This window comes from Tetrao urogallus (assembly GCF_951394365.1).
Source record: "Tetrao urogallus genome assembly, chromosome: 11".
Taxonomy (NCBI): Eukaryota; Metazoa; Chordata; class Aves; order Galliformes; family Phasianidae; genus Tetrao; species Tetrao urogallus.
The window spans coordinates 13,507,244-13,570,098 of record NC_136824.1 but is presented as its reverse complement, the minus strand read 5'-3'; the positions used below and the strand labels follow the sequence as shown (position 1 = coordinate 13,570,098).

The 62,855-nt window shown below is 38.1% G+C and overlaps 1 protein-coding gene across 1 annotated transcript; it reads right to left on the bottom strand.

The window, feature by feature from the left end:
• Positions 1–2,990: 2,990 nt before the first annotated feature.
• LIPC (lipase C, hepatic type) lies at positions 2,991–41,301 on the bottom strand (the record flags this gene model as incomplete). The annotated part of the gene is made up of 9 exons (XM_079540988.1): positions 41,184–41,301; positions 14,766–14,953; positions 13,045–13,224; positions 11,589–11,706; positions 10,711–10,944; positions 9,116–9,358; positions 5,499–5,619; positions 4,612–4,830; positions 2,991–3,096 (listed from the first exon to the last, which is right to left on the bottom strand). Exons 1-9 carry the CDS (start codon positions 41,263–41,265, stop codon positions 2,991–2,993), a joined length of 1,491 nt encoding a protein of 496 aa, XP_079397114.1. The 5' UTR covers positions 41,266–41,301.
• Between the last annotated feature and the right edge of the window lie 21,554 nt (positions 41,302–62,855).

Sequence of the window (62,855 nt, the reverse complement as noted above, 5' to 3'; positions counted from 1 at the left end):
CATGGAATAATCTCAGCACACAATTAATGGATTAGACCTTGAGAGGGATCAAATCTACTTTTTGCAAGATGTTTTCAAGCTTTCCAAGCTGTGTGTCTGTTTTCTTTTACATTTTAAAGTTGATTTAAGAGATAAGATTGCTTTTAAATGCCAACTTCTCCAGCTAGTCTTTCCTCTCAGGCATGTTTGTTGAGAATAGTCTGCTTAGGCATCTGTTTCCCTAACTGAGCGGGATGTGCTTTGATGTAATAAAAGCACATTCAGAGTTCCTTTCTCACAGTACTTGCTTTCCCCATGATATTTTTGAGTGTTTCCCTTTATAGCTAAGTAGCACTGCTAGGGCAAAAGATAATAACATAACAGTTGGAGTAGATCCCTTGTGCATACCAGCATCGTGGTTACCTAATAGATTTGGCAGTTTTTACATTTACACTTCTGGGAATTCACACCAAAGCAGTAGAATAATGCCTAAGCATATAAAACACATTGCATGTAATTTTAAGTGTGTTTAGGGGAAAACAATGAGGACACAAATAGCTGTTTTTTAACTAATGTTTGACTTAATCATCCCTTGTTATGGCTATTCACTTGAGCATATTTCTTAATGTTGTGTTCGTGGAGCGTCACTGTTGGCTGTAGAAACACGAGTAGTCAGAATGGTAGGAATGAGAGAAGGCCATCACAGACTCCCCTTGTACCATGAAATTTCATTTTATTTAAACCAGACAGATCAGAAACCAGCGATGTAGTTTGGCCTTTGATTAATGTTCCAATATTGCTTTTTGGGAAGGCAGGAGAGAACAAAGCACAGGCTTTGCCTCAGATGTTACCTTGGTGGCTCATCATAACACAGGTGATTAAAGGCTCAGCAGTCCTTATGCTACTCTCAACTGTGCTTCCTCTGACAGGAGCAGACTTGTGAGGCTGTCAGGGTCTCAGTTCAGTATTCTAATGACCTAACAACAGTTTGAGCGCAATGTGAGGCACTGCTATAGCTACTTGGAATCATAGGTATGGCCTTCTGGCATTGCCAGGCAGTTGGCGTATGCTGCCACATAGGCTTTATTATTTTTAAATCAGAAATTAGTCTAACAGCTATCAAAAACACAGGATTTACTTGGCGCAGGACTAGTTTGAACATCTAAATTGTGAAAAATGATATCGGAATAAATTTATTTGTATCTTCAAAAGTTTAAATACTGAATGTTCTCTTAATTTTTCTGTTCGACTGAAGGAAAGTTTTCAAGGTGTGTTAGCTGAGGAGATATCTTGTTTACATCTGAACTGAAAGATGTTTTTTCCCCAGAGAACTGAGAAGTCCCCAAGCTGCAGTATCGCTGCTCTTTGGGCTTCAGCACACTGTAGACATCTTTGACTTTTTCACCCACTTTTCCTGGACTAATGCTTTTAAACTTCTTTGTAGAGGATCCCTGTATCAACCTTCATAGCACATAAGTAGTAGTGCTATTAAAGGCTAATTTTACTGCCTAAAACGTGCCAAGTGTGTTCGGGTGTGTTGCTACAGGAAAGCCGTAACCTAAAAAGAGAATGTGTGTGTTTTATGTCGTACAACTCTCATCTCTCATCAGAAGCTGTCTCACCAGTCGGGGTGGTTGTTATGAGGTCTTTATTTCAGCCTTCCTTTTTCTGTATTGATTATTCCTGTTTACTTACATGGATGTTAGCTACTGAAAACAGCTTTTAAAAGTTAGGAGTTACCATTCTGGGAGTTACTATGATCAGCAAAGTTGTCTGCATTCGCTGTTTGATGACGGTTAGCTGCTTGCAGGATTCCTGGTTCTGCTCTGCTCATTCCTTATGCTTTTTAAATCATCTCACTTGAATTCTGGTAACATCTGATTATTTTGATTCCAAATTTCCTTCAGTATCTTGGTATGATATCAGTTCTTGTGACTGTTTTCAAATTTAGAGAACATTTAAAACAAATACATTCAGAATAGCCACAGAAACATAATTTTTAATGATTATTGTACTTAGTTACTCAGTGACAAATGAAATACTTTCTACTTATTTCTACTTATTTTACTTATGCTCTCCTGTAAGCATAAAACATGACTGATCTGAGATGACAGTTTATTTGTGTAGTTTATATTCCAATATGGAAAAAATGGAATTCTGTATGTTTGAATTCTTTAATTCAAAAGGACAAAAGTTTTACCATTTTCATTTATTAATGCAGTTTAAAATGATAGTAAGATTTGCTATACAGCAATTTAAAATGTAAAAATTTCAAGTGTTACACAAACAAGTAAATATGATTTTCACACGCAAGTTAACAGAACTTCTTTGTGCCACAGTGGTGAGTAGTACGTTAAGCATTATTAAATTACTATTGATTTAAATTAGTACACTATAACGGCTAAATGGCAAAGCATTTTCCAGTAAGGCATAGCTTTTTGGGGTGATGTAGTTATTTTCCTTGCCATATAGTTATAAGGAATAGCTCAAGCATTCTGTACATTGAGATGTTTTCTAGTTTTGAAAGTCATCAAATCAGAAATTCAGACTTTTTGTTGACAGTGTTGCCTATCTCAGGGTATGTTTACTGTTGAACTCCATCTGCACTATGAAATAATTTAGGAAATATTTAATGGATTTTCACTATTGATGATTCAAAGTATTTAACTGGAAATGATACTCCTTGCAAAGAGATGTATCAGTGATTATTTCAAATAGTAGCGTTTCGATTTCCAGCAAGGATTATTTCAGACTTCAACTGATTTAAAATTAACAGTTGCTGTCAATAAAGTTGCTCATTGATCACTGAGAGTAGGCTTGCATATCAGCACAGTGCCTTTCAGTTTACCATTGCATCCCAGAATTTACATTTGTTTGTATTCTCTTCATCACCTCTGAAGCCATCGGAATTTGTAGATTTGTGCTTAGTATCGCTAAGTGTTTTTAAAACATCCTGCTAGATGTGTGCTATTTTTAATATGTTTTGCTTATTAGTTAGTTTTTCTTCTTGCTCACTTTCGCTCTTGTTGCCGAAATCGATCTTCACATCTCACAAATGTTTTCTCTTGGGCTGGATAAAGGTGAATGTTGTCAATACTTTGAGAGCAAAATGTCATTCTAGGAAGAAAACAAAGCGTGTAACCAGAATAGTACTTTTAAGGGATGCTGTCTGTAAGAAATGGCTCTCTAAATACACTGTCTTTACATTTCCTGTACTCACCTTCCTCTGACATCCCAGATTACACAGAAAGAAAACAGAGCATATTATTCTTTAAAATATTGGCAAAAACTTCTGCTTCTTACAGCAAAACAGCTTCTAAATATTGTTAGATACCTGAAAATACCACCTGAACTCCACACACCATTTACCCTTTTTCCAGTTTATCCTAAATAGTGTATCAGTAGCAATTGGCTTGTTCTATGTTAATGATACAGGACTGTTGGAGAGGAATTTTTTTCTCAAGGTACAAAATCTTTTTTTTTTTTTAAAACAGCTCTCCAGTTTGCCTTGTACCACACAGTTTAATTTGTTTTGGCAGCCAGGTCAGTACTGAACAGCAGGAGATGTTGCAAAAACAAGTTTTATGTATATTTTTGGCAGGAGAGTGTGCAAAGTGCTGGGTTAGGAAGAAGTATCTACGAAACACATTTTTGGAAAGGGGAAAAAAAATACATGATCCTCCTCTGCCACCCTTTTAAATTGCCCAATTTGCGGGGATTTTTTGTTAGCATCAAGGAGCTGCAGCTCTGCCAATAAATACTGTTCCACAGGAAGTCTGCATGTGGTTGTAACTGGTGTGCTGGTAAGAAAGAGACCATAACAAGGAAAAGCACCTGAGGCTGAGCCACAGTTGCAAGCTAAGACATGATTTTCTTGTTAATTATAATGCTCAATTAAAATTTCTCAAAGGATTAAAGCAGTAGGAATAATTACAAGTTTTGTTATTTCTTCTGGCTGAAATTTCTGTCCAAATAAGCAATTTCAAAAGTGTTAATAGAATTTGCTATGTTTGGAGACCAGAACCACTCAGATCTGTGGGTCCAGTTCCAAAAAAAACAAGTGTATCTTGAAAAGCAAATAATTGAGATTTGTCTTATTTTTCCAAGTAGGATTTTGAATTTTCAAGGCCTTAAAGTTTGAATCGGTATTTATTTTGGTTTACATTTGTTTCTTTGAAATTTCTTATGGTCCTTATAGAGAGAGGTAATTAGATTCTAAAAATAAGAAATTGCTATCATTTATTACTATTGTGTAGAAAAAATGCATTGCTTGTTTGAGTTCTTCCTTGGATCTGTTTGCTCCCTCCTTCTCTGTCCTTTATTCCCAATTATCAATTGCACCGTTACCCAAGGCAGTGGTGCCTTAAATTCAGGTTAGTGTTATTAGTGAGCCAGAATATTTCCCACAATTCATTTTAGACCTGAGCACAAAAATTCTTCTCACAGGTCACTTCAAAATCATGCATTTTGATCTGAGACTAAAATTAAAAAAAAATAAAATGATAGAGGCTGCACATGGATAAACTCGGCTGGTTTGAGTACAGGGACTGGGATCATTGTGGTAGAGCTAGGAGCACCTGTTTGCTAAGTGTCTGTCTTATTACAGAAGCAGGTTCTTTTCATTGCACTTACTTTTGCTGTGTTTCCCCTGCTTTCACTCGTATTGTCTTCACTATGAGCCCTGGTCGATGAGTGCCTTTTGTCCATGGTATTATGGTTTGAAACTTGTCCCAGATATTTTTCCAAACTGCAGTTCCTTCCCATTTAAACTTGATCATTAGTAGCTCACCAATATCAGTGTCCAGTGTGATGAGAGAAGAGTAGGTTTTATTCCCATTAATTCCTTCAACTCTGCAGAAATCAAAAATAGAATAATGCTGTCTCAATTATAATGGGTTGAAGTTCATTAAAAAAATAAACTATTTCTTTGAAATCAAAGAAAGATCTGTTCCTCCCTCCAGAGAGGACATTACTGCCTCTGGCATACTCTTCCTCTAGGTGAGTGAAGTTGTGAAATACAACAACTTGCTTGGAAAAAATGGCAGAAGTTAGGAGAAGCTTGGACAGGTAGCGAAGTACCAGTGGTTTCTGAATGTAAAAGAGGTGTTCCATAATACTAACTGTGTTATGCCTTCTGTCTCCTGGAGCAAAGACTGCCTTTACTTTTGATAATGCCGACAACGTATCCATCGTGAGAAATAGCCAAATTTCTTTACCTTAATTGCAGTTGCTTCATCCCTGTGCTAGCTTGGGATGGACCAAAGTGGACAGGATACCAAATCTTAAGAGAAACTTCCAAGATTATTTGTTTTGTTTAAGAGATCCTTCATAGAAGAGTTGCATGAATAATGTAAAAATTCATAATTGTGAGGGAGTGTTGGTGAAGAGTGGACAACTGCTGGTTCGTCTCCAATTACTTGTAGTTAAACCAAGTCATTCACAGCTTGATTATCCAAGTGACATGGTAAATTAACCTTTCTTTCCTTACTTGTCCAATGACATGCAATGTCAATACTCACATTGTGATGGGCAGGTTTTTAGCATCGTCCTTAGTGCCTGTCAGAGCCATGGTAAAACTTGGGTCTATCTTCTTGCCTTGGATTTCATTTATAAAGTGGATCTTGAACTGATAGTGATAGGCTGTAGAAAGGGAGAATTTACAAAGTGATGAAATTAATGGTCGAAGAAACAATAGATTTCTCAGACATAAGACTGTCTTTCAAAGCAAGAATTTGATTGGTATTTCCATTTTATTTTAAAATGAATTTGTACAATTAAAGCATACATATATTTATCATTGACGTGTTGTATTAAAGCTTGAGGGCCCTACCGCTCTTTTTAAAAGCATTGAGGAGGGGAGGGGAGGAAGGTAACCTGGGGCAGAGTTCCCTTTATAGAGTAAAACACTCTCCCATGGGAAATGTTTTTGCTCTTCTGAAATTTAATCGTTGGAATGTCTGGCAAGCTCTGTCCAACCAGCAGAGGAATCCTTCTGACTGGGCGTGTTTACAGGTGTACAATAAAGGCTGAAGACCTTATAAGATGTTGTCAGGCTTTTTCTCTGGAAAATTTCCTTGCAAAGCAAAAGACTTCCGTTGGCTGCATAATAAAACATTGTGCTTAATACGCATCTGCTAACAATATGACTTTGTTCAATCACATTACTGTAAGAAAGATGTCATTAGTGCTTTGAGGTTTGGTGGTTTCTCCAAGAATTGTGTTTAGGAGAGTCTTTGGACTGAAGATAATGGCATGCTTCTGAGAAAGAAGAATGACTAAGGAATTGTCAGTTTTCTGATTAAAGCTGTTTGGCATTTAGAGAACTATAAAAGACAAAAACAAACAAACAAACAAACAAAAAAACACCATATAGTTAGAGGCCTTGTGTACTCAGATATTATCATCTAGTTTTGAATGTCCAACACTTACCTGTCTAGCAAGTCTACCAAAAGAAAAGATCTGGCTGTAGCCACTTAAATGTACTATGGAAAAGTTACTGTTGGGTGATAATGGCGCCTAAGAGTTTTCAACTTGACAATACCCACATGTGGTGGCTCTTCATCAACTTCTGACATCAACATCAGATCCATTATTTTCTGAAAAACTTTTTAACAATCATCACTGCATTTTATGCACCGCTTATCAGGATATGCTATTTGTAGCTCTAATTCATCACTGTTATATATTGACAAACACATAAAAATAAAACCAGACATGCAGTGACAATGGAGACATCTAAAGCAAGCCAGCTCTAAAACACTTCTGCAGTGTGGAATGTGGTTTTCCCATCTGCAAACTGCCTCCTTGCCCACAACTGTTTGGATGTTAGGGAGGAAACCCTCAGTCATTTTTATTGACAAATATCAGAAAGTACTTGGGAGAATTAATAGGTGGTGATATTTATCCTTGCAATGTGGTAAAACTGCACATGGGAAACTGTTCTGTTAAACATTACTGCAGTGTGTGTGTATATTGCATCATAAGTGCTTTTGAGTGGAAAGATGCTCAAAATCACCTGCTTCAGGCTTCACACATAATGCTACTGCTGCCCTGTCATCTTTTCCTGTATGTGCACAGATAGACCTTTGTGCAGCTGTGGGCTTCCACAGTGGAAAAAAGAAAAAAAAATACACAGCTGAAAAAGGTGCGTATTTTTGTTGCTGTTTCATAAGTTACTGTATATTGAAGTACAGTTTTCTTTTGAAAAGTTGCCACTTATCAAAAAGCAAAATGACCAGTTCTTTGCTGCCAGCCAGAAATGCAGACCTGACAAGGACAAAGTGTGCAGAAAGGCTTGTTTACAAATCACCTATTGCTATTCTGTCTTGCTCTGGGCTTTCTCTTTTTGTAAAAGTTGAGTGTTCTTATGAAGCCCGGTCTTGTGCAGTGCTTGTGATACTCAAAGAAGAAAGCTGAGCATGTTTATATAAAAACTTTGGTTGGCTCAGGGTCTCATCATGACTTTATAATTGTTACCTTCTTTGTAGCAATTGCTTTTTTATTTGTACACTCCAGAACGTAACTCGAAAAATGTCTGATTTTATGAAATGTGAAACATAATGCTGAGTTCCTTGGGTTTCCCCTCTTTGAGCTTCTCTCGTGATCTTCAAACTTTTTTTTTTTAAGAACATTACAAAGATCACTTCACACACATCCTTCCACTGGTGCTGCCTTGTTTTGGAACTGTTATGAAAGGAAATTATTGTTTGAGCATTGGTTTTTGTTTTTTTCCCACAACTGTTTCTTCTTAAAGGAAGACCATGTTGAAGCATAAAAATGCAAAAAAAAAAAGAAAAAAAAAAAAAAAAAGTGTTTAAAATCAAAATCAACACCTGTGGGATTCTATCTCCGTATCCAGGAAAGGAAACTGCACAGGGGTGTTATTTCTGTATGTGCATGTGGCAGACATGGCGTCATCAGAGCAGTGTATGTTCCCCATTCTGATGGTGGCCTGACTGTTATACAGCAAAGCAACACTGGCAACTGCACGGCCTTTAAAAATCTGTGAATCTGCTCCAGGCAGCTTCCTGTGACATTTTTAACAAGTATGAGACCCGCAGTGGGTTCAACTGCTCTGAGTGTCAGTCAGGGCTGAGCACATTTATCTCCAGTCGTGGTGTACTTCACCGCTGCATTAGTGGGAGGAATCATAGGATCTCCAAGTGAGACACTGCAGTGAGTGTCCAAACATTTACTGAACTCTGGCAGCTTGGGCTGAGCTCTGGGCAGTCTGTTCCATGCCCACCGCCCTCTGGTGAAGAACCTTTCCCTACTTCCCAGCCTGCCCGCCCCAGCAGAGCTCCATGTCACCAGAGAGCAGAGCTCAGCGCTTGGCCACCAGAGTGAGAGGACGAAAGCCTGTGCAACAGCATTGCCCTAGGTTTTGCTCCAGACCTGAAGAATCCTAAGTTACTACCAGGAGGAACACTTCCAAATGTATTTTAAAAGTACGTGAATTGTATTTTTATGGGTTTTATTCTCTGGTGTTGCAATTGAGTACCAGGCACTGCGTGTGAAGTTGCACTGTGTGACACAAGCGGGTTCTGAAGGGGATTCCTGCACCCTGGGCCTGTGCTGGAAAAGGCGGGAAACCAACTGTGCTTTCTTCTGTGGTGATTCCTCTGTCTCTCTGAATTTGGGTAGTTATTTTGTTCTCTTGATAAAATATTTTAAGGGTGATGAATCCTAGAGTAATGATCTCTTTGTTTTAGTGCCACATTCTGGCCTGTAAAAGTCCAGCTGTTCTGTTGTCCGCTGGCTGAAAAGCAATAATTTGTGTGTAGTAATAATTCATAGTAATAATTTATCTGAAGACAAACTACAGAAAAAATGTGGGTGAATTTGGAACGTGAGGCTTTACAAGCCTCCCAGAGCAGTTGTGCTGCTGCTTTGGCTTGGCTGTGTGCTGCGGATGCTGTGGCACTCGCACAGGACAGCTGTAGAAATGCCTGTCGACCCAGCGGCTCTGAGGCACAGATTTGATGTGAGGTCATCAAGGCAGCCTGGCAGGATTCCTCACTGTCTGCAAATCGATTATCCTGCAGATTTTTCTTATAAGTGAATTATCAGGATCACAAAGCCTAGACTTGTCACCACACTTCATGACATGGAGACTATAACAAACACTGCCACAAACCTTTGAAAGGCATGCGTGCTCTTGTTTTCAAAAAGAGTTTTCTACTTTTTGGGAGCCTTTCCTCCCGTATGTTGTAGCCCAGGGTGTTGCACCGGTTCTTCCTACAGCTGAGGCACAATCCTTTCTCAAAAGTGCTGATGTCGTTGCACCAGTAAGCTGTGCTTTGCTTGTCCTCGTGAAGCAGGGAGTCAATGAACAAGTGAACTGACCTCTCGTGGGCACATTTCACAGTTTGAGTGATACCTGAAAATACACAAACAGTCGTTCCTTTTTACTGCTCCAGCTACAGAGTAGTCAACTGTATATGTTACTGTGCTTCCCCCACCCCTCTTACTACTGAAATGTCACAATTTTTGTCTCAGAAAGCATACATGCAGGAACAGTATTTTTGGGATCATTCAAGACAGTTTGGCTGAACCCACATACTAATAAAACTGGATAGTTTGCTGCTTACATTTGTTAAGCCTGCCTGGCCAAGCCGGTAAGTATGAACCTTGATTACATTGTCCTGACTGATAAGTTAATCATGAAATACAGTGTGAGGCTACATGCAGCCTTTCAGATCATGCTGTACTCAAGACTACTGTCTTATTCTGAGTGGCTGAACACTGTTGACTTTTGAACGTTTATATAATGTCATATTTTGTTCTCATCAGAGTTAACAGGCTCTAATGTCAAATTTTGCCTTCAGCTACGACTGGGGGAAAAAAGTCACCAAAAATGTATGAAATACATAATATTTACTAAATACATAGATGTGCTTTAAGATGAGTGCCTTTTCTCTCCTTTTCTAAAAGGAAATTATACTTTTAAAAATTTCAAATCAAATTATAGAAGTTATTTTCTTTTGTGTAATTTGAATATACCACAGTGGACGGTTTTTACATGACTTCATTGATAAGATTTCTATGTGGTGTCGTCAATTATCTGCTAAGAAGTAAGATCTACTTCTATATAGTGTAGTGATAGCTGAGAAATGCCAAGTGAACAGCACTCTTATTTTTTTCAGTTAACAGTTCTGGCTGACACCGTGCATCAGTACCTTTATCTTCTTTCAGTACGTTGCATGATCTCTGTACATTTGTGTTTAGGTCCTTTGGAAATGGGTTGCTGTATGTATAAAACCAGCTTGGAACATTGGAAGTGAAGTCCTGGAGAGAGCATTACCCTCTGTGCAGCTGAAGGATGATGACTTGGGGAAAGGTGGATTAAGGTGAGTATTACAGCTTTGTTTGATTTGAAATAACTAATTGCACACTAGATGAATCTAGCTTAATTAAAATATTTTTTCTTGTTTCCTCTACCACCAAAATAATTACCTCTGAAAATTATTTGAAAGTTCTCGACATCAGTGTACTCATGGTCTTGTTTCAAAAGTGCTAGGCAGCTACATTTCTTATTATTCAGTGAGAATGATTTGAGCTCAGTACATGTAAAAATCTATAATCAGTTTCTAGAAAAGAAACTTCTTTGTTTATAGTGGGAGATAGTGCTCCCCATTTGATGATGTTTTAGCACCATAAGTCTATGTGGTTTCCAGAGGTAGCATAAATCCAGCTGCAGCTCTGCTGCCCTTGCTGTCCATTTGATCTTACCTGTGATCCCATATTGTGCAATGTGGTTATACACATGCATGAAGTGACAGCCAGGCTGAAAGGTGCCTCCATTGGGATAAAAATCGAAATGGGCCACAGGCTGTTTGATGCCAACACTGAGACCCATGTGCTGTTTAGTGAACGTATGAATGGCATCTACGAAGTTTGCATCATCTGGAGATAATCGGTCTGTTGGTGACATTCCTTCAAACAAGGGGCCAGCAGGGTCAAGGCCTGCAACAAAAGCAAACGATCCAATTGTGATATAGTATAGATGGGCTTTTCTTATACTGTTTTGAGAAAAAAATGTCTGATAAATATTTAACAACATACAGCACTGGAAATTTACAAGGTCTTTCACTGACAGAAACAATGCTAAGAACACTTGTACTGCAGAGGGTACATGGATACACCAAAAGGCAAATAGAGATGTAATAAACAGTAACTGCTATACACACAAGGACACAGGCTGAGATAGATATGTTTGTTATAGGTAAGCCAAGCTCACTACTGTTTTGTCTTTTGAGAAATGTTTACTTAATTCTGTTCTTTGATACTCTAGAGGTCATGCGTTTCAGAGGTCCTTTTGAAAACAGCAGTCCTACAACAAAGTTGACTTTTAGCCTACATTTGAGACTTGTAATTTCTACAGCTTCACTTCACAGAATCAGATGCTCTGTATAATAATATTCAAATTACTGCAGTACTCAGAAAAATAATATTCCAGTTATGTATGTTGTTTTTAATTCGCTGGGTGCTTTTGTATAATACCCTTCTTGGGAACTGATTGCTGGAAAAATACTTATTCCATAGTTTAAAGCTGCTGTTTAGCTTGGAGAATGAGCTTCTAAAACTTTAAAATTCTAAAGTCTTTTTACCTGTAATTCTTCCAATCTTGTTTGTACCACTGATGTAACTACCAGCAAACCCTGAAACATGAGCTCCCAGGCTGTACCCAATTAGATGAACATCACTCCTGGAAAACTGAATGGATTCCTGGAAGGTAACAGCAGTTTGATTTAGATGCAGAAAATGCAACATGTAAACTAGTAAAATGCTTAACCACAAACAAGGAATACTGCGAGTTGTAACTCAAGAAATTTGTGTGTTGATGCTGAAGGTGATATAAAGTGCTTGTATCATGCACTAAATTTCTTTGCTGGTTGAGTGTTATTCCTTGCCTCCTTTGTTTGCATCAGGAAAATGCCATCCATCTGGGCACTTGGACTTTTGTGATATGCTCAGGAAAAACCATCAACTGAAATAGTAGGGGTTCTGTTACTGTTTGTTGGAAGTGATGCAAATGTGTGTAAGTGGTGACTCTGGCTCTCCTTCTTGCCTGTTCTTCCTAGAAGGGAATGTTGTCTAGTAACTTCTAGCCCTGCCATTTCTGTTGAAAGCCCTTTAGGAGTATTGGCTGCAAATCTTTCTGCTCTGCTGCTTGTTTTCCTTCTGCCACAGATCCCACCATAGTTAAATTGATGTATTCAAAAATTCATTGTGAGGTGCAGAGATAAAATTTCACTTCCAATTAGGTAGCTTGAATTATTACTGGAGATAGCCGAAATAAGAGTTACACAGGGTGCATAGTTTATATGTGTAATTTTCTTTCCAGTGTTTTGCCTTCTGCTTTTTCTAAAACAGTTCTGGAGACAAGCAATCCCTTGCGAACTCCTCTATAATGTTTCCATTCAAGTGGCTGCAGGTATAGCTAAACTGCTGTAAGGGACAGCCACTTGTTTGTACCTAGTGGGAGTTTTGATGAGTAGTCACTTCATTAGCATGGCTCCGCACTCATTACTGCCCTTGATCATGTGTATCTGTCCTCTTAAAACTCCCTTTAAACTTTGGATCACCAAGCAATTATTTTAGACTAATCTTTGGGAAACAGAGGAAAAACAAACAAACAAAAAAAACCAACAGACATGATGTCATGCTTGAACTCTGAGTTAAGGATAGATCACAGACCCGTTTTGCTGAACTAGCCACTTGCAAATGATCATGTGCCTGCTTTGAAAGTACAGGACTCTTGCTCTGACTTTCTTTTACTGACTGAGTTCTGAACTTGAAATACTGTTGAGTAGTTTAACAGTTCAGAGAACATCAGCTGTCTGCACAAGTGGGAATTGAAAAACTGAGTGAGCGTGAAATGATCTCACCTCTAAAGACACATGGAAGTATTCTGATAAAAAAAGACCACTTGCTTTTTTTCTCTTACATGGTAAAGATTTTTATGAAATCATGTGAAAATGAACGGAAGAAAATTACAGGATATTAGAGAAACTGAATTGATTGAAATGAATAAGCATTAACCAGTTGGTATTTATATCTTACCTCCAGCCATTCCACAAAGTCTGCTATCTCCTGTCCTATGTAGCGTGTATTCTGTACAGCAATGGGATAGTGCTGGTGAGCAAATGTAAGCCAATCTGCAATGATCACATTAAGTTGTTTATGCTGAGACTTCAGAGCCGCTGCCATTTTCCAAATCCAACTTTCTAAAATCCCATCCACCTGTTTAGATTAAAACAAACAAACAAAAAAATTAAAGATGTAATCTTAAGAGAAACCAGCGTCTACCAAGTATTTTGTATGAGAAGCTCAGGGAAATGTAAGCCGTAACACGAACCAGGAGGGCTAGTGCAGGTAACTAAGATTTTTGAGGCTGCCAGCATGTTTCATTGCCAAGAATCCTTGATTTTTGGTGGACAAAAAAATCAAGAACATATATAAGTATTTTAGGTATGTGATCTCTTATCACTGAAATGATTACTGATTAAAGAGAGATGGAAGTGTCCCAAAAGTTTGATCTTTTTCAAGAGCAGCTGTCCGTGTAAATTTATACTGAAAGGAAAGGGGAAGAAAGCTGCAATGCCACAGACCTGTGCATGTTTGCCTTTTACAGCCATTCCATTTTGAAATCTCTTTTTTCCCTCTCTTTTCTGGCTCTTTTTTCAAGGACTGCATCACACTTTCTGTATTAGCATCTATGACTGCTCCCAATTTGATGGACCAGAATTACTATTTAGTATTTCATATTTAGAATGAGCTAGTTGTACTTATTTCCTAAATAACAGAACGTCCTAATCTCTTCTGGCCATTTGACAGAATTTGGAAGTCTCGGGTTTGGGTTTCCATTCATGCTTCTCTGAGAGCATAATACTTCTGCACTATAAATGAATGTGAATCTTGAATATTGACAGCAGCAGCCTCAGATCCATAATTTCTCTTTTAGAAGAGCATAGATTTTGAACACCCTTGCATGTGGGAGTCTTAGCTAATGTAATCTAGGGCAACATTCCATCTCTGCTGTTCTGTGTTGTAAGAGTTACATGTATAAGGGTGTTGCTCAAGGTTTCTCTGATTGTATGTTTGCAGTGGCAGAAGGAAGGTGTATTTTGCCTCTCATTTGGTGATACTCATTCTAAGAGAATCAGGTATCTGTTCAAATTAGATGACTTCTTATCCTGCCTTATCTTTTGTTTCTTTTTCAACAGAGAAGCTGATAAAATTTCACTCTAGCATAGAAATTCTATGCAATTGAGCAATTTTTTTTTAAATGTTTTTCTCTTTTTTAATCATGTAATTGGAAGCAGTTCAGTGATAATTCACCGACTTTTCAACTGAAAAAAGCTTATAGAGAAGTTCTCTCTGCAGGTGTACCTGTGAGAAAGATGTGGGCAGTTTGTGTGCAGTTCTTTTCAAGAAGCCTGTAAATACCTGGCAGTGAATGTACCAGAGGAATGAAACCTAATATTCAGTCCTCCAGAGGCATAGCTCTTTAATTCTGCTGCTTGTTCTAACTCTGCTGGCTTTAAACCAGGACTGAAACTAATTCCCGGCATGGGATTCCCATAGGAAAATTGTTTCTCGAGCATTGCTTCAGAATCTCAGTGGAGAATTGCCACTTTTCATTTTTAGCTGTGATTGCCACCATCTTTGAGATCCTAGTTTTAATTCTGAAGTGCTTTTGGCACTAGCGTAATGAGGAGGAAAGTATATCAAATCAGATGTATTAAATCAGATTGAATTAAAAATAAAATGTGTGTTCATACCGACCAGCCATGGACTATCATCACGAGAGGAAGAGAGGCATTGAAACTGCATTTGTCAAGAGTCTCCAACTGATTAAACAAAATCTGACATGCTCCTCCAGTTGTGTCTGTATAGAGTTGAAATTTGGTTTCTAAGCTTTGCTGATCTTTCTTTGTTCTAGAGTGCTGACTCTGTGATCCCAGTGCCTCTGAAATGAAATTCATAGTAAGTCACAATAGTATGGAATCTAAAACCTGAAGAAGTTACTATAAGATAGCTTATAAGACACAGTAAACTGTTAAGATCAAAACTCTATCTGTGTATAATTGTTACCTACTCCAGGTGGGCCTAAGCTCTGCATTTTGTATAAAAAAAAAAAAAAAAAAAAAAAAAAAAAAAGATTTATAATTTCAAAGCTTGAGTTAATATAGATGTGCATCTGAATCCATCTATTTATGCAATAACAATTAATTTCTAGATGACATAATGAATGATTCTTTCTCCCTAAAAGGATTTGATGAAATATTCTGGTTGTAAAACTTTAAAAAAATTCTTTAGTTGAAGTAGCTTGGTACACATAGAGCAGCCTTTTCAGGAATGTCTATTATGTGCCTGGGATGGTATCTGTTCTTAAGAAAGGAGTGGCAGAGTGAACTGTGGTCTCATCAACATTATGAATTGAGAAGGAAAAAAACACTGAATATCAAGAGATTGCTGACAAATGGGGTATAATAAAATGGAAGCTTACAAGAAGCGCAGTGTGATAAGCAAGTGTGGTGTCTCTTTCTGATAAAACTTCAGACTTTTATGCTGTTTATCTTAAAATTATCCAGATAATAAATTTATTAAATATAGAATGAATGAGAATTAGAGGAAGAAATGTCAGGATGTGATGAACCAGACAGATGAGAGGCTACAGATCTTTGAGAAGGAAGCTTTTAAAGCGGGGAGGGTGTTCTCCCTGGGGATTATTTCTTGGCTAATTGTAGTGTAGTGCTTTAATGTAAGAAGCCATCAGGAAAGGTACAAAACTGACAAACGTTAGAAGGCATTTGCTGATACTGCAGAGACCACAAAGTTAAATAGTAACAGCTTGAGGGCCTTGAAAATAAGGCAGTGGAAGCAGGTAGAAATCTCAAATTATGAAGCACAAGGTCATACAGCTGATATGGATGGCTGTGTAACTACAGCTCAGAAATTGGAAGCAACAAAAGGGTAAAAAGACAATGGTAATAAATAGCAAAACTGACCTAGTCATTGCTGTGATTTGGCTCTGAGAAAGGAAAATGTTACTCCAAGATGCATTAAAGCGATGCCTTTGATACAAAGAAAGAATGTTCGTGCCAATAATACTTAATAATTTAGTAGCAGCAAAGGGAACAGTGTACATAGCTCTTATTACCACCTTTAGGTCATACCAATTCAAGCTGCAACAGTTGCTCAACAGCACCTTTGAAATGGTCCCAGAGGAATTCAGTGCCTTCAATGTAGGTCTGTGCTCACTGCAACTTCTATGCTCACAGAGGCTTTTGGAATGCATCTAAAATCATAACATATTCTTTTCCATATTATATCTACAAATACATCTTGATACATTCTACAACAGTGTTCCATTTTTAGCACAAAGAGGAAAACAAAGATTATTTAACTTCTCTTCTATTACATGTGTGCTTTCTTTGGTTTATTCCTCATTTTCATGTTCTCCCAATGCCTGTTACAGTGCTGACACTTTGTTGCTCTATTGTTTGCACATATTTCAGAAAACAATCATGAATAGCTGTTTTCTTTATATATCCACTGTGAGAATGTTTAGTGTTGTTTTTAACTTGCCAGTAAGTCTAAGAGAGGGAGTTAAAAATATAGTTTGAACTTTGTGGCTTTCAAATGTGAAAATTTCCAATGGAATCTGTTGTATCATTAGACAACTGCATCAAATTATTAATCCATGTAATGACTTGGAGAAGAAATCGCATCTCAAAGTTTGGCACCTTACAACACTCTTGCTAAAAATGTCGTGCTAGTGACTGAGAGACATGATCAAAGGCAACTGCAAAGTTTCATAGGCAAGCCTGCAAAAATTGCAAAACAAAACTGCTGAATATTTTCCAGTGCTCACTGCAGCTGAGTTTGGAAGATTTTTTGGCAAATTACCTCTTAGCCAGGTGAGTTGGTGGCCGACTTGTAGAATCATGGAATGGCTTGGGTTGGAAGGGACCTTAAGATTAAACTTCCCCGCTGTGGGCAAGGCTGCCACCCACCAGCACGTCCAGGGATGAGGCAGCCACAGCTTCTCTGGGCCGCCTGTTCAGCACCTTACTACACTCTGAGTAAAAAATTTCCTCCTAATATCTAAACTGAATTTACCCTCTTTTAGTTTAAAGCCTTTTCCCCTTGTCCTGCCACTAACAAGCTATGGAAAAAGTTGGTCTCCCTCATTCTCTTGTTCTCTGTAGATCTTAGTTCAGCGTGAATCCTTCAGAGAGGCAGTACGATGTGGTCACGTTGGTCCGTATGCTAACATAAATTACCTTCATGCAGAACAGCATAAAAATGACATGAAATTTCATGACTTCTTGGTACCCTGGAGGAAGCTCATCCTTTCTTAATTTGTGTTAATGATGTGTCTATGCATCAGTAAGAGATGCAGTAAGACTATTTTTGTAAATACCACTTAATTGTAGTATAGTAAAGTTTCATCATAATTGTTTTGATTTTAGTTTTGGCATATGAACCAAAACAACTGTGACTTGCTTTGTTTGCTTGGTTGGTTTGCTGAGAAGTAAAACCAGAAGACTGATTCTGAGCTTAACAAAATCAACCATTTCTATCTTCTTGAATTTAAAAAATAAAAGGGAACATATTCGTTCTCCAACTTAAAAAAAAAAAAAAAAAAAAAAAAAAAAAAAAAAAAAAAAAAAAAAGTGAACTGAAGTATATTAATCAATAAGCCTGTAAGGCAGTTGTGGCAAAAAGCAGGAAAACCAGATCACAAAGAAGCCAGCAATGATTCCATGTTCAGAATTCAGCTCCTGATTCCAGGCTGATGCCACGTGCAGAACAGTGCACACAGTCTTGCTCTCCTCCCTTGAAAATGATGGAGAAGGATGCACCACCCACATCCACACAACTATTAACTGCATACATTATTTATGGGGTAACAAATATGCTGTCCTCCCAGTTTCCTCACCTAAAGTAAAGCACTTCTAAATGTGAATGTTTAAGTGCTACTTGTGCAATCCATAATTGCTAAATTGAAATTAGTACCTCAAGGGTTTCATCTGACCTAATCTGAATTCTATGAGCCCAAATACTGGGAAATCATTACAACATTAATCTTTCCAGGAATACTTTGGGCTAACACATAATATGGATCTCAAATTGTTTCTATAATTAAATGCTGACAACAACAACAAAAATAAATCTCCATCTGTTACCTAATGCAAACTTTGATAGTTTCAAGTGATATTTAGAAGTAGGTAGATGTAGGGGAAGAAAATACTTGCAATATTTTTTAGTCACACACTTCATGTTCATTTGACCTTTTATTTCCTGCAGCCCTTTTTTCCAGTACTGTTTTCTCTCCCTTTGTGGAAGTGCTTGTTTGCAAATATGTGCATGACTAAATTCTTGGCCAGAGTTTCTGCCAAAATAATCAGATGCCTGATTTGGAGCTTGCATTTCCTTGATATTAAAGGCAAAAAGAAGAAATGGTCTCAAACTGCCTGGATGAAATATAGTCATACAACACTATCGGAGAAGATGGCAAATGAATAAAGACAAATGTGAAACAAAGTAGATTAGGACAGGAAATGTAAGAACTAAAAGTGATATGATATGGAGATCTATAAAATCATACACTGGATGGAAGAAATAGAGAAGGGATCAGTTAGTCTCTTCTAGTACAAGACGTGGGGGTCGTTTTGATAGCAAAAGTTGAAGCAGTTCTCCGCAAGACATGTACTGAGGAATTCCCTGCCAGCTGTGATGTAGCACTTATGGAAGGTCAGTTGGAACATGCAAGTGTCTACGTAAGAGAAATCCACTGAGGATTACTAAATGGATTGACAATGCCATTTACTCAGAAGATCCTTGCGAAAGAATGGTGACTGTGACAGTATATAGGGAAAGCATTACATGTATATGTAAACTTTTCCTGTTCAGGAAGCATCAGCTTTTGGCCACAGCAGCAAATGAATGAACTAGGTGAACCTTCAGTGTCATCCACTACAGCTGGTGTACTGTTTGATGTAGGATATGGCATTGTAGGATATGAAAGCATTTTCCTGTCCAGTTCCAGTAAAATCCAAGTCCTAAAACCAGAGAAAGTAGACAGGAGGATTCAAACTGCACGTGTATCTTGCTTATAACTTTATGGTTCAGAACATTTTCTTCAGTTTTATTTCTGAGGAACCAAGAAAAAAATCTCTATTACCTATATGCATTTTCCTTGCTGCTATTTCTTGTGTACTGACGCTATCATGAGAGGAGTAAACTGAGTAGTGGCGGGGGAATAGGCAGCTTAGCAAAAGATTATACATTTTTAGAGTTTTATTTTTAGGGAGCTGTACTGGAAGTGAGAGTTCATTTTCTGCTTATGGCCTTGCTTTTTTTGCTGTGTGATCCTGCAGTGAAATCACTTGTCTTGTGCCAACTTGCTATGTCAGAAATTCAGCATAATTTCTGGATCACAGCATTAGGTAGGACAAGGAGAAATGAAATGTGCGCAGCATAAATGCGGAAAGATCAGAAAAAAATAATTAGGAACTTGAAATAATTAGAAAATAGAGGCAACAGAATCTTTAAAATATTAGCAAAGAAAGACATTATAGATTGAAACTCACAGGGCTGTGAGTCCAGATCAGTTTAGTATATCCTACCTCCATTCCCTGCAAGGTGGAAAGCAGAGCTAGCTGCAGAGCCAGGCTGGGAGGTGCAGGCAATGTATTCATATGCACAACCAGTCTTGTCTGCACAGGAAAGTCGGTGAAATGTTATTTACTTCTGAATTTTTGGTATCAGCTACTCTCAGAAAGCACCCTCGTGAATATTTATGCTTGGCACCTTTGTGATACTCTGAATAAGAAAAACTGTTCTGGAGTTTGCAGAAAGGCAGTGGGAAATAAAGAGGGCAGTGGTGCATGGACAACGATTGAGAGTTGCATGGAAAGGAAAGAAAGAGCAGAATTTGGATGAGTTTTAGCCTTAGGACAGAAGTAACAATCAGAAGGAGATGACACATCAACACTGGCAGCACGTTGGTTAAGTGAGAGAGTCTGCCCACAGCTTGACTGTAACTAAATCCCAGAGTAAGTGGACTTTGTTCATTCCAGCAAATAGGTCTAAGCATCCAAAGCCCTCAGTCTAAGAATGGTGACCTGGCAGCTGATCCCAAGGCATTTTTGTACTTCCAAGATATCTGTATTTAAAAGAAATGATGGGAGAATTGTAAAGAGTTCTCGGGAGTTGTGTTTTGCTTTCATCATCCTCTCCTCCCTTACTTCTTTCCTATTCTCTTGCCTCTCAGATATGATGATCCTCTTTTTTTTCATTGTGCCCTTTGATGTTTTTATACAGCATAGTTTTGCTTTACTTTTGCAGTTTTTGTCTGAACGAGAATCCTATTTTTGCAGCACATAGAAGCTGTAGCTTTGAGAATCACTAGCTGTGTTCATCTAAACAGGAGTTTGATGCTTTCACTGGTATGGTATTTAAACACTTCTAAACATCATTTTTAGTGTATCCTGAATTTCTCCAAACACGTATTTTATAATGAAGGCATGCAGTTCTTCTGAAACTTCTGCTGTGCACGTGTTTTATAAAAGTATCTTCATCCAGTAATGTCTAGAAGTGAGACTCCTTATCAAAAATTGTCTGGAATTATTTTTATTTCAAAAAGGATCCTTTATCCATGCATTATGGAGCAATTTTAAGTAGATTTTGCCTGGTGAACTTTTGTTAGGGATTTTTTTGTTGCTGTCATACAATATTTATTATGATTTTCTGTGTATAGATGATCTTATGATCATTGTTACCATGTGAGCTGTAGTTCACAATCTTCTGCAGTGTTTCTGCTCAGCACTCTAGTACTACTTTCTTCTCTTTTATTAAGAGTGATCTCACAGTGGTGTACTGTGAAGATCTGTTAGCATACGTTTGGGCTCAGCAAGCATTACTAAAATCTATCCCAAAACAATTGGGAAAATGAACAAATATATAAACTACATCTGTTGTTTGAAAGCTTGCAATAGAAAAAGTTCCAGATCCAAAAAAGTGTCTCCCAACAATGTGCCTGAAGTAGATGCTGTCAGCAGAAGAATCTGAAAGCCAGGACAGACAGAAAGAAGGTTCTGCAGGGATGCTTATGTTACCATGATGCTTTTGGTGTATGAGCAGAGAGTTCAGGACTCCCAGTCAGACAAAGCTGCTTTTTCCCCTCTTAACAAGTTTCTGAGAATAAGTACACTTTGAACAGAAGTACCATTTTCCATATGACACTTTTCCTACTTGGAAGGGGTTTTGTTTTATAAATGTTTTCCACGTTGGAAATGGAATGCAGACTGTCTACATTCATCAGCTGTTCTTGTTCATTTTCTCCAGAATCCTTCAGTCTTCATGAACATACAAATATGAAAAGAAAAAATGTTTCCCTTCAGTTTCTTTGGTCTTTGCTTGTGATATTTCACTGGGGAGAAGTTTACTGAACCAAATAAACTGAACCACGAAGGAGCTGCTGACATACTTCTCATGCTATTGGATTTGCTGCTGGATGGCTAACGAAACTGCCCTGTGTTCTGTCACCAGGAGCTGTGCTACAGGGCAGCACAGTGGAAGTGTACTGAAGCCAGGTTTGTTTTGCCTAAGCAAATTGGATCCAACAAACATGGAAAATATTAGTTTTTATTTTAAATTGTTAGATTTGTGGGCTTGGTAAATTGGATTTATGAAATTTTTCCAAAAGAAGTTCCTATTTTACTTACTGAAATCTCATCTTCCAGAAGTGGAAATTTAAGAATTTCGATTGCGGCATTTGCTGGGATGAAAATAGAAAAATCCTCTGTAACAGAAAAATCCTCTGTTAAAGGTGAGGATGGGATCATTAAACAATGGACATATTAAATCTGACAGCCCGGAAAGCACAAACAAAGAATTAAGAGTTCAGTTGCCAGATGGTGAAAAATAAGTTTTTCATAGTTGATCACGCAGCAGCAAGGCTAACAAAGAGCCTGCAGATTTCCTTTTGAAATCGGTGGGAGCTGGGAGCACTTGGTGCCTTTCATGGGTTGTGACTGGTTTGGGGGCTTTCACCTCAGGAGCTCCCTGAGCCTGCCTAGTGCTCTATAAACTTTAGTCCCCTTACAGCTTTGCCTGCTGACGTAGCTTCTGAGCATTATTACTGTTCACAGGTTTTAGATCTCTGCGTTCTTTCATGTCCAAGAAGTGATATGAACTGCACAGTACATGTATACATATGGTATTAGTGAATTACAACTGCTTTGCTGGAAATCAGATGACAGTCAGCTGGCTAAGTATTGGATCTCAGCATGTGGAAGCTACCCTGTAAGACTGACATAAGGAGTTATCTCACTGTGGGCTCATCCCTTCTACGACAAATGTTGAATTTGATCATGTTGAGTTTGGTTCCGTAGTAAGTAGAATGATTCACCAAGTTTGCATGTAGCCTGGGTATAGCTTAGAAGAGAAAGGACAGTAAATCACCAAATTGAATTAGCACACAGAGCCTTGAGTAAGTGCATCATGTGAGATGACACCGCTTAAAGCACTGCATGCTGACCACCTGAACCTGGATGGTTTTATCCAAGGTACATCCCAGCTAATTATCTGCATGTACCTTGCACCCAGGTAGTTAGCAGTATTTGGGAAATAAGCAGTGGGGTGTGCTTGTGGATAAGACATTAGCTGGTTGGTGAAGTTACTAATTTAATTTCCTTGTTTGTCGCAGACAAGGTTAGTCTCTGTAACCTCTGCTTTGTGCTCTGCCTCTTCAGTGTTACAAACCAGTCACCTTTGGGAATAACTCAGATAACATGAAGATAAATATCATAATAATTCCTGTGTTTTCTAATGTGTATTAGAAAAAATCAGGTAGTGCTGATAGCTATTACTCAGTTTAACAGACAACAGCAGTAAAGAATAAATCTGCTGGTAAAGGACATAGGCTTATGGAAGATAGCTTTCAAAAAACAAACAAACAGCAAAAAAAACGAAACACTTTGTTGCTTACACTTTACTACAAGAGAAAGAAAGCTGTTGTTTGATGTCCAGATTCTATGATCTGCAGTGCTTCTAAGTGAGTCACCTTCCCACCAAAGGGTAACACATTAGCTAGCTGGAAAAAGTCAGGACAACATCCGTAATTAAATACCTGGTAGCCTTGTACAGCTGTTTTGCAGTGGTTTAGGAATGTAGAAAGAAAAGAGATTTTTTCAATTTCAAGTATTGCAGTTAGTTTAAAACTGAAATTGATGTGCTTGTGGTGTGTTGCTTTTAAGTGTAAATGCTTAGATTAAGACTATCAAAGGGCTGGAGCACCTCTCCTATGAAGAAAGGCTGAAGGAGCCGGAGACTAACTGGATGGATTAGCTCCGTTAGTGACTGGAGCTACTTAAAAAACAACAACAACAAAAGCAAGAAGATGTTACTGAGAGTGGAGACACTGAGAATTAGAAATTATTACTTGTAGAGGTACTAGTGGTGGATGCTTTTCTGTTGGTGAGGATCCCTGCTGAGATTTGCTGGGCGGGGCAGTATGCTGCTTTGGTGCCTGGATGTGCACCGTCATACTTTGTAGGGAAATAACTCACTGCAGTTTTAGTGAGACACACGCAGTACTGGTTAAGCTGCCACTGCTGCCAAGGCATGGTCCTGGGAATTGTACATCCATGGAGGTTACAGCAGAGAACTCAGAGGTCCTACGGCCCCGTTCCTGAGCAGTGCTGCTGTGACTCTCACGCTCATCTCATTCAGTTCACTCACCAATGTGAAAACTCACTTTTCACATCACCCTTGATTAGCTTGCAGACTTAGCAAGCTGAAATTACACACGCTGAAGTCAGATAAGTATGTCATCAGACAACGTAGGAAAGAAATGAGATCACAGAATCAATTGGATATTTACTCCCTGAAACTCTGCATTAGAAACTCCAAAGAGAAGCATGACAGAAATTTAAAACAGAAGTTGCCTAAAGACTTGTATAAAGCATTTATGTCTTCCAACAGCAATGATTATTTAAAAATTTACATTTCCATTTGTGCATGATTATTCTGTTAAAAATATCAACATAGCCAGCTCAAATCTCCTGTACTTATCTATTAGCATAAGAAAAAGTATCTTTCAAAGCACTTGGAAAGTTGATTTTATAACCCCTGTCTTCAGTTGACGGGCACAAAATACGTAGGCTCAAAACTTATGAATTCTTCACACAATTACAAGTCATGTTTGGCTTCATGGAAGTAGCTGAGAAAACCCAGTGAAACAGCTGGAATCACATTCCTCTTTAATGCTTTAGAGGGGACATAGCAGAACAAAAACTTCTTATGAGTTCAATGTGGGGGAAATAACGGTTTGTTATCAATCAAGAAATCGCAGTCTCTAATATTTAGTTGCCCAGAAGAGAGATCAGTGTGTCAGCTGCTCGGCCAGATAGCCATTTTTGCTACTTGGTAAGTAGCCGCCCTTGCTGAACATGGCTAATGTACAATAAGGACTAGAACAGTGTTAGAATGATGCATCTTTCCAACCATTCTGTGTGAACTATAGGTGTGCCAAAGGTGTAGGTGAAGTACTAAGGAGCATGGTGAGCAATATTGGTGGTAGGTGGACAGTTGGACTAGGTGGTCTGAAAAGTCTTTTCCAATCATCATGATTTTATGATTCTGTTCTATGATTCTAAGGTGTGTAATAAGAATTATCATACAATCAATCATAAGAATGGCTGTGTGAGTAAAATCCCAATGGCTACTCTATACGCCCATGCCCAGTTAGCTGCATTCAGACATGCAAGAAAAAGGGAGGCTGAACCAGGGGCCTGATCCTGTAAAACTGTGGGTAGAAACAGGGGTACTCCAGAGGGTATGGCAACAACTGGACGCAGTTGCAGATCAGAGTATCATAAAGTTCTCTGTAAATGCAAGGTCGTAAGGTCTGAAAAGGAGGAGCCATAAATGTGCAAACATGGAGATTATCCCTCTGTGCAGAATGGAATTTCTGCCTAAGAATTCAATTTTGCATTGCCCTCATAACTGCTATAGTCTCTCAAAAGATGCTTTTCCATATTGTGCATAGGTGGTGTTTATAGCACTAAGTCATGCTCCTGATTCGACTTGGCATGTCTAGAATCTGTCATATTTTGTAGGGCAAAGAAAGAGGGACTGCTATTCATATGTAGAATTAAAGACTCAAAATGGGAGACATATCTTCTTATATCTTCTTATAAAACAGTACATCTTCCTTAAAAGATCTCCTTTTCCAGAATGACTTTTTGCTATATTTAAATTCACTTTGCAGAAAAAACACAACCTTTCTGGTTGCTTGGTTTTTGTTTTTGTCTTGTAACAATAGACACAAAGCTATTTGGATGCAGAGTCTCCTTTATATGTAAAGATCTGAACAAGATTCAGAGCACGTAACTGCTCTGGAATACCAGTACTTAAGGAGCATATATGATAGGGGACGCACATGCTCAACTGCATCCATCTATCTGTGCCAGCAAAGAGGTTACCACCTCCAGCTTTTTATTACCTCCCACCAGACAGAGATTACCATCCTTAAGTCCTGTTGTCAGTAGGCATAGGCTACTGCCTATGTCATAGTCGTAGTCATAGGCTTCACTGCCTATTTGTTGCAAGCAAAATAAGATAGACAGCCTCAAATCACGTGTTTTAACTGTTTATAATAACCTAATTTATTTTGCTTGAAGCAAACTAGGGGATGCTTACTTGAACTGATGGACTGTATGTGTTAGATAAAATGGTAGCTTTTGGGAAATGATGAATAGCTGGGAGAGGGCTATAGGCAGTTACCTTTGGCTTGAAAAAGGATGCTTGTTCACAGCATGAGACACACATGCAGTGAATCAATAACTTCCAGAAGACCACTGCAGAGAATTTTTTATTTTTTTGATTTTTGAAACGTACGTCAGATAAATTGGTTTGTATGTAACACTCTCAATCCTACTGTGAATATTAGAGTCTTTTCTCTGTAGTATGGAGATACGGAAATTATACAGCTACAAATAGAGCCTATGCATTATACTGTCATATTCTCAGCAAGCAACATATAAATTTCTGTAGCCAAAAATAATTTTGAATTTTTCCCTTTTGTTAAGCTACAGAAAGCTCTGTAATTATCTCAGTGTGCTCTTTTGTCTCTGTAAACCTTCATTTGTTTCATCTCTAGTATCCAACTTGGTAGCACAGTCAAAAGGTTACACGGATAAACATAATCATTTGCTTCTGTCATACCTGAAACACCGAGTAGATTAATTTACTCACTTTGCTATTTGTCCTTATATCTGAGTTCAGCTTAGAGTCCTCAGAGCTGAATTTTTATTAAAAAAAAAAAAGTATAATAATCTATCATAGTTTACGTGGACAAGTCGCAGATGGTAATGCTATAATGCACATAGAACACATCATCTTGCTTTCTTTATCCAGTTCAGAACATAATTCCCTTTTTCCTTTAGTGTATCTCTGTAGAGCTGTGCTAATATCCAGCAAACATTCAAGTTGGTTACTTCATCATTTGAAAAAAAAAAAAATGCTGAGTTTAATATTTGCTTTACAAAACACTATGGCCTTTGATTGTATTGAGCTGTTTTATATAGACTCAGCAAATCCTCAAATATCCAACTGAAATCTTCCCTCTCCTGTTCTAAAGCAACTAAACAGACCAGTGGGTTTTGTCCGAAAGGAAGCTGTGCATGCTACTCCAAGTAGGAAATCCATTCTGTCACTGATGTGAGTTCTAGACTCCAGTCTCCCCTCAATGACCTCACATATGGAAAACACATAAAAGTTTTAAAATCAGCTCTGCTTGCTTTTTCATTATAGTTGATTATGACAAGAGAAGTGATGTCAGTTTGAGGATTGTTTTTTAAGCTGGAATGATGTCAGTGTTTCAATGTCAGCTGCACCTTGATATTGAAATAGACAAAATATGTTGATATGAGATCCCAGACAAACCAGAGAAGCTGCTCTGTCAGCATGGCCTTTGTCCATTGCAGAGCCAGCTTCAGCCAAGTTTGTTCCTGTCTGCCTTTGGGCTTAAAATGGCATTTCTCTTCTGGTACAAAACAAACAAACAAACAAACTGAATACCACCATCATCGTTATGTCACCCACAGCTAGTTTTTTTACAGCTAGTGGTGTAGCAGTGAATGCTGCTGAATGAATCCCACAGCATTATGACAGTGGGGCACCTCTGCTACTCACTATCTAGTTCTTCTCAGATTGTCTTTGGCGACTCCGTTGAAAAACACACAGAAAAATCAACAGGAATGCTCCAACAACCCAAGTATTCTAATGGTGCAGCAGTCAGGCTGGGTTTATCAAAGGCCCATAAACTTAATAAAAATAGTATGGATTTTGGGATTTTTCAACTGCTATATAATTGTTAACTCTGGAAATCAGGAAAGACTGTTTTCTGCCCTTTGCTGGCAGGAAATGACAAAAAAATGTTGATTAAGATTGGTAAAACGCTCTTTAAAAAGCTGAAAAACGTTTTTAGCCATAATTTTTTTACTGTGTCTAGGCACTAGATCAATTTCTTCTTCACACAGAGTCTAGAAAAAAATAATTCATCGCAGAAATAGCTCTTACTAGACTGAAACTGTTGGGTAATAGATTTGAAGGAAACCAGGGAAATTTTATATTAAATGAACAGGTGAGCTTAGCCATAGTCCACAGCAGAAATGAAATGTAGCTTTTGGAGGTTGCTGCTGCGTTCCATTTCACTGAGCACCAACTTAGCAGTTTTTTGACTACGTGTTGCTGTGAAAGTTCCCAGCGATGGCTTTTGCAAGGAAGAATTATTGAGTGGCATCTTTCTGCCATGTCTCTGCTTTCAGAAATTTAAAAATCTGAACCGTGTGATAACGGAGTATTCTGACAGCTACTGCTGAAACAAACTTCAATGGAAGCTGAGTGTTGTGTGTACTCAGAACCATACTGATTTTGATGGAAAAGCACGTGAAGAAAACAAGGAAGGTAAGCATGATTTAAACATTAGGGAAACATCGTTATCTAAACAGACATCTAGAGAGTAACTTCTATTGTTGATGATGATATTTGGTAATGAGGGCTGGTACTTCCCAGCAAGAAGTTCAGGTAAATAAGAAATGATGAAATGATTTGACTTGGAATGTTTCAGAAATGTAAATTTTATAAGAAAATAGAGGTTAAGTAAAGTCACTGCACAGTAAGTTCTGTTATTTTCCTATTTTTAGAAGGATTGTTAATTTTCTAGAAATATTAAGCAGGCATTTCTCAATAGGATTTGAGAAGTTACATTTATTTTACTTTGTACTAAAAGGCTGATTTCATTTCATCTCCAAAATGCTGACAAGTTACCAAAGCAGCTATTTTTATTTACTCTGTAAAATCTTACACTAAAAAAAAGGAAGAAAAAGATGATTTTTAACAGCAGGTGACAAAAGTGGATTTTGATAGCTGAATTATGTATAAAAGCAACTTCTACCACGCTAATTGAAGAAAATAAGGCCAAAGAAAAAAGACAATTGTGCACCCTTCCTGCACCCTTCCCATCACCCCACACTCAAATTTTAGTCTGGTGCTATCCTTGCTGATCTGTGCATTTTGAGTGTTCCTAGTTCAGCCTGGCGATGCAGACAACATGAGAATTTAAAATAAACTCAAACTGTATGTGGAGAACATATTGGCTGCTATCTATTAATCTGTTCTTTGCACTAAGTCTACTGTTATAGACTTTGCACTGCTGTGATTGCATTTAATGATTAAATCAGCTTTTTGTGTTTGGTTATTTGGTGCATTTCTATTTGTTGGTTGGTTTGATTGTTTGTTGTTGTTTTCCTCTCCAAAAAAGTGTGTACCTGTTAGTAGATACTCTACTCACATCTGTATTGAACACTGGTCAATCTTGCTTGCTTTTCAGGCTCCTGTAGCTATCAGCTGCAGGTGTATCACACCTCTTCCATGGGGCCTAGGTCAGTTGTTAGAAATGAAAGTAGAGAAGCTATTTCTCCTCTTTCTTCTTCATCCCATTTTACAGCAGCAACATGGATTTTGTTCAGATTTATTGGAGACAGCCTAAACTAAATAACTGGCATTGCAAGCAGGAAAAGTTGCTCTCTGCTCAGTCCATTTTGAATCAGGTCCATCAATTACTCCTCTACATTGAATTTAATAACTCCCATAATTTTCTCCATGGATTCACATTGAATGATATTTTTTAAAAAAGAGAAGACATTCTCTTCTACCTGAACCTGATCAACCTATCAGCAAAGCCTTCCATTAACTGAAGTTTCCTTTATTTTTTAGTACTTCTTTGCTAACCTTTCAGGTAATTAAATGTAATTATGCTGTTATGTAATTATAGTGTTTATACTATAAGTATTTTGAATTCTAGCTTTATACTGCATATTTCCTGTCCTTTTCAGTAAGTGTTGCTTCTGTGATGTTGTGTCTAATCTGAGCTGGTGCTCTGTGTTAGTAGTCCTCCTTTGGGACACGTTCACTGAAATATATTAAGGATTATTACTTAAAATGAATGTTCATTTTGTACGAAGTGTACTGCCTTCTTTTATTCATGGCTTTGCAATTTACTTAGTCCTGGACAAGAGCTTTTGGGCTGTAGGAATGGAGGATTACTTCGGGTTTTTTTTGTTAATTATTATTTTGTTAATTATTACCACTCTGTCACACGTATAGATTTCTATATTGGGAGAGGTTCTGTCCCACCTTAGCTCAACAGATTGTTTTTCCAGATAATTAAAGATTGGCTGATGTAAGAGCTTTGCAAGGAGTGACACAATCTCTGGCACGATGGCTTATTTTGTAAAACCATCCTAGGAAACATTCACCCACTTTTGCCAGCTGCACTTTCCCTGTCTGCCACACCGAACTGAACTAAAATAACTGAGGTTATTTTGTGTTTGTGTGTATATCCCAGTATTTCAGGCTTTGAACTTTGGAACATGCTGGGAGCATCCCAGAAATAAGGCAAGAGATATCATAGGGGCTGCATTTCTCATAGTCCTTCAGCATTTTTGCAATTTTAGCTAGAACCAAAATGAAAACAAAAACAAACAAACAAAAAAAAAGCACAACTTGCCATTATTCCTAAGCTTTATCATTCTGGTTGTTTTATATCTGTCAGATTCTTTTGTCATCTGTAGGATGGTCACCGGTGGAATTGATACACCAGTTTGTTTCACATTTGCTGTAGAATTCCTGTGTCTCCAGTACAGCCCTCCCAGCTCAGCATTTCCTGATGCATTTCAGATATTGAAAAGTTATTTACCTGAGTTATGTGCCTGAAATATTTGTGGAAGAAGATATATATTGTTTAAATATTTTCCTCCAAATTCTTGATATAATTAAAATATCCTTTTATATTGCAAGAGAAACGGAGAATGACACAAAGGGGAAAGAATTTAATCTTGTGTATGGTAACTGTTGAGTCACAGCCTGAACCACTGAGTGAGCACCTGTGGAAAGGACCTGGTCAGCCCTGGGAGAAGACAGTTCAGCTGTGTGACCGGGAGGGGTGGAGCCTGGCTGCACCTCTCTTAGACCTCATTGAAGGGCTGACTGTCATGGGAAGGTTCTCTGGTTGGAGATCTCTCCCTCATGGAGTTTTTTCTGTGAGCCTAGATCTTTGGAGATGGGTGAGCACCTTCGCTTTTGCTTTGAAATACCATCCTATGGCATCCGTGCTGGTCCCTTTGCTGTTACATACTCCTGTATTGCCCTTCCACCGCGTTAATCTTTCTGATTGTAACAGTCTTGTATTAGGCAGAAGTTCGCAGCTGAAGTCTGTCAAGCTGTTTTTCTGCTATCCTGAAATCCAGGTTGAAATGGTTTAGTCTATTGTTTGTTCCTAAAACTTTAAAGGGATATTGCTTTCTGCTGTAAATTCTCAGGCCAGTCTGTGTTGGAGCTGGAATGAATGCAGAATGGGAAATGACACATACATACATATGTATATATTCACAGGTTTCTTATTCTTTTTTTTCAGTGACTTGCAAAGAAAACATGAAAACTAGTTCATAGCCTTGCTACAATGAGTTCTGTTTGGACCATGTATTCCTCTGGACAGGAAGCATGCTGAGTATCTGCAGCACAACAGCATCCCAAAGGGCAGAGGCTGCCTAGGGCTATATGTGGGGGAGTGATGCATCATGAGCTGCTCCAAAATAGCTTCTGTAATTCTGTTCCCTGATTCCTCCAATCAAGTAAATGTTATGTTCTACTGAACGTAGAATGATAGTATAACACACAAAGAAGTTCCCTGTAGCATTTCATTCTAGAATAGAGAATTGTTCAGCGCTGTTGTTAAGCACTGAAGTATTCTAAATCTCCCAGGCAACAGAGTGCAGTTGAGTGAGTTTTCCTAATCTTGTCCTTGGCTCTGCAAGGTGTGAAGACGTCAGCAAAGTGAGGGTTTGGCCAGCATGCAGGGAACATGCTGGGACAACCCACCATATGCGGAATGTGCAATGTAGGTATTCTCGTCATGGTACTCACATCCATTTCACCAGCAGTCCTCGGCCCTCTCACCTCTCCTGCCTAAGCTCAGCGGTGTTGTGCTTTGCTCTGTGCCACTTTGAAAGATAACTCCACCCAGCGGCATAAATCGAATGCTGATCAAGCTTTGAAATACAAATAAGTTCTTTTATGAGTGTAAATACTGCTACTGCTGAGATGTTTTTGGTCCAGACATGCCTCAGGCTTGTTCAGTGGGTATTATGCATCCAGACAAAATGCTGTAGTGGTTATCCATGTGATACTGTTGTGCATGTGATATGGGGAGAGGGCATCTAAGGAAGATGCTGCTGATTCATAGGATAAAAGAAGTCTTCTGAGAGGACTCAATAGTTGATCTGTTTGCCAGTGTGAATGTGAAGCTAAGTTTCAGCAGGACTGAAAGAAAGGCAGAGTATTCTGTGGGGAAAGAAATACTGGCCTTTGAAGTCCGGAGACACAGGAAAACTTATGGCACCTCTGATAAAATTTTGCTCAGCAAAATAAAGGGTTCATTACAAGAACCCTGAATTGTCTTTTCCTGGTCCTGATTTACTCGAGCGGTAAATCCTACAGACTGTTTGATGTGAGTCACAGGACCTGTTTGCTGAGGGCAGTAACCTCTGGGTGCTTTGGAGAAAGTAAGGACAGGAGCCACAGAAATCAGAATTGCAGTCTGAGCTGATGAGAGCTGGAACAAGAGAATAGACATCTCTTTAAATGAAATCTTACACAGGCTGCCTAAAAGTTGCCTTGGATAGGCCTTTCTCTAAAAGCTGTCTTGCAGCAGATTAATTAATGCAGACAAACTTCTATGTATCTTTCTTCAGTTTCTTTATAACAGCTTCTGACGTTCCAGGCAGCCAAAGATTATGACAGAACAAAATACTTCTCTGTATTTAATGATCATGTTTTTAATTTGAATCTATCAGGAGATTGGTTGAGTAGAGTCTGCAAAACTGTCAGGCAAAAGAATCTTCTAAAAATAAAATGTTGCTCGCAAGATACTCAGTGAGTGTAAGGTGAAGGAGTTCCGATCTATAAATAGGGTTAGGAAGAATCTTGAACTGACAGACTTTTTTGGGACATGGCCGCGTTTCAAAGATATTTTAAATGAGCCTAAATCCTGACTGTGAAGATTAGATTTCTTTCTTCCTACAGTTCCAGGTACTCTCCAAAGCTCCTGCAATGAAAGGGAATGACACTGGAAAGCATGTGTGGTGGCAGGTAGGCATAGGGTGTCTGCCAGCAGGAATCTACTGGTTTCTGTGACCCTACATTCATGTACAGCTGTTGTCTTCACATTTCTATTTTTTTTATCAGTGTCAAACACAAGCCTTCCAAGAAGGAAAAATGCATGAACTGCCTGGGGGTGAGTCACAGAGCTGCAGCAGCTGGGTGCATGGCTCAGGGTGGGAAGGCTTGCAGTTCAAGCTGCAATTAGGGTGTGCAGGAGCAAGGAGTAGCTGGCAAGGAGAGATATGAGTTGGAGTCAATGAAAAACCACTCCATTTTGAGTGTTGTGTTTCTAAGGTAATGGGGAAACTTTCTTAAGCAAAGAAGTAGAAATTGTTCTATATAAACGTTTTCTAGACACACCATCAATAGGGGAAAACTTGCATTTTTAGTATTGTTACCAGAACAAAATATTTTTCTGACTATAAGATTCTCTCACCAGCTTCATTCAGTTTCACAGTGCTAAAATAAAAATTATAACACGTTTGTTTTAGGTGTGTCAGCCAACAGACCATATAATTTACTTACACACTGTAAATATTTTAAAAAGGAACAGTATTGTGTAGATTTGATGTAACATAGCTTAAAAAAAAATCCAAGTCTTGCTCAGTGTGTCAACTATTCACTTTTAATTAAAAGATCTTATGAAGTTGCTTTTGAATGGTAAGAATCTACAAATACAATGATTAAGTGCATTTTCATTTCATTGTTTCAGTTTCTGCTGCAAGACCCATTATTGATTAATTCTGACAATGACAGATTTCATTTGTGGCTACTGATAAGCTCAGTTCAGGGCAGTTCCTGTTCAAAAAGTGGTACCATAGAACAGTAATAACCTTTATTCATCTTCCAAAAGGTAGTATTACCAAGGGTAAAGACCTGTATTCTGATGATACCTGTATGTTAGTTGTAGAAGAAATGCAATGCTGTCTGTAGATTAACAAAGAAAATGGCAAAATAGTGTCTTCAGGAATGGGACTGTGAAGTTAGAGGTTTGGATTCCATTTTTGGCACTGAGTACTGTCTGATAGTACCTAAATCTTGGTTCAATTGTATTTTTTGGTATCTCATTTAAAACAGAGATAATAAAACTGATTGTGCTAAGGTTGTGACCATTAATATTACAGGTGCTTTGGAGCTGCGATGTTCTGTAAAATTTTAGGATGGCACCATTGAAAGGACCTAGTTAAGTGCTGCAGCCACAGTGCCTGGTGTGTTGCGCTGCAGTGACCAGTGGGTATCTTACAGGCCTTATTTCCAGCTCTATTATTTGACATTGGCTGCATGAAAACGAATATGAAAATGCAGCGGCAAATGAAGTTTGTGGTGGAGCTGCACACTTTCCTCCTAGTGAAAGACACAAATAGGAACGTGGCATGGGCAACCCCCGATCTGATGCTGAGCTACCTTGGGACTGGCTAAGGGCACACGTGTGTGCAGTTGTGCTGGGCTTCAGCCCTTTTGCAAATTTGGCAGCGTTTAGACTCTCTCTGCTTTCCACTTTTGCAAGGAGCAGTAATTAGGAAAGCAATTTGCCTGTATCTTTTCAGACTTCATTGTTTTCTCCATCTTCCTTTAGAGAATGATGGTGTGGTTTGGAGTTAAATCCGTTAGGTTCCAGGTTCCTATTTATTAGGTTGTTTAAAAATATTTGTAGTTGTATTTTTCATAATACGCTGTTTTTTGCCTCCTGTTAGAATTTCACTTTTTGTAGAAAATTTATCACTAGATGTCAGTCATACTGTGGATTATCTTGTAGACTCAAAATAGATTTTAACACATTTGCTTTCTCCTCTCTTTCAAATAAATCCTCCTAATATTCTATCTTAAAAGTAGAAGTGCTTCTTACTAATGAACATTACTGTCAGGCTTCTTTGTTACAGTACTTTGTTAGAGATGCGCCTAACATACAAAAGTGATGGCTTACTGGGCTTTCATCAGTTCTTAACCTGTTTCAAATTAGAATCAGCATTATCTTTGGAGCTCTGTGAGTCAGCTCAGATCTCTGTAATTCTTGGTGGGAGTGGGGACTGTTCACAAGAGGGAGGAACTCAGTTTTTATACAGACTTGTCTTCAAATTCCTATATAAATCACTAATATAAAAGAATAGTGATGTAGCTGAGATGGAGGTATGAATTATTTGTCTGAAAGTAGCCTGTCAGAAAGTATAAATTTATAGCACCACTATCATTAGTAAGGTCAGATGTCATCTTTTTTCTTGTTAAGTTTCTGTTTAGGCATTTATAATTATTTTGCTTTGGAACAATTTCATCAATTATATTCCTGCTCCTATAGACCATTTGGTACATAGATCAGCTATAATTTTATCAAAAGTCTATTCTATGTTTCTAACGAGGAGCTACTTCTCTCATTCTTTCAAAGATATTAGCAAATTCTGCACCATAGTGAGTGCCTTTTGGCTGCAGGTGAAGAATTCAACAGCTTGTGGGAGTGCTAATTTGAGCTAATAATAACTTCAGTGACCTGCCTTGGCTTTAAAATGCCTAACAGAATTTACCCTGTCCTTGAAGGGTAGAGATTTTGTTTCAGTGCACATGTCTGATTAGGGATGCTTATGCCTTCACTGTTCTGTGTTTAGTGTTTGTATACAATTAGCTAAGTGGGTGATGCCGAGGAAGCAAGAAAAAGAAAAGACAGACATCTCACAAAAATGCTACCCCAATTTCCAATTTCATTATTAGAGGGATTTGTACTTCTAGCTAAATAGCCTTGTTAAAGCAAGAAATAATATTAGGAAAGCAATTAGAATAGGATTTGAATTATTCATAGTTAAACATTTTCTATCTGGTTTTGGGCCTTTTTCGTGGTTAATTTGCTGAAATATGTACTGAGTCTGAAGGAAATCAGAGCTTTAATTTGAACAAGTTCCCAAAAAGCTCTGAGGTGTGAGATTTTTATTTTATCTGGCTAATAGTTTGTGAGAGGTGCAGAAAATAAATGCATTTTCAAGGAGATTGCCTTAGATATTTCCTGTGTAAATAACACTAGACAGAAAATAAATATACAGTTATTTTACATTAAATTTACATCAGTTGTTATTAGGTTTATTTTCTGATTTTTTTTTCTTCTGGTGAAGTAAACCTTAAAAGGGGGACTCCTTGATAAGAGTCTTTAGTTCCTCATTAGTCATTTGGTTTCAGTGCTACCGGAGCAACTCTAAGCAGATCCAGCCCCATGCTGGTGCCTGCTACTCACTCTTAGCCTCCCGTGGATCCCCATGATTGTCCCATTACAGCTTTTTGCTCAGTTACACAGTGGACAAAATGAAGAAACCAATCCAGCTAAAAAAGAAGATGACCAGGAAAAAAAATAGTACTATTTTTCAAACAGGATCCGTTTCCAAGCTGTTTTGCGACAAGCAAAGTGGCTTGTGAATTAATTGCCACCAGAGAATGAAGCAAGGGTTGTTTAAGTGGTTAATGTCACTAAATGTGTCATTAATTACAACCTTTCCCTTTTACTTCAAAAGATTTTGAAGACTCACCTGTCATCTCAGAAGACAGATTAAATTTAAAAATAAAAAAAAACAAAACCAACACAATCAGGTGTCGGAGGCCTTGGGTTTCTTTAAAGGTGGATGGACATGGAATGCCAGCCCTGCTCCTCTATTAAAATAAGTATTTGATTAGGTTTTTGCATTTGTTAGCTTCTTAACCTGCCATAACTTGTGCTCTTAGATGCATTTTGGCTTTTATTGTTAAAGGGCATTCCAAAAATCAGTGAAAGAATATTTATGTTTGTCTGCCTCAGCTGGTCGATCTAACTTGCTCAGGTGCACAGTTCTGGACTGAGTGAGCAGCTACCAGCGTAGTTTGAGAAAAGATATTGGTTTACTGCGTTTTCCATTTCCCTGCACCATCCATGAGCGTAAGACGTACGATCAGCTTTTCAAAACGTGATTATTTTTTTTTTTCTAGAACGACAGAATGGTTTGGGTTGGAAGGTATTTAAAATCACCTAGTTCCAACCCCCTGCTATTGGCAGGAACACCTCCCTCTAGCCCAGGTTGCTCACATCTCCACCCAGCCTGGCCTTTTAATGCTTCCAGGGAGGGGGCATCCATAACCTCGCTGGGCAACTTGTTCCAGTGTCTCATTGGAAGAGGCTACTGAGTGCAAACGTGGTAATTTTTTTTCTTTGCTTGAATCAAAAGCATCAATTTTATGTAGAAAGAATTGTAATTCACATTTGGCCTGTTGCCAAAGCAGGAAAATTTATCACCCGTTCTTGGCATGTGCAGATAGATGTCCCCTTCTGTCTCTTTCATGAGTTATTACATATGCTGCCAGGAAATCTTAATCATGCTTTTTGGAAGCAGCTGCTGGTCTGTCCACCTGCTGCCAAGCTATCCTATTGTATGAGTATGACTTAGCTTCAGTGACAAGTCTCCTAACTCTAGCTAGCATATAGGAAAAAGGTCACTGTGCTAAGGCCACCCCAGGGACCATACGGTCTTATGAACTACATCATCAGGATTGTAGCACTGCTCCAGTGCAACCCTGTTGCTAACGCCAAACCTCCACACATATTAGGCATAACTGTGTTTTCAAAATGAAGTTGTGTAACGTAGGCTGTACAACAAAATAAGAAAACAAAAGTATTTTCTTTAAGAATGAACGAACCTGACCAAGTTGAGTTTGAACTTGTAGTTGTAAGACATGCTAGCCAAGGAGTTTAAATCAGAGAAAGAGATCACTGTGCCGTTCTGTCTGAGGTAAGGAATAGAGTTTGCTTTCAGTCTATGCTGGCAAATTATAACTCTCAAACTAGAAGACTGGATCACTTGTATCCTCTGAGTTTGTTGGCTTTAGTCTCTGTTCTGCTTTCAGCTAGCATTAGATAACACAGTACCCAAATCACATAGAATGAGTGGAAATTTAGGGCACAGGTCATTATTACAGTGAGTACACTTCAGGGAAAATTATTTAATCCTTAATATTTATTGTGAACTCTTAAGAACTCTAAGCTGGTGGAAGTGATGTTCACCTTCAGCATTAAAGGTCATCATATCATCTTAGCAGACTTTTGATTTCTTTCTGCAATTCAAACAGCTTTTAAATATCCCGAAAGTCTCTTATATTGCTAGTATTTTTTCAGCTTCGTGTAGAAACAATTATCTTGGTACTTGTTCAGAATATTCCATGTACAGTGCGTTTTACTAAGGAGTTCTACATAGGCTTTGGAGAATTTGATGTTCCTAACAAATCTCTTATGTCTCTAGCTATAATATGATTGGAGAATAACAAAAAAATAACAACTTAAGTTCCAGCATAATCTATTTCCATGGTGTATTTTATAATCCTAAAGGTGTTGCACTCACTTTTGGACACAAAAATCCAGCTAAACAGCCAGCTGTGACTCCCTCACATCAAAAGCACAGACTTTGTATGCATTTCTGTCAGCTACTGAGTTCCTCTGATCTGCACAATGCGGTGGCATATTAAAATATGTTCTCATGTAGCGTAATGCAATGGAAAACACAACAAGGACAGGAGAGCAGCAAGATCCCAGGCCACAGGAAGTGAGGATTTGCTCAAACACAACAGCAGTGGGCACATAAATAGAAGAATGTGCTTGACTTCAGAAGGCCCTAGACATGCAGGGATTCCCGTAGAGGTGCCCCTGCCACCACTGCCAACCCTTAAATTAGGTCTGGGGAGGGGCTAATCCTGGCTTCACTCCTTCCAGTCACTCAGTGTGTTGCATTGCACACTCCTGAACTCCCCTGGGTTGGCCTTGCCTTCCCACCAGGTTCTCAATCACTGGTTCAAGCCACGACTTAGCATTTCCACCACACCTAGCGATGGAATTTTATTTTTCTTGGAGAAGAATCAAAGTAAATGAGAGCTTATGTTAAAATACTTTTTCCATATTATTTCCATTCCATTTCTAAAAGAAAAAATCAGCTTCAGGAATGTTTTGGGTTTTTTGTTTTTTGTTTTTTTTTTGAGGTGCTTATTTCTAGTCTTTTTGTGGGATGCTGTATTTAGATAATGAACATTTGCAAAAAAAAAAAAAAAAAAAAAAAAAGCAACATTTTTTTCCAGCTATGTAAATATACAAGAGAACACTGGCATTTCAGAAGCACTCTGTGGCTTTTTAATAGCTTCAATGTGTGTTTTAAATATGTTATGCAATCCATCTTATTCTACGGAACTGTAAATTAAGAACCTGTAATATAGACATAAATTATTTAATTTGAAGAAAAAGTTTTGCATATACCTAGCTATAGTAAATGTAATTTATTTTACCATGCAGATGAATAGACCACTACAGAAAAGAATTGAAGCAGAGTTTATTTGCTGAGTGCGTATAACTGAGTGCAAACAACTGAGGGGGATGTACAGACTGATTACTCTTTTAGTGGATGGTTCTCTTATAGGCAATTGTTTATGCTAAAATTACATGCCAGTCACAGCTTTCAGAAGGCCTTGTGTCTCCATAATGTCTGTTTATTGCTGTAGTTTCTGCTAAGGCAGGAACAAGCAAGCTTCAGAATATTTAGGTACAACATGTACCATGCTTACTGGAAGCTGTCTTTACTTAAAAGGCCTCTCACAGAAGGTTAAAATCCACACTGCCCTTCCTTTGTGAAGTTTAATGCTTTGCTACTGTTCTGTTGTGGCACACATATCTACCTCACTGAGATTGGTGCTAGGTGGAACTGCTTTGATCATAGAACTATCTGAGCTATACAGACAGATCATCTGCAGCAATGGGGCAGAGCTCTGTGAGATCATCTATACCAGCTCCTGCACAAAGCCAGTGTAGCTGTTGGACTGGGGAAGGGACAAAAGATGGCTTTAATGTAAATATATTGCTGGAATTAGTTGTACTGATTTAAGACTTAAAGGAGATGAAAGTCTCACTTCAACATCATGGAATTACCAGGGCCTTTAAACTTCTGACTATCTGCAGCAGAGCTACTTAGGCTCTGTAAGAACATATTCCAGACATTTTCTTTCCAAAATTTTCCCAATGTAGCTGAGTTGCTTCTTAAGTCACAGACTTTGTTTCAACACACTATCATTTAGGTGACTCTACTAGTGCTAAGATGATGTGCGAGCAGTCTTTTGCAGCCCACAAGCAAGAGTTGAAGCTACAGCAGCAGTGAACAAACAAGCACACTGAGATGGCAGTACTAGGTCATGAGGGGAAAGGGAGACGGAGAGAGTGAAGTGGCTGACCTTGCTGTAAGAATGCCACAGACTGTGAGGGTAGTAGAGTGCGAGCTGGCATGAGATGAGAGCTGTGATTAATGCTCTGATGTTTGGTTCTCTTAAACATACAGAACCTGATGAAGATTTCTGGCTATCTTGCTAAGATTTAGCAGCTTACACAGAGGTGTGCAGGCCTTCCTGCCATGGGGAGCCAAGTTATGACATTGTTTGAAATGTATAGTTCTCATTGTGTTTTAGATCAAGATTTCATATTCCTCAAGATGAAACCCCAAGAGAAGTTTAGTGTGCAGAATCAAAGAAAAGCGGTCTGTGCCGATTACATATAGGCATTTTTATAGCTAATTGCTTTTATGACTGTTAACAGGAATTAATATAAATGCGAAATGCAGTTTCTAAAATAAGTGACGCTTCTGTAAATGAGCTAATCTTGTTTTACTTCCAGCTGAGGAAAAAGTTACGTTTAACCCCTCCAGTATTAGAAATGAAGTCAGATAAGGAGGAAAACCAACAGTTGCAACATACAGCTTAGCAATGAGGGCAGCAATGAAACTGTCTTTGTCAGGCACAACAGAGAGGTTTAAGAAACAGTTGTGATGCATTGTCCTAGTGCAGCAATCTCATGGGTACTGACTTAATGTGTACTATCACAGGCACAGAAAATGTAAAAAACAAAACAAACAAACAAACAAAAAAAAAACCAAAAGAACAAAAAAACCCCAACCATGTAAATGATAAAGATCCTATAAAGATCTTCCACAGTACTACAGTATTTCTCTCACCAAATAAACATAGCACAGATACCTCCCTTTCACTCAAGAATTGTTGCTCGCTTGAAGTGAAAGACAGTTCAGAAATTGAAAGCTTCAACACTGTCAGACAGCTAAAGATTTTTATTCATAGTAAGAGACTGAATGGAATGCTTCCACACCAAGAGGACTGTAACTGCGACCAGCTCAGTGTATATTTTCAAACTAATGCATTTTTAATATAGCCTTCAGCAGAAGTTTTGTTAAAGGTCAATCTACCTGAAGTCTATACTGTAATGTATAGATTTCAATTGAGAAAGTTTTGTTTTCATTACAAGCAACTATATTTTCCAATAATCAGAGACAGCTATATATGTATGTATGTATGAAGGGAACACTCTCAAACAAACAAGAAAAGCATTCGAACTTGTTGATTGCTGGGTATTCAATGCTATTACATTTCATAACAAACATTTCAAATAAAGTAGATCATTATGTTGGAAGGAATATTACCTTTTTTCTTGCCTCCATATGTATTTGTTGGGATGATAATCCAAGAAATCAACAAAATAGAGAGAAGTTGCAAACTTTTCATTTCTTCTTTGTCTGAATGAGAGCTGGGTAATTGACTGCTAAAATCTGCCAATAGATGAGAAAAAGGACAGAACTATCAACGCTTTGTGACAACTCCATTGCCTATTAATCTTTAACCCTGAAATCTCCCGTGCAGTGCTCCACTTCTTCATTTTTTGGAAAAGAAAACAATTTGCCTATTTCCTGCCTTTTCCTTTTTATTCTGTGCCACTTGTGGCAGAAGTAATTTGGAATTGGATCCTCTTACCTGCTCAACAGTACTCAGCTCTGAACGCAGTGGACTCAAAGGTGTTTGTGCTCTGAAATACTGCTAAAGGCCATGGGTAGCTAACTCAAATTTGGTTGGTCAACAGCACAGCCTGAATACATTGCGAAATAACTGTAAGAGCTGAAGGTTAATCTAAATATTTCATTAATGTAGACAAATCTTGGTATGAGAAACATCTAAAATTCTAGATGTAATAAACTCTTATATGATAAAGTGATAAAGCTGCTCTTGAAAAATTGCTAAATATTTCCTTTCAAATTTAGTGGACACATTTTTATCACAAAAAAATCATTAGTGAAGTACAATTATTAACATCTCTCTCCACTGGCAACTAGCTAATCATAATGAAATGTATGCAATAATTAGAGAAGTAATTTCAGAAAAGGGATTCTTATGAATACAATGTATTTTATACTGGAAATGAATGCAGAATTTTAATTAAGATGAGGTGTGTAAATGCTGTAGTGAACTGATGTGAACAAGACAAAAATGTCTCTCAAGTAGTTAGCATACGTTGCCATGGAGTGGATTCCAGTGAGCAGGACCAAATGCTCCTCTGAGGGCCTGGTCATCATCAGTCTGGAGCATCATCATTTTCCCACATTGATCATTGTTCCTGAGACTTACCCTAACTCATTTCAAACAACCTATTTGGCAATTATTATGTAGTTGTGGCAGCACAGGCATCAGCATTGGCTGAAAATCAACATGCATTTTCATTATCTGTTCCATTACCATCATATATGGGTTAATATTGCCAACTTCTACTGTTACCTGCATACCTGAGCTAGCATATAACCAGCCAGATAGGTTCCTACCGTACTTCACTTATGTTCTTTTACAACATTGTGCAGTTCTCCTTTGAAAGAGGCCTCTGACACAGTAAATTTTCTTCTACGTTCTTGAATGATTTAAGTGAAAAATGTTGTCATCTAAATAGTCCTACAGAATCAAAACTTTTTTCAGAACTTTCTGTCCTTCTAACAGATGACAATGTGTGCAGGTGGAACAAACTCCTTCAGATTCGAGTTTGAGGGGGAAAGGGAAGAGATGCTCTAGATGGCATTAGGGAACCTTCAGCAAGAATTCAGGCTGTGGTGGTGGATAGGAAATGCTGTGTTTCGGCAGAGTTAGCACTAGTGGAAATTGGCGGTATGGTTTAGCACAGATTTGCAGCAATCACTAATAATCAATGAAGTAGAGACTTTGTAAGGGAGATAGAATTTAAGTTTTTCTGCAGAAAGGAACTGCTCAGGAACAGTGTGGTAGATACGTTAGGTATCAAACAAACTTGGATGTTTATGAGATTGCCTGGACTGTAGGGATCCATCTTTGGGTTTACTTATCAATAGACAATGCTGGGAAACCAAAATGGCGGTACAAACATCTTAGCAAGGATTTGACTCAATGATCTGATGGTTGGGCTTGATGAGCTCAACGTTTTTTTCCAACCTAGATTATTCTATGATTGCTTAAATTGGTAAGAGGAAAAATGAGATGTGGAGGAGACAAAAGGAGGAGGTACCCAGAACCTGGCTTTTTCCTTGCAGTGCTTCATTTGGCAATTCTACATCAATCATTGCTAGCATTAATTTATCTTGTAGCATTGTTGACAGAACATCAGCAATAATGGTGACAGAGTTAAGCAGTGTTATGGGAATAATTATTCAGTATTCGAAGGAGAATATCCACAGTGTATATTCAAGATGAGTTTACGTAGCGCAAAATTGCATGCTATGGCACATTAGTCCACAGAGAGCAGATGTGTTTATATTCTGGGGGAAGGAGCTGCTCACAGTACCTTCTCTAATGTTGACACACTATTCATTGTTGTACTGTGCTTATTTTTCCTGGATCTGATTTATATGATTTACGTGAATAGTTCCAATTACCTTTTTATCTCGTCATAAAGAAAAGAATGCATCTTCTGCAATGCAATGCTCATTAGAAATCTCCTGATAAATAATTTTTCTATGAATCCAAATAAACTGTAAATTGTAATCTTTGCAGTCTTCAATATGATTATCTGGTCACTTACGGAAGTCACCAACTTTAGCTGAGCCACTATCTCCTCTCGGTTAATGATAATATTTGTATAGAATATAAGAAATTCCACAAATATATAACCTAAATTGTTTCAAAAATTAGTTCCTTCTATAGCAAGTGTAACGGAAAAGAACCTTTGATGCATTATAATAGAAAAAATGGAGATAGGTACTTAAAAGGACTATAGAACAGCTGCTCGCAGTTACTTGCTGCATGTTCCATCACACACTTAAATGGCTTTGCCACTGGAACCTGTGTGAGATGCTATAAGTAAGTGCTACAAAACTACCAAGGAAAACCATTCCAGAGAAAAAAAGAGGATGTTCTAGTTATTCATAGTAGACCACTGGTGAATCAGAGAATGGTACCTGAGTTAAACAGGGTACTACTGGGACACCTTAGTTGACTTCTTGTCTGTCCGGAAGGATGACCTGTGAGACTGCTCTGCATTCAGTCTCACTGGTAACACCAGTAAAGGCCAAGATCTCCAAAAGCTGTGCACAACACAGGTTCTAGGAAGACAGGGAATGGAAATTTCAAGGACTATAGAGAAAGATGGAAAAGTGATGTAAGAAAATGATATCCAGAGCATACAAGTTATATTGTATGCTGATGTGACTTTCTAGAGTGAAGGGAATGTTTATTTTTTAGCATGGCTATGTTTGTTACTGCTGCAGTGCGTAAGGAAAGTGGCATCGCCTAGTATTTGTAAAATGTTTTTATCTTAAAAATTACCCAAAATTAAGTTCCAGAATATAAGTTTTGAATATGTTAACCATAAAATGTAAACAACCCATTTAAGAAAAATTGTTATTCTTCTTCCAAATCAGTGAATCTGACATTTTCCCCCATAACACCCAGAATTTGCACATTACTTCATTTGCCACAGTGCTATCTATCACTCATGTCTACTCTGGTGTTCTGGATTTTTTTTTTTAATCCTAAACTCAAAAGGTGATAATCCAGATTGTTCTTTTTGATCCATTATTTATATGAAACAGACAGAACACCTACTCTGTGTTGCATGGAGGCTAATGTTTGCCTACCTTACACAAAATAGAATCTTTTCTTAAACAAGCAGCTTCCAAAAATAATATTCAAGCTTGTATTACTGTGTTTATATCTGGTTTACGTGTATATTGTAAAAAGGCTTGATAACCTTTTCTTATCTGCTAGAGATACTGCTTGTACAACATATACCCAGGAGGTATGCTCTTAATCAGAATTGCCATCTGCTTCTTGGCTAATGTTCCAATTATAATTAGACATCTTGCACTTATTCACATCTATAATAAAATTTATGGTTTCACTATTGAAAAGCAGCACGTGACTAATGGTGTGTTTTACCATGCAAGCTTTTTCTGAAATACATCTTCTTAATCAACTTAAATAAAGGGACATAGAACAGAAATCTGTCACATAATCTTCTCTTTTTTTTCCCCCCTGAGACCAAACTGTTCATCAAGATTGTTTTCAATCACCTGAAGACCAATAACACTGTAGTACAAGATGTTCTTTCAGGTTTAGAAGAGATTTTATGGACTAGAACTTTAGCTGGCATAAATTGGCTCCTGTGAAGCTATAACAATTTTCACCAGCTGAGGACCCACTCTGTGTTCCTATAATTATCCACTGACATCTGAAAAAAGATTTATATGAATGGTTATACTAATATGTCTGAGATTATAGAGCAAGAAGATTATGTGGTTGAATTTTTAATGCAACTTTTGAATTCAGAATTTATTATGCTAGTTTCATCATTCCTAAGATTTTTTAACATCAAATAACTCTGAAGAGATATTTTTAGATGGACATCTATGTGTATTCATGGCCTATATCAAACATACAACAGCTGTTCAGGAGCCTGGAACTTGCCAGCACTACTGAGTGATCAGACTTTTCAGTAATACGTTTATAAATGACTGTTAGCATACTTTGCTTTCTCGTATGAAAGAAGACCACTCTTTTTCTTAAGTGTAGTCTTGTGAAACATGAGTTTCTTTTACAAGGTGAATGCCTTACTCAGTAGCCTCTGGTAAAGTAGCCTTCTTCCCAGGACTCATCACTGAGAATATTGTCTGACTTTCCCTTTGTATGCACAGCTGGGACTAACAATTACATTCTTGCACTTTTCAGTTTCCTTGAAGTTTAACACATTCTGCAGAAACGTAATTTTTAACAAATTAAAAAGTATGCTTCACTGAATACCTTGTATTAGCTGTAAACAAAGAAGAGAACCAAGATAAAAATGCCAAACATAAAGAGAACTGTGCAGTAAATGGGTCATCTGCTCCTACTATCGACTAAAGAAAAGAAGCATTTTGTTGCCTTCCACGTTATGTAGTGCTTTTTGTAACAATACATGGCTTGTTTAGTTGCTTTAAAGAAATGCTATTCTTTAGCTTATGTGTCAACCTCAGGGTACTCTGTTCCCTTGGGGCATGTCACCAAAAGCTTCACAAATCAGCAAAGCACAGATCAGTTGAACCAAGTAAAAGGGCACAGCAAATCCCAGTAAATCTGCCCACACCTTTGCACTGTGCGAGGAATATTCTGTGCCTGCATGCTCCTCCTGCCTTAAAGAAGGTAAGGAGCCTGACTGCTCCCTGGCTGTTTTTTTTAACAGCAAGTTCTGCTGTGTATTGTGCTACGTTTCTGCATGATTGTGTACTACTAGAAACTGTCATACAGCCAAGCTGCAAATTTCCTCCACCTTCATTCTATCTTACTTGGTTTTCAGCATTGTCTGCGCTCTATCTCAGGGATGATTATGTGGCCTGTAAAATTTTATATTGAATTTATCATTGTTAATACTAAAATTTTATATAACTGTGATTTCTGATTTCCATGTATGATTCAGTGCTGCAATTTCAACACTGTAATGAGTAGATGTGGTTTTGGTAACCCCTGCTAGGGATACTCCTTTTTATGGCAAAGTGCTCTATGTCTATGCTACCCAGTGCAGAGACCAGACACTTCACTGGAACGTGTGTGAAACAGCTACACACTTGCAACAAATCTCATTGGAAGACTCAAACCCAGTCCAACCTCCTTTTTTTTTCTCTTCTTTTTCCCCTGGGAATTGAGCTTTATGGTTTTAAGCAAAAACAACACAAGTGCAATAATGCTGTTTGAAACTGCATTGCTTGTTCACCTCCCTCACACCAAACAGAAACACATCTGAAAGAGATGAATGCATGGTAAGAACAGCAGTGCTCTCTCCCTTCCCTTTCTAGTACTGTGCTTGGAGGGAGAGTTTTTGATAGCAGATAGAAAGCAGTTCAGAAGTTGATTGATGGCTCTTATGAATAGAGAGGACAACCAGAACAAGACAACTAGGGCTTATTGTGGGCAACATATTTGAAGAGGATACACTTGAAAGCACTTAAAATAAAAGGCAGAGTACCATGCCAAAGCAAAAGAACTTGAAAGACATAAAATATTAATATGCTGATTGATGATGGCTCTTAGTTACAAGAGCAAAACCTACATCTCTGTGAAATTGGTGCCACTGAAATTGCGCCTTTATGAAAAGGGAAGAACAAACAGACAGCAAAGGTGAAAGATGAATAACTGGAATAAAATATACAGAGTAGAAATGAACAAAGAAATCTGAATAATGAAACAAATTTCCCTTTGAGTAAAAGGGAAAATTATGAGCAAAAAGACCTGTTATCTGAACAGGTACAAATTTTCATAGCACAGACAGACTAAACAGTAGAAAAAAAAACATTTCCAGGCAGTCATTTCTCCTGTATCCACCAACTGTGTGATTTTCAATGCCTGTCTCTGTAACAAGTGCTTCTGACCACCAAAGCCACGGCAGCTCCACGGACATTACTAAAAGTTGAAGAACAACAAGAAAAAAAGGAGAATGGGTGAAAAGGGGCTTTCCTTGAGATTACTTTCATCATCTTCTCTCACTCCAATGAGCCTTCTCTATCTGCACCCTAGTGCCTCCTTGCTCTAACTGAGCAGTTAGCATCACTTTGTCTTTTTATTAACAAGTGTGAAGAATGGGGAGGGAAACTGTTTGAGGTGGTTAGTTATGGTCCCCAAATGCTTAGTTTGTTCCAAGGCCAATCAGCAACTCATTAGTCTTCTAGCTGAAGTCAAATGCTGGATTAGTAAAGTCTTAGATTGGGAGTATTCTGGCAGTTCTATATTTCTACAATATTTGAGAAGATTAAAGGGCAGAAAATTGGCTTACTTAAGGGATGAAGGAGCCTTTAATAGTCTGAGCATTAGTTAGGATAAACATATATTTAAAACCTTCTCAGAACTTTCTGAATTTCTGGTCTCCAAAACTACTTGAAAATATTTTCAGAAACTTATCCTTTCCAAAACGTCTGAAGCTGGACAGAAGAATGGAGCAATAAAACAATATTGGAAGTATTTAACCTTTTTGAACCTTAACATTTCGGCTCAGTTTCATGTTCGGTTCAGCATGTATTTCTGAATCAGTCTGACCAGCTTTAATTGATTTAGGACAAGCAATGTGATCTGTTCAATAGGACTTACACCACTAGGTTGTAATCACTCTTCTGCTTTTTTTTTTTTCTCCTCTTGGTAATTTTGTAGACGTAACAAGGAATATAAAGTTTAACTGTGGTTTCTCAGTCTGCTTACTGCAGTGGTAATGGAAGATATGGCCCACGGTATGGTTACTCTACTTTGCAAGTTTTTCTGGAAAAGACTCAAAATTATGCTTACTTCTTTTGCTAGCAGAAGTATATAATAAATATTACTGTTGTCTTACCTCTAAACATAGGGCTACAAGGCTAGCGTGGAATCATTTTTTATCTCAAGTGACCAGAAGTCTTCTGCAAATCAACACCATTAAAGAATATGACTCTCGAGATCGTAGCTCATGATGAGCAGAGCATTGTCTGCAGATGATCTTTCAGATGCACGTGGGAGACTTTAGGAAAAATTTTGCCAGCTATAAGCTATAGATCACTGGTAATACTCTCACACTCATAATCTCAGACTCTTTCATGAACACTAAATTTATTTAAAATGGAAATATCTATATACTCCTTAACCACTTGAAGTACAAGTTGACTTCTTAAAGTGAGAAGACCAAGTATACATCTAGATAGGAATGACTAGCTATATTTTGCATGGCTGGCTGAGTAATCAGTATAGTCAGTATGTAAGAGCAAACAAAATGTCAAAAATGAAGATTAAGTAAAATGAAGGAGGGTGGCCTGTTGGTTTATTCCCACATATGTTTTGTCAGGATAACCCCAGCACAGTTTACAAGAAAACAGCTCAAAAACCAGATCTTACCTAACAAAGGAAAGGACAATGCACAGAAAATATTTGCCTCATTTTTCTTGGCAGGGCAGAAGGTAGGTGGTGCTTACTTGGAGAGTGGTGGCAGACATTTGAGTCACTTTGAATGATGCAGTACAGCAGATCTTTTAGTGAGTTGATCTTTCCTCGAGGCAGCTATTCCTTTTTGAAGATGTCTTCCTGTATGTTGTGATACATAAAAATCAGAGCTCAGTGATCTCTCATTTCACTGGCAACTGTAGGCTGGAGATCAGCTTGCTCAAGAGGCCAATTCAAGTGATAGGGAAGTTTAGTCATGGTGCTACTGGATGGTAAAAGAATTGCTGTCTGTTTTCACAGAAATACACATGAATGTAGCCTACTAGAAAGAACTGACATTCTTGTGTCTTCTGAAACTGCACATCTTTGACTTCTGGATTAAACATAGGATATTTGATTAAATGAATTGGCATTCTAAAGTCTATACTTGCTGAAGCACAGCAACAGATCAGTGTTTGACTTGAAGTGACTGTGACTATGAATTCAAACAAGTTTTGATAGTGTTCTGTGGATGGTCCAAAACTGAAATGGAAAATAGGAAGAGCTATTAAACACTGAATTTAGCACAGATGTTTCCTGTTACAACAGATCAGTAAGATACCATTATTCAGGGGGCCTTCAGCACCCAATCTCCACCTACAGTACTAATTTTTAGGATTTTGGAATAGGACAAAAAGGCAGATGTATAATTAAAAAGAAGCCCCACCAGGGTGTTTTCTTTATCTCCACTTTCTATTTTTCTATGCTCTTTGATTTGCATGTGGAAATATTTTATGGGGTCAACATGGATATGACAAAGCCAGTTCTCCATCTGGGAGATGTTGCAGCCAAGTATGTGGCAAACGAGCCTTGAGCATATGCTACATATATAAGTGCTAATGGAGAAAGGCTGATGATGTCAGTTGCATAACAATAATACTCTTTGCCAAATGACCAGCCTGTGCTTTTGTTCAGCAAACTGCTGAGAAGTGCTTTCTCTGTAAAGAGGAAGCTGAGCAAAGGGCTGAAGGCAAACTGTGCTGAGTGATTGTGTGATTGCTGTAGGAATAACATCGATCTATAAACTAGGTAGTTGCCATGGACTCATATAAAGTGGTGGAAAAGCTCATCTTCCAGTAGCTTAGTTGGGAGTTAAAAGAGAAAAGAGCAAGCATAACAACGGCTCTGTCCATAACATGCATTGTAAATGTACAGAATTTACTGTGTAAACCAACTTCTCAGTGATCTTTCAGGAATATTTATTTGGAGTTAAATTTCAGCCTTCCATTCTTGCACATACAAGATATACATTTAGGCACTGGACATACGACTTTAAAGGCTTAGAGATATGAGTATCACATTCTTATTTCTGTTTTCTTCTGTACCATAATGTATGTTTGTACCAGAAAAACAATTCTGTTTTCAGAAGTCCATAACGCCTTCTGAGACTAAACAATATCCAGTATAAAATTAAAATAGAATCATAGAATGGCCTGGGTAGAAAAGGACCATAATGGTCATCTAGTTTCAACCCCCTTGCTATGTGCAGGGTCACCAACCAGCAGACCAGGCTGCCCAGAGTCACATCCAGCCTGGCCTTGAATGCCTCCAGGGATGGGGCATCCACAGCCTCCTGTTCCAGTGCCTCACCACCCTCTGTGGGAAAAACTTCCTCCTAAAGTCTTTTATGGATTTGACTCATCCAAATACTTTATTATGCAGCTGTTTTTAGAAATTTTAATTAAATTATTTCCTTAAGAGTAGGCAAATGCTTAAAAAGTGCTGGTTTATGATTTCTAAGTGAAGGTCCATTTATGAGTTGCAGATTCTGCTGTCATGTACCCTAGTGTAATTCAGAGTTGTTTTATCGTGCTAGATGGACTTGTATTCACAATGCTCACAGCAGAGGTTGTTGCAGATTTTGACCTAATATGAGAGGATCCCCTTCGTCTCTCATTGGCAGGCACCTTGCACAATGTTGTCATGATGCTGTTGTGGCTAATAGAGGACAAATTTTCCTAGCATGGGGTGATTCTGTGCTGCTGCACAATCACTGGTCCAAGGGATTGTAACATTCTGCTATTGTAGCCTGCTTGTAAATAGCAAAAGGAAAGATGAGTCTAATCTATTTTCTAGACATGTGGTTTAAAGATTCAGGCCAGCTACAGAAGATCAAGGACTGATGCTACGCATTTTAAAAAAATATTTATTATTAGCCATATCGTGGTAGTGGGTAGCGTAGCTTTTACCTGTTCCTGTCCTTTTTTTTTTTTTTTTTTTTTTTTTTTTTTTTTTCCCTGTTTCTGCTACAGTTTGCTATTGAAAACCATTTCTCTCTTTCGTTACTCATCTTCATCTGTAGTTGTATCCGTTCTTTTTTACTTCCTCCTTGGCACTGGTGAGACACAATCCAAGCTCTCCTGAGTACAAGGTTTTCTAGCCACTTGCTGTAGCATTGTTTACAAGGTAAAAGGAATGCACTTGAAAATATTGTATGATGTCCTGTGAAGCATCAGGCAAAGCTGGCAAATAGTATGCCCAAGGCAGGTGTGTCTAATGCCACCATGACTATTGCTTACAGACTGCAAAGAAAAAAAGGAAAGAAGTGATCTTTTGGTTTCTGAAGCTGTTTTTTTCTGAACCGTTCTGCTGCCTGTTGAGCCTTGTCTTCAAACTGTTCCACAACATTCAGCTTAAAAACATAAACAGTAACATGGTATCTTCTGTTTAAAATATGATGCTAGGAACTGGGAGTCCTGGTTCCTTTCTGTCTCACAGTTTTCTGTTGGCTCACAGATAATCAACTTTCTATTTCATTCAGATGTCCCATTGCAAAGGAGAGTTAATAGTATTTATTTTTCTAGAGTGTGCTGAAACTGAATGAATTCTCTGTAAATAGGAATGTATTTTCTGGAGAAAAGGTGCTCTATAAGTCAAAGTAATAGTTCTGTGTCTAATTGAATACTTCAGTCTAACAGATGGGAACAAGGCTTAAGAAAAATGTTTAACATTTTTCCCTTGCATATTTCTGCTATTTTTGTATCTCAGAACTCACTTTGAAATGAATGCCTGTTAAACGTACATAAATGTTAACAGAATACATTTTCCCACACACAGTTATATATTCCCACATCAAAAACTTTAAAGTTAGTGGTTTTAGACCACACACATTACCAGGGCAGACTATAAACGCAGAGTGGCAAGCAGCCATGCCATGCTCTGTTTGGCTGTAGCTCATCTTTGCTCTTTGCAGTGAGTGGGGCATTGCTTTTTCCTACCACCTATGTACACCTATTGGCATCTTGCACATTCAACCAGCCAGATATTTTCTTTCTGGTGAAAACAGTTGTTGACTTTCTTTTGCAGCCTTCTGGGCTCATCAACTTTCTGTGGGTTTTGTGTAAACACTGTTGACTGTGAAGGGTGAGGTCTGCTGTCGCTCCATTCACAGGAGAAAGACACCCACAGTGTGCCCTTCACCTGCTGCAGTAGATAACTTGGAGCTTTTTGATGTTACAACTAATGCCAAACCCAAGTTACTTTCCATAGGCTTCCTGCACCTGCTCTGATTCCTGAGTTTACTCGCGTTCATGTCTCTGCTCTTGTCTTTATTGCAATGGCAATCTATTTTGTTGTTGTTGTTTGATGGATTGATTGTTTTTTGTACAGCTTCTTTCTGGGAAGCAGAATGGTTGTCTTTCTTGATACCTTTAGAAGTAACATTCACTGAATAATTTGAGGGTGGATAGCACAAATGTCGATCTGGTGAATTATCAAGATGACCAATTGGTTTATGGTAATAATAGTAAGTAATCAGAGTAAGCAGTCTGAAATACATTTAATTTCAAGAAAAAGAACAGACCCATGTGCAAAGCCCAGATCAGCCACCACTGGCCTACACTGCCCTTCCACCACTTTTGAGAGCAGCACAGAACTAAGCATCTTTTCTTCCCAATATTTTACTAACTTAGCTTAACCTGAGTCCTGCTTGCTATGACTTCCTTTCTTCTCTCTGTTCTATATATTAATTTTGAATTTATCTGGAAAAATACATAATAATTTCATTTGGCATCTTGTACCAAAATTTCCTGCGGAGAAAGAGCTCAGACTATTGGATAGAAACCTTTCTTCTCACATTGCCTCACATATGGTCCAATCTGCTCTGCATTTTATGCCTGACAGGTAGTTAGTCTGGCAATACAAGAGTACATATTTAAAAATACAAGTTCTGGATCAGCCTCAGGTAAGCACCTCAGCTATCACAGAGTTATAGAATCTTAAGGTTTGAAAAGACTTCTAACATGGCCTAGTCCAACCATCCACCTAACACCCATATTGCCTGCTAAACCATGCCTCTAGTTACTACATCTACCCTTTAAACACCTGAAGGAACAATGACTCCACCACCTGGAGAATACTGCAGGAAACATTGTCAAAGGCTTTGCTGTAATCTAGGTAGACTATGTCAACAGCCTTTCCTTCATCCATCAAACAAGACATCTAGTCATAGAAGAAAATTAGGTTGGGCAGGTAGGACCTACCTTTCATGAAGCCATATTTTCTGAACCTGATCCCCAGGTTGTCCTGCACCTGCCATATGATCACACTCAAGATGATCTGTTCCATAACCTTCCCTGGCACTGAGATCAGGCTGATAGGTCTGTAGTTCCTTGGACCTCCCTTACGACTCTTCTTATAGATGAGCATCACATTAGCAAGTCTCCAGTTATCTGAGATCTCTCTGGTTCATCAAGACCACATACAGATGGTGGAAACTGGGTTGGAAATCCCATCCACCACCTCCCTCAATACTCTCGGGGTTCCCACAAGCCTTAAGGACTTGTGACAGTCCAGGTGGAGTTCAAGATCTCTAACAGTTTTCACCTGAATCATGGTGAGTTTATTCTGATCCCCACTCCAGACTTCCAGGTCAGGAGGGTGAGCTGGTCTGACTTTTGAAAGCTGATGTAAAAAACACATTGAGAACCTTAGCCTTTTCCTTATTCTCAGTGGTCTATGCTCCCCATTAAAGTTATATTCTGTAACCTGAAATGGAAGGTATACAATGGCATACAAACCACATTTAAAGAGAATGGTTCTGCTACTATCACTTATATGTACTTCTGGAGGGAGACCCATGTTTGATATATATTCAAATATACATGAAGTGCTTTTTCAAAATAAGGTAGCTGGAAAGTTTAGCAACAGTAGTACAAATTAAGCAAGCTAGACATATTCTATTCTCAGCCATTTCTCCTTTTCCACAGGCTAACCAGAGGAGTGGAGTACACTTTAGAGAATTTTTGTCTGTGTAGAAATATAAAGGTATGCAAATGCACCTCATCTTGTGTTAAAGTAAATGACTGCAATCAGATATCCATTGCAGCAGCTGGGGCTCTGTAGCCCTGCCCATGGCTGCAGCTGTAGGGTCCTGCAGAATTAGCTGTGCCTATGCAGGCGTGTCTTTGTGAACTAACATCATCACCTGGCTCCAGGGAGGTGTTCCCCCCAAACAGGTCAGGTGTTTCAAGAGAGGCAACGTGGCCACTGAATGTGGGGGAACTTGGGGGGAAATGTTGCTTTCTTCAGTCTATGGATAAGAGCACAGAACAGCATAAAAAAGCTGCAGGATCAGCTATTCACAGAGAATTTCTGTGTGTTTGTGGCTTAGTCTGTTACAAGTGCCAGCCTCAGGTAAGAACTTTATGGATTGGAGGGAAATATACTGAATATAGTCTGTGAAATTTCTGACAATGTTGCTGCTTGTTGTTTAGGATAGGAAGGCAAATTTGATTGAGTCCTACAGGGTTGGCAGTTTTATGTTGTAAACTGTATTCAGGTTAGCTGAAAAGCTGATTTAAGAGTCTTCTATGTGGTTTTTCATGGTGTCTCTCCAAGGATACAATTTAGAATCTTGCTTTATAGCTTATTATTGGAAAAAAAACAAAAAACAAAAAACAAAAAACTTTTGGATAAAAGGAGCATTTCTATAATACAGTGTCCAGTATGATAGATTGGACTTACTAGGAATCGCCTATGCACAAGGAATGATTAACTGACTGTTATTCTTCATGAATCAGGTTGGATAAGCCATTAGGATTTCATAATTTTTGTTAGTGCTGTAAACCAGGGACAAATTTATTTCTTATTTTTCTTTTTAACTTATATTATACTTCTGGATTCAATAAAGAACTCATTTTTCTTTGGAAACGCAGAGGGACTATTTTCAGGTGTAATATGTTTCAGAAGAGAGATCTCTAAAATCTAGCTGTAACTGAAAATGACTGGTTTGTTGCAAATGCAATGCTTTCAGACCTATGCTAATGGCTTAGGATAACTCACAGAAAAAAGTTACAAAACTGACTGAGGAAAGCAAGCTCATTCACAGTGGGTCTGAATTTGCTACTAGTAGACTTTCACATCATTTGAAAACAAGAGGAGTGGAAGTCAAATGAAAATAATTGCACTAAACAAAAAAAACTGAAGAAACTTAGGCTGTGCATTGGGTAAATGCTTTACACTGTGTTTTTGTTAGGTCGAACTTTGTACTCTCATCAAACCATCTTCAGTATATTTCTAAAATATCACTGAATTGCACAGTTGTCTCATAACCTCATTATGAAAAGTGCAACAAGAATGCATAATACGTTGTGGTTTTGTGTTACTGGTGCATTACACGTTTATATTGCATTATAAATAGTTATTTCATTTTGATATGGGAGGCCTAATAAAAATGCATTCTTGCTTAGTGACAAAAATGGGGAAAAAACTTCATTTTTAACTAACTTTTTTCTTATATGGGTACAGGACTATCAGGAAAATTTTTTAGTTAGAAAAAAAGGTTATGTTTCTAATAATTGTATAGCATTAATTCTGAAAAAAATATATATATTTTCCACTTTTTCTCTGGATTAATGAAATTACAAAACTTATCAAACTTCAAATATATTGGCTTTTAAAATAATAATTAAAAAAAAGCAAACTGAATTCTACAATTCTACTTCTTGCATGGATTCTACTTCATTTGTGCATCCAAATGGCAGCAAATTCTTCAGACTGCTTCCTGGTTTTTTTGCCCATTCTGTATTGTATTTATGAAGAGCTAAGTTAACACACAGACTCAAATGAGTAATTTACTGAAACGTTAAGGCTCAACGCTGAGCAGAAGTTTAATGTTGCATTTTCTCACTGTGTTCTGCTGCAAGAACAAGAAATTCAGGAGATCAGGCTGACAATATGATCATATACTAATGTAAATTTTGAGATGTGTATGGAACTTAACCATAATTTTTTTAAGTGGAAAAACAGAAGCCTGTAAAATTATTAGAGGTGTCCCTAGGGATTCCAGTGAGATGAAATTAATCTTAAAAAATTTCACAGTAGCAAGAATCCAGTCTGTTTGAAGAAATATTGCAAGTTTATGAATACTCCTTAAATGTTCAGACTAGCATACCCCCAGGTCTGGCTTTCAAGGGTTCCGAGTGTTCCCCCTTTTAATGGAGTTCTGATTTCTTTTCTCTAAAAGTAACTGTATGAGAACTGCTGGGTCACAGCCTGACCCACTGATTGAGCACCTGGGAAAGGACCCGGTCAGTGCTGGGAGCACAGGTGAAGGCAATTCAGCTGTGTGACTGGGAGGGGTGGAGCCTGGCTGCATCTCTCTTAGACCTCATTTAAGGGCTGATTGCCCCAGGGAAAGGGACTCTGGTTGGAGATACCTCCCTCATGGAGTTTTTCCTGCAAGCTGAGGTCTTCAGGCACGGGTGAGCACTTTTCCTTTTCCTGTGTAATGCCTTTCTATCATGCTAGTCCCTTTGCCGTTATGGCTCCTGTACCACCATTCACTGCAATGGTCTTCCTGATTATTACAGTAACCAGTTTCAAAGTAAGTGGGGCAGTAAATATGACAATAGGATAATGTCGAGATGAATCATTCTTCAAGGGAGGACTAAAGGTTATGTCTAAACATAAGCCTTTACATGCAGTTTTGTTTTCGGCTTAAAATTAAGCAGAGTTGGTCCTTCTACAAAAAATGGTGTTGTTTCTAGACATTTTTTTATTTAGCTTTAGTTCCTTTATACCCTTTTTCATTTTTTAAAGGCTTTGTTTTATGCATTGTAATACTTATTTCTTTTAAGAGGAACAAAATACAGAACAAAATTGATTCTTACTCAGTATTACAGGATATATGTATGTCACACTTCAAATTTCAGTTAAAAAGTGTCTAGTCTATATCACCAACAGATCTCTGCTGCTGTTTTCCTTAGAGAGCTATTAGGGTTGATGCAGAGAGTATTGCATACAGCCAGTCTTCATTAGGAATTTTGACAACATAAGGATGGCATGCAGTATTTGATTTGTGTTTTTTTTCTTACATTTTAAGCCACACATCTCTCTATTTGACTGATATATTGTCAGGGGTGTGATTACTGGAGCTGTCTGGTTTACATGGAGATAGTTTTATTTTATAAAACAAAGCAAAAGGAATTGCTTTTGGGAGAATGTGATCCCATTACTTAGAAGAAAAAAAATACCTACTGTTAAATTAAGCGCTTGCCAAAACAAATACAGCAGAATATGACAACAAAGAATCTTGAGAATAACTTGAAAACAAGGATTTTGACAATGCACCCTCATTCATTTGGTGCCTGTGACTAGTTGACTCAGAGCTGCAGTTTTACTTTAAGCACTCAGCTGCATGGTAATGGCAACTAGTGATTGATTACAGGGCCTGGTTACTTTGGTCATGATAACAGCTGACAACATTTAATGTCAGCTGTGTTCTAACGTGCCATCTATGGAAAGTTTAGTTGTAAAATGACCATGTCTATCAGCATTTCTGTAAGAAAGGGTTTCCCTCCAAGGCTGTTTGGTTTTGCTGGTGCCCATGCTGCTGCTCTTCTCTTAAGAAAGTAGCTTCTGGATTTTACCCAGGCAAAGGGGTTGCAAGGAAGGAAGCCCACTCAAAGTCTGACTTTTAATGAGTTTACCTTGTATTGCAGGGAATGAACTCAACAGGCAGCTGGAGACCAAAAAGGCATCCAGCCAGACATAGCAGTACCTCAGTACATACTAGCTCTGGGCTGCTGGCACCTCTTGAGCAGGCTCTGAGGATGCAGATCACAGCACAGGTGATGCCTGACTGCCTAAGCCAGTCAGTTGTGTGGAGCTTCACTTGCCTCCTTTTCAAGCAGCAGCAAACACCATTATGATCCTTTCCTGGAACAGAGAGACTCTCAAGGAAAATAATTATCAGTCCCAGTAGAACGTGAATAAAATTCCTTAAAAAATTTGGGCCGCCAAAGGAGGAACTACTGCAATATATGTAGTAAATAAATACATTAGAAGTGTTTGAGCTGCTGCGGTTAGTAGAGTGCCTTCTGGGAAATAAGTTTCATTTCCTAATTTCTTTGAAGTTCTGTTATACTGTTTGAGTGACAGAAACTTAAATCTATAGGAAATGAAAAATTTCAGAAGGGCGCATTTTCATTTTCCATGGGCAGGCACTCTGGTCACCTGAAGAAATACTCCTCCTGCTGCTCTGGCAATGGCAAATTGGAGGGTCTGTTAAAGATCCCGCTGATGTTATTTCACAGAATCACAGAATTGTAGGGGTTGGAAGGGACCTCCAGAGATCATCAAGTCCAACCCCATTTCTGGTGAGCAAGTATCAGGGAATTCACATGGTGAACTTTCTTGATTGCTATGGTGCACCAATATTAAGGCAACATAAACATTCTATCTTTTAAATTCAACAGTTAACTTTAAACTGAAAAAGTGCCCTTTGACAACACTTCTTGGTCTTTGTTCAGTCAACTTTGAAGAAACAATGTGTGTGTTGTCTGTATAAATCAGGATCAGACCTAAGCACATGGGGCAATCTGCACATTGAATTTGAAGTTAAGATTAGGTATGCAAAGGATGTTACAAGAAACTGGTAAAATGGAGAAAAAACAAAACAAAACAGTACAAAGCTAAAGTTTACTGCCAGTACTATTCTAGCAGATCAAAGCTGTGCTAATGTGATCTAGGGTTACTTAAGTATTTTGCAGGCTTTTGTTGCCTCAGTACATGTCTTAAGCATGCATATCACTCACTTGTATAATAAAATAACTGAAAAGCCTTCTGTTTTGTATTGCCCTCCTGAGCTAGAAAGACACTGAGATTTTAAGTCTCCCATTGCTTACTCCAGATTCTTGTGTTTGAATAAAGAAATACCTTGGTCATTTCTCATAACATGCAGTACTTCAATAACCAGTTTGCTTTAAGGAAGGATATTTTTCACCTGGCTCGTGAAATCATATCCTAGTTATTTCCCTGGTTGTCTTTGTATGATATGTATAGGAGATTGGCTACATATTACTAACTACTGCACAGCATGATGGAAAGCTCTGAAAAGGGATTTTGTCTTTACAGATGTATGTGTAGATTCTCTGCAGTCTTCCTGAAAAAATGTATTGTGCAGCTTTTTATTCTGTGTGTGGGAAGAATTGTGTATATAGTCTAAATATAATTATGGGTCAGGGTGTAAATGCTAGGCTCTGTGAACTCTATGACCAGACCTATCAATTATGTCAGTGGGAGATTACTGCCAAGATCAAATGTAGATTATAGGCCTGGTTAAGTCTGTGATCATGCAGCTTTGCTGGTGCAGCAGTCTTGATGTGCTATCCTAGCAAAGAGCATCTTACTAATGTTCCAGTCCCAGGCAAGATTGTTAGTTTAAAACAACTTAAAGATTTTCAGTGTACAAAGTACAATATAATTACTCAATTTTCTTTCTTTCTTTTTTTTTTTTCTCTCCATAATAGAGCAGGGGTTTTGTAACTGAGGGAACGTAAGTTACTGAATGTAGGCAGATTGAGTACAGCATGTTTGTTACATAAAGAAAAAAAAAAGCAGAAAAATACTGATTAAAAAAGGCTGAGACAAACCAGTCAGACATGTTGGCAGCAAAGTGACCAGCTTATTCATCATTCAAATGGAATGGAGAACTTATGTCCCTGTAATTTGTGGACGTTTTAAACACTTGAATAAAAATATGCAAGTCGGAATGCTGTTAATTTTGGTCTCCTGGCCAAAATCCAAATGGAGTAATTATTCTGCTTGCTCCTTTCCTATATTACAGCAACAGCATCAGTTGGAACAAATACATTCATAACTTGCTGACCTGAACTTCTCTTATACAGCAACAGTTAATAGTGCATAGCAATATTTCAAACTATGACTCGCTGCATTTCCATGGTACAGCAAATGACATCTGGGCAAAGCATGTGTATTTCCTTTGCTTACAGTCCTGTAGGACAAAAGATGCTGCATATGCAAAAGCAATCATAAAAATCATTTTAGACTCCAAATACACCTGTTCAAATTGCAGGAGAGCTGTATGACAAAGAAAAAAGCATTCTTTCTAATCCACCGAATGCTTATAGTGGCAGTAAGTAAAAGATTTTCACCCAAAGGTCTTGCTATTGTTAGCTTTTTATCCCTGTGCTGAGAGTAGAAGTTCTGTCTGATCTTATCGTGTATCCTGAAAGCAGTAATTGTGCTGCAGAGCTGGCTGTACTTTGCTGGTCTTGCTGTACTTTGAGTTCAGCAAGTACAAAGCAGGGCTGGGCTCCCATTCAGCTAAATGTGACTCTTTTCTCCTTCGCTGTGTTGCAGAGCTACAGTCAGGAAGAGTCAGTTTGTTTTTTTTGTTTTTTTTTTTTCCCCAGCACCAAAACTACTTCTAAAACATATTTTTAAATGCCCACAAGTCAGTTCAATACTTGGCAAAACTGAGAAGACAGGACTTTCTCCAGAGAGCTGCTGAGGTCCTGACCCATTGGTGTAGTCCAATGGAACAGTCTGTGTTACTGTAGAGCTCACCACCACTTCAGAGCAACTGGTTGTACCATGTCTGTGCTGAGTAGCACCACTGATTTGTGCTGGGTGTAAAATAGAGACTGTCTGTGTGCAAACGCTAAGGAATGGTAATACTGCGGAGGTTTGAGTTCTCCAATTTCTTTGGCTCAGTAAGTAGGTCTGCCATCTTCAGACTGCAACTGAATGGTTTGAGTGGTAGCCTCTTGGCTGTGCATTTGTGAAGCACAGCACAAACCTGTCTAGGAAGTGCAGTATTTAGAGATGAGCTAACATACAATACTTTAAAACCATACATATGCTTTGGAATAAGAGGGCTATCATCAGTGCTGGTGTTCATGCAGGACTTGGATATGATTATTCCTCTACTGTCATTGCCATGTGACTGATAGGAAGTTCTTAAGGCCATAGTTTTCTTTTCCTAGTGTTGAAGTATTTATACTGCACGTGTTCAGTTCATTAGCTGTTATCTGAAATTATTGCTGGGCTATTACATATTGCTATGATGTATTATTCATGCTACTAAGATGCAGTTGTGCTCTTTTGATTTCCTTTTCTCTCCTATGAAATGGTACTGAAAGTGTAGAGTTCTTAACAAACAGGAAAGTATCCTTTTCCTCCAAAATCTCAAGTTACTTAATCACTGGGAAAAAAATACATCGCGCTTACTGTGTGTCTCACCAGTAAGAGAGAATGCTGGTCCTTGTGGATCATCTCCTAATCCCTACCAGATAAAAAAATGCATTTGGAGAAATCAAAGGCATTTTAAATTCTGCTATGAGTAAGATGGGTCATTTTTCAGCACAATTTACTTTACCATGAATAATTTGATCGCTTTCTTTGTTAGTCACAGCACTGACCAATAGTACCACATTTCCTACAGGCTTTGAGTATTTTTGAAACCTTTTGCCCTGATAAATGATCAGTTTTCTTTTTTTAACATCTGTTTTAGTCAGTGCTGCCAAGTTTCTGATCTGTTAATGGCAGAATGATGTTAAATATTTTAAATTACAAAACATCTTTAGGATGGTGCCTTAATAGTATTTGCCTCTCTCTTATCTTTGGACATTCTCGCTCTGTATATCATGGAAATAACTTCATAAGAAAACATAGAAATCTATTAGTAAAAGGAGCAGTGAGTACATTACTAACAATTTCAACACAATTAGAGATTCTCATTTTGATTTTCATAAGAACATAGACATTTAAATCATTTAGGAAAATATATTGACCTGAAGGTGAATCACTTGTTTTTGACTTGAAGGACTGGATCTGGGAGTTAAAACTAGTAGTAGGTTCCTAAATCTTTTATATGAACCAAGTAGTGTCTTCGCAAACATTCTTAGTCACATGTAACAAGGAATCTTACCCCCTTGTTAAGTCTTTATTCTAATCACTCTGCAAAACAAGCTGCTCAGTAAACTGACTACTCTGTCCAGAATTCAGACCACCAAGTATATCTCATAAAAACAAAAAATATGCTTACCCAACTTCGCCTTACTTGTTCCACTTTGCCTCAAGTGTTTTTTATAAGATGAAAATTGAGATAAGATGTTAGTGAGGAGTACCTCCTTAGGAACAGCGAATAGGTATCCCAAGTGAACATTTCTCAGTTTTATGTTCCTTTCAATAGCAGGCACAACTGTTGCATATTTGAGAGGCTGGTTTTGTGAAATTGGCATGTTCTTAGAAAATGTTTCTAAATAAGATAATTGTATACTGCATTCATGTGCCAAAACACACATCTACTATATGAGCAAGAGACCTACATTTAGGAATCCAGTATGGGATCTCAGAATTGACTCTTTTTCTTTAAATTGTAAAAACACAGGTCTCTATTTTGAGCTAAATGTTATTTTCTCTGTAAGACAACCACAACATTTGTAAACCCAAACTTGGCAGAACCAATTTTCTCAAATTATACCAAACTATCAGAGGCAGAAGACAGCAAAGGCCCAGATCTTGGCCATTTGTAAGTCAAAGGCTGATCTGTCATTCCCTTAAAAGAGACTGGTACTTTGTCTATAACAGATAGAGACTTTGAAGCTGATTTTGAGGCGAAATACAGGAAATTTGTGAGAGAGCAGATTTCCTGT